The sequence below is a fragment of the Strongylocentrotus purpuratus genome, unplaced genomic scaffold (assembly GCF_000002235.5).
Source record: "Strongylocentrotus purpuratus isolate Spur 01 unplaced genomic scaffold, Spur_5.0 spur5_scaffold_10, whole genome shotgun sequence".
Taxonomy (NCBI): Eukaryota; Metazoa; Echinodermata; class Echinoidea; order Camarodonta; family Strongylocentrotidae; genus Strongylocentrotus; species Strongylocentrotus purpuratus.
The window spans coordinates 2,260,836-2,312,493 of record NW_022145595.1 but is presented as its reverse complement, the minus strand read 5'-3'; the positions used below and the strand labels follow the sequence as shown (position 1 = coordinate 2,312,493).

Here is a 51,658-nt window from a genome sequence, read left to right as displayed (position 1 = left end):
TGAGATGCCTGCAAATTTACCACCCCAATCGGCACCACTGAATGCATGTAGACCAAGCAAACCTTTGCTTTTTTCGCTACCAACTGCAGAACATCTCTCAGCAATGTCAATTGTACGTTTCGCATTTCCCTTTCCAGTGATGAAGCAAAGGCGACCTAAGACATTGTGTGTAGAACAAAGATCCATCAGATATACAAAGACGTCAGTGTCTGGAGAATAAACATCAATATCTATGATGTTCTCTGCTGCTTTTGAGGTAGCATCCAGTACATGCAATGGGATGAGTGTATCCGCTTCCTCATGTGTGTGATGGGTGAGTTCTGGATCAAACATATCTGGCTTGTTGGAATATGTAGCATTTCCGTAGACGACAACAACGTTCTTGTAACTATTTGTATACTCATGCAGAACAGCCTTTCCAAGATATTCTGTCAGTTGCGACTTGGTGTAGTTGTGAGACAGAAGAGTCTTCAGTGAAACGAGCTTGATGTTGGTATTGTCCTTGATATCAAACTTCACTGGTTCAATACCTGCAGTCCTTTTCCCTCTAGTCTGTGCCTTGAGGGAATCATCAATGTATCTATCAAAGATAACACGTGCTTCATCGTACTGGGATGCAATTTTCCTTATGCTCCTAACAAAAGCAGCAGCAAAGTCGGAGCAGTCAACCATTGATGGGGACTTCTTTATGGCCTGGACAACTGCCATGGCATCGATGATGCACAGTTTGTCTGTTTTCTTGTCTTCTCCTGATGTCTCTATGTTGGGTGAATCTTGCTGCTCATTGATCTGGTCTTCAGACTGACTATTCGGTTCAGTTCCATAGGTTTCTATGGCATGGATGAAAGAGCTTTTGTCTGATGGGATAAGGAGAAGGCCATCTGAGGTAAATAGCGACCTAGGAATGACAGAAAATTCATATTTTCCAATTGTGTCACCCAGTGAATGTATCATTCCAGGTCTGGACTGCTGAACAACGAGAAATCTTGCAAGAAGTTGGCGATCCTCTCTTAGCTTGACGAGCTTGGCTCCAATCTTACACTGTGTCTTCTTTCTGCAAGAGCTGAATGTCTTCAGTTTGGCCTTCCTCATTGGGTCCCAGATAGATTTCTTGGCCGATGACTCAACTATTCTGTCAGATACAAATTCTTGGAACATGATCTTTCCCTTTACATCTCTTTCAAGAATGTCCTCCTTGAAAGCTTCAAGAACTTGCATGTTAGATATTTATCAGCTTCATTGACCTGATTTCAAATGGATTGCCCTCGCAGTGTCGTATGATTGCTTTCTTGATTGTTGAGGAATTTCTGTGCATGCGAAGAGCCACAGAATCACTGAGCTGATAGTGCTCCTTCGTAGTTTGAGAGTCATTGGTGGTACAACAGTAAGCATCTTGGAAGTCTTGAATGAGGATGACCAATTCAGGGGCAATCAGGAAAAACCTTCCCAGTGCTTCTTCATTTTGTGTTATTCCAGTGATGCCGCCAGCTACTTTCACTTCCCTGATCAGCTGTTCCAATGTTTGGTCAACAAATAGGTTCGTGAATGGGATGCCAGATTTAGTGACCATGAAGTCCCCTGCCTTTAGTGCATCCCAAGTAGTAGGACCAGATGTCTTCAGCAAATGCATTTGAAGAAGGTAGATTGGCACGAGCCTAGCATACTTGTATAAGTCATGTGCAAAGTAGTACTTGACCTGCTCTTCCATGGAAGCGAGATGCAGCTCCCAGTTCCCCTGTCTGCTAGCTCGAATCACATGCAGTAAACTCTCAACTTGCTTCATGTAGTTGAGTAAGAATGTTGCCATCTCGTCATTCTCTTGGATGATTTTGGTTTGATAATGCTCTTTAATCATCGAAGTTACCTCCTCAAAAACCTGTTTAATGTCACTATCTCTCTCGTGTAACTTCTTACGAAGCTCTTCGCATTTCTTAATCATGCTGTCCAAGTGCTCATGATGTACTGATGCTTCAAACAGGAGATCATAGCACGCCATGATGTTGGTCATGTGGAATTCAATACCACGTTTGAACCACTTTCCAGTGAATATTTGGCGGATCGTTGAAGGGGAAAAGAGGCCTGCTTCAATGCTAATAGATTCCAAGCCACTGTCCTCGAGATATTTTGCAATTGCATGCAGTGATGCGAAGCAGGCATGGAGTTCACCAATTTGAAGAATCCAGTTCTTGTTCCCTGTGGAAGATTGAAGTTTGGTTGCTCTCTCATACAAATCAAGATCAAGGGTGATGACTGTTTTCTTATGAGGACCAACCACAGCAGCTGATATCCCTTGAGCAAGACTTAAGATTGTAAAGAGAGATGAATAGTCAGTGGGAGGTCGGCGTAACAGAGGAGCAACAATCGCACTCTTTGTCAAGGATTGATTTCCTTTCTGCTGTGCCTGAATGAGTAAGGAATTGGTGGCTGCCCAGGTTGGCACTACTGTCTTCTTCAGTGCTTTGGCTGATGAGTGTACACCAGGTCCTTCAGAAGTTTTAGTGCTTCCTTCACTTTGTTCAATTCCATGGACTCTGGAATTCCCACCTGAATTGTCTAGACTAGGAGTTGTCATTGCCATAGGCTGTTCAATATCCGAAACAAGGTAATGTTCAAAAGTTGCACCTGAAGTAACCGACTCCAAAGATTGCTCGTCCTCAGGTTGTGTATCACTGTTCTGATCAGAATGGACGTGGAGGCTAGTCTCATCATCACTTGATTGTTCTGTAAGCGGTGATTGACTATCAAGAGGCTCAGTCAGTTGAGAAATATCAATGTGTAGAGATTCATTTGCAGCTACAGGGTGTGTTGCACTTGAAGTTGTATTTGACCTTGTAGAAAAGGATGCCATGAACCACGCCTTGTCATACATCTCATTTTCGCTGATGGCATGCTGAAAGGAGCCAAACTCAAATGAACTGGCAGTGATTGTTTTGACTTCAAGAGATGGTGGATGCTGTAGTTTGATGTCTACATCAATGGGTTTGACATCGTCTGGAATCCGGAGTGGTTCACTGACCGGGAGACCTGTGGTTGAGTCACTATCCCCACCCTGGTTCTGATTGATTACCAGAATGGTACCATGGAGAGTGTTCTGACCGTCGGCAGTGTTTTCAAGGAAGTCAATATTGTCCGCTGCGAAAAATAGAGACTTTCCTTTCTCAATGAAAGGTGGCAAACAAAACCCACCAGATGTCTCCATCCTTTCTGCAACTCCACTGGCAATCCGCTTTTCAATTTGCAGCACCTTATCATACGAGCATCCAATGTTCAAATGGGATAGAAGATTAACTAGATCTTTACTTCTTGTCTTCTTGTGTATTGTGAGTGCCAATCCTACTGATAACGGCGTTTCATGCCTCCTTCTGAATTCGGCATCTGATTCTGGTGAATATGCTGCTTGACGGTCAGTCTTGAAGTTAAGCAACATTTGCTGCGCCATAAGATTGACTGCTTTTCTTGATGATTGGCTACGTCTTCCCTTAATGCCTACGCATTTTGTGCCAAAGAGAACCCAACGAAGAAAACTGGTCAGTAGAGGAGGATGCTGAAATTCTGACATCGACTGGATACCTGTAAATTTCCATTTAGCAGATGAAGATGCAAGTGCCTTTCTTAGTATCGTAGCTGCTTCCTGAAGACATTCAACATCAGCTTCTTCTGTTTGTTGCTCATGAAGTTCAGAAACAGTTTTTCCAAGCAGCTTTTCACCTACGAGAAGTTCACTTTCATTGGCACGATGTGATTTTATGAAATTTACTCCTTCAATGTTTTCTGATATTATTGCTTTCAGGTGTTTTTTGTGGTGATAAGGTCCGGGGTCGATGTCATTGTCAGCAAGGAATGAAACGTACAACTCATTAACTTCATTCATCGTCACAGTAAACCCTTCATTCAAAGAACATTTCACAGCATTCAATTGACACATACATCCACGTGGGTGAGAGCACATGGGGAGCACATGTCATATCAAAGATGTATGCTGGCAATCTGCATAGACACATGATACTGCATTCTGATGTGATGCGTGTCTCATCATGTCTTATCTCTGGAATAACAGGCCTGTATTTGCACACTGAAGTTTTAATACGTCCAGTCCAAGGCATTTATTTTTCTAGTTTTTCTTTAACACCACGTTCAGTAACTGTTATATGTTATAATTAAGCCCCCCCCCCCGGGTGGAAGAAGGGGGGGGGGGTGATGCGTTTAGGCATATATACGATGATCAAGATGACAGCCGGTATTCTATGTACCAGGTCCTGCAAGCTTTAAATACAGATGATCTCTCAAAATGGATGATTCTAAGGTACTTTCAAATTTTTTTTTCAGTTCAGTTCATTTATTTTCCACAATAATAAAAGTACAAAGATGTACATTACATATAACAGATATATACATGTATATACAATAACAACAACAAATACCGAAACAAAATATGAACATTTACAGTAACATTGACAAAGAGCATAAGTGATTGATTAAAGTGTAATGATATAGAACATGTTATTATTGCGGAGGGAGCCAACTGGAAGACAGGAAAATAGTCTTAAGTGCGTTGGCACCCATCATGATCAATTAAATATAATCTTAATACATTAAGTAACAATAGCAAATGTTATTCCATGGCGGCCATTTTGAATTTCAAAATGGTGGCCAATTCGAATGGTCAGTTACTGGGAGCTTGTGTTTTGTTTGAAAACACACATAGCATCAATATTATGATACTGTTACGGTACAAACCTTTCCAGGTGCTTATAACTTGAGACATGAGATAAAATAGGATTAGCAATGGCGGCCATTTTGAATTTCAAAATGGCGGCCAATCGAAATAAAGCAAAATTTTATAAAAATGTGTATTGATATATCAGACATCATAGGCATACATTTTATCCCACATTTGCCCCTTCTCCAATGTCTATAATATGAAATAATGGTAAAAAATGCATTTTTTATGGTGGCCATTTTGAAATTCAAAATGGCCGCCTAAGACGTGGTCGAAAAAAATGGTACCAAAGTTTTTTGGATTCAGCACCCCCAAATTGACAAAGTTAGCCCAAAAAATCAATTTTGGCACAATTATCTCACGGGATTCAATATTGTGACATTACAGGCTGTACTAATACCATAGTACAGGGAAAGTAAACATGATTGTCCTTTGTGGCACAAAAAAGAAGGTTTTTCCATACCCTGGTTTTTCAGACAACCGTTACAGCGAGGAAGAATCTTTGTGTGGGGATTTAGTCATGCCTATAGCGTGGCTAGGACGGATATTACAATCTTGCACTCTTTAACATGTTTAAAAACCGCTTATCCCTCGTCCCTTACCCCCCCCCCCCCTCTCTCTCTCTCTCTCTCTCTCTCTCTCTCTCTCTCTCTCTCCCTTCCTCTCTTTCTCCTTTATCCCTCTCGCCTTCCCTTCTTGTGACCATTTTGTAGTTTGTGTATTTTTTTAATTACTCTCTCAGTTGTCTATTTCTCTCATTCGTCTTCACTTTATTCATTATGTTTGTCTGTCTCTCCTTCACTTATCATATATATTTCAAATGATGTCCCCTCTCTCTGTCATTTTCTCTCTCTCTCTTTCTCTCTAAATTTTCTTGTCTTCTGTGAATTCGTGTGGCTCTCGAACATTCCGTCCCCGTTCTTCTCTTTCTTTCTTTTACCCTTTTCCCGCCTTCCCTGCTCTTTGTATTCTCTGTTTTTTTTTCTTTAAATCTCTATCTCCTCCTCCCCTCCCCTCTCTCTCTTCTCTCTCTGTATCTCTCTCTCTCTCTCTCTCTCTCTCTGTCTCTCTCTGTCTCTCTCTCTCTGTATCTCTCTGTCTCTCTCTGTCTCTCTCTGTCTCTCTCTCTCTCTCTCTCTCTATCTCTCTATCTATATATCTCTCCCTCTCTTCACTGTCTCTATCATTCTTTATCACACTCTCTGTTTTGTTGTTCTAACTTCACCCTCTCGCCTCTTTCAGTTGTCTATATTCATTATGCGTATCTGTCTCTCCTTCACTTATGATCTATTTCCCTCAATCCTTTCATTTAGTTGCCCCCCCCCCACCCGTCTCTCCCTATCTCTCTCTCTCTCTCTCCCATTCTATCTCTTTCTTTCTTGCTACGTTACAATGTTAAAACAATTAAGTGACCCCAGGACAAAGTGAAGCAAAGACGCATTAATTTAGATTGCACTTACATTTATTTTATACATAAAGTTATGTTAATCTATCATTTGAAAATGTCACACTGTCATGAACTTACACAGGATATACCTTGCAGATATTTGAAAAAGAATTTGGTAGAGAGTAGGCCCCTAGCCTACATTACAATACTATGAAGGCTATATCATCACTAAATCGCCATTGTGGATCTGCAAATAATCAATCATCAAAATTAAGAACCATGGTTGTCTGCCTTATTATATACATCCTTCAATGTTTTCTGTTCCAAAATGATCACGTTACACGCATAGAACCTAGAAGTGATGCATCTAGGTAAACATAGATTTTCATGTGTATTCTGTTTTATCGCATGTGAAAATATTGCCTTGATATCAAGAATAGAAACAAACTTTAACAAAGAATATGCCAACTGTGTTCTTATCTTCAATGTTGATGATGATTACGACGACGAGGACGAAAATGATGATGATGATGTTAATGATAGTGGGTGTTGGTGGTGATTGTGATGATGGTGATGATGTTGATGGTGCATTCATTATGACTATAATGACGACAATGGTCAATGATGATGGTGGTGATAATGACGATGGTGATAGTAATGATCATTGCGGTGACAATTATGAAGATGATGGTGATGATGATGCTGGTATGATCATTGCAGGGATAATTATGTTGGTGATGAGGAAAAGAAGACGAATGACGGGTCTCATCCACAACTTGTACAATAATTTGGCCTGGTAGAACTAGGTGGTATACTCGGGAAACCATCAAAAGATCTAACTGTTTTAAAGGTTCGTTCAGATATGACAGTGTATAAACCGCCGCGAAAAGAAAGCCACCTCTGTTTCACTTACGAGTTAAAAGGAACTTTTAGATTTACACGACGAGAACGTGGACCGCCACGTGTGACATCCTTTTAAGGTAATGTGATGTCCTTTTAAGGCACTGCCTTAACACAATGTCACAGGCGGCAGTCCCCGCTCTCGTCGTGTAAATCTAAAAGTCCCTAATGAATAGCAACTGAACGTAAAAAAGGTCATGCGCGTATTTACAATTACAGAAATGTGACGCGTACTACTCTTAACGTCATCACACACAAAAAACGCCCCAGACTTGCCGCGTCACATCTGACGAAAAGGCATAAAAGGTAATTGTTTTACATCGAAATTCAACTCTATAATTGCCCAATTTCTGTACGATTAGCCATCATGGTATATTACACACATAATAACATTTACAAGACTGTAACATCTGTAAGGCGTAAACAAATCTGTTTTTATGTATTAAAGCATTAAAAACTGAGAAAAATCAGCCCAAAGAGGGAGAAAAAAAAATTTAAAAAGAGAAGATTTCCGACCGACCGACCCATGTGTTGGCACCTAAAGGGCAATACAACATCCTTTTTTAGGCATAATAGGGAGGGGGGGGGGGTGTAATAACACGATTTTGCCCTTCACATACAGGTATCCTACATTTCATGTCATTACACAAACAACTTCCTACCATATTAGGCTTATACTTCAAAATTGATCTTTAAAAATGTTCCAATGAGAGCAATAATAGTAACAACAACAATAATGATGATAATGATCATGATGATAATGATAATGATAATAATAATAATAACAATAAGGATAACAGCAATAATAATGATGATATAAATAACAAAAATAAAAACAACAATAATAATGATAATAATATTAAAACAACAACTACAAGAGCTTAAAAATAGACCATTCAAATAGGTCTCCTGCTTCCCAGATGATGTTAATCCCTTTAAAATTGAAAAAAATAAAAATCTATTTTAATGCTGCCTCTTTTCCCTTCTGCTAATAGGAAACTGCAAATTACTCATTTTTTTTTTTTAAACTTGATATTTAACTCTACAGTTAGTAAACAAACAAGAAACAGCAATGCAAAAGGACATTTTTACAATGATTTTATGCACGAAACTTTGTAAAGTAGGAATATTTGGAATTATAGGAAAGAAAGTTTTTCCGTGATTGTTTGCTGACTTGGTTGCATCATGATCCCCTGCCCTATCAAAATGGTTGCACCACACTGGTAGTCACAAACAATACATTTATGCATTTTGACCAGTGTTAACTTTACTGCTGACTAACGAGCAGAAATACGTGAAAGATATCTGTTGTTAATAAATAACTGTTGAATATAGGGTACGGGATGTGACATCATACTGGCCAAGTTATCAAGGTTGCTGGTTCCTAACATTTTTGTGCTAAACAGTGGTGTGGTGATCCCAACCGCCCAAAACACTGAATTCGTCCTGCTCCAGTTGCTTGAATGATTTCGGGGTGAACCTCATGCGCATGCTCTGTTATTTGGATACAGTAACCAGGACGACGAGCGAATATGACGTTATCCCTTAGGTACTCTATTACATAAAATCAAACTCATTAACACGAAACTCGGGTAATGGAAACTCGTCAACCAGGTGATCATTGTTCTTTAGCATCCCATAATCATGCCCAATAAGTTTATATCCAGTCGCTTTCATAAGTCGGGTGCAGTCTCCAACTTCTTCAATGGCATTTGCCATCTCTAAAGTGAGTCTGGACTTCCAGCTTACCAAAACCTCTTTCGAGTCTCTCCTGGTCGAAAAGGCAGCAGCCTTCTTTTGGCTCGGGTCATTGACATTGGTGTTAATGTCGATCCAGGTTTGTATCGCGGGGGGAATTACCGCACCCAGACCCACGAAGTCGTAGATTATCTTCGCGTAGACGTACGGCTCTAAAGCGAGATCCTCATAGCGCACCATCAAGTAGTTCTTCTTCATCAAAGGAACATAGTGTCCAATCTCGTAGTTCTGGAGCCAGTTTGAACAATACTTCAAGAGAACGTTGCGAAAGGTATCGGAGAGCTCAGTCACATTGAAGACTTTGATTGCCGGAAATTTGAGTTTTAAACGCGATAATATCATACTCCTAGGGTCACGTATCAGGTGAATCAGTTTGAGGTTCATATCAGGGTCTTTGACTGCGGATATCATCAGGTTTATGTCGAGTACTCGAATGGATTTGACGGCGGTGTGGTCCCTTGTGGCGCATGCTGTCTCCAGGACCTTCTCACTAACAGGATCGCAAACCAATTTATTTGATCGATGACCTGGTAGGCGTGTCTTCCGACAAAATTGTGAGGTAACCAGTGCAGCAATGGATTGTTGTCGACCATGCAATGTTCTATGGTTTAATTCATCGATAAAGAATGAAATATCGTTAAATTTGCAGTGGTAGAAGCCATTCAACATATCGATGAGCTTCGTGTAGATCACCCGACGGGTTAGGTTTGCGGAATCGAGCTTGTGCATTATTTGCATACCCGGCTCAAACATGTAGAAGAAGTCTCTTCGCTGTTGAAACAACTCCCCTAGAAAAGACGACCCTGTTCTCATTGCGGCAACTATGAGTACATTCACCCTCTTGGCCACTCCCTTTATAGTTGGAAGTGCCGTATGGGCAGCAGTGATGACGTCTTGACCATGTCGAAGATTCATATCAGGATGCACTTCCCTTTGCATTTCTGTATTGGACATATTCTTTTCTAGATCTTGCTGCACAGATTTGACAGTAAGGGGCAGTTTGATCTGTTGATTCGCAAGTCGGGGCATCTTTTCCCGAAAAAACTTGCTGACAGGGAGGAGACCCGGTGGGACGTTGGGTAGGTGCCGCTGCGCCATCCTGGCCGATGGTCGATCCCGAGGGGAACCACCTTCTCCTAAGACCTCTACAGATTCCAGGACCTTCTTGAAGACATTACCATTCATCTTATCACCGGCTTTTGACTCACTTTTCTTCTCGCCGAGGGCTCTATCTTCTCCGTCAGTATTAGTCGGCTTCTGTACAAGCAGTTGCTCGATCCACTCGGCCAACTCATCATCAACTACCCTATCGAGTGGCATGGAGGGGTCGACATATAGTTCATACTTCTTGAATTCCAAGTCTCGCCTTTCATTCTGCTTTCCCGCACTGGTGATGAAGGAAAAACCGCCATATTTCGACAACGTGGCCAAGAGAAAGAGAAGGAGACCTAAATGGAATAGGATAGTACCCGGGTAACGCCGCCAAAGGCTCTTCAAAAACGCTGTTTGGGTTATCCGGGGCATGGTGAGCAATATTCCGCTCCCTTTGATGAATAAAAAATTAAGTTTCAGGAGATTGTCGTCAGGTGTTGTGTCTCGAATCTACGTATGATGTTGAAGAATTCCCATAATCGAAATTCCTTAGAATGTGACAGTCATAATTTCATAATGTCAGTCAGAGTGAACAGGATAGGTTTTTGGCATTAGTTGGCAATTATTTATCAATTTCATATACCATTTCAACGGTTATGTGCCTCACTTGCACTAAAATTGATCATGCCATGTTTACAGTGTCCAAACAGCACAAACGATGAAATGATCACAAACGGAACGAAATGGATTATGTTGTTTTAAAACCGAACAGAGGTAGCACACACGACCTTTGACTCTGTATGAAATGACCACTCACTATATCCCAAATATGGTCGTCAAGTTATTTACATGAAAGTGTCATATGTCCCAGAAGAGCTTGAAAACAGAACGCAATGATGTCCAATCAACTGGTTCGCCAATAAAACTATCAATTCCACGGCTCCATATATTATTGTAGGCAGTTCGATGAAAACTATTCCAGATTAATCACTCCAAAACATTCCGCATGGAAAATCACATTGGAAACTCGTGACGAAAGCATATCCAGGCATATTTAACTCTCAAGCAACATGACAAAGTGTTGAGTGTGGAAAAGACGCCACGCAATGCTTTGAACGGGACTAGTTGTTGAATTTCTTCCTTTCTAAAGACACTTGTTCACGCTAGCTCGAAGTTTTCAGTTTAAAACCACTATACACAACGCTTAGTGATAGATCAGTCATCCGTATACAAGGATCTATTGGTATTGGTGTGCCGTGCAAACACACACCTAGATTGCATACAAACCACTTTCTTCATCATGAAAGGAAAATCCTTTACAGTGGGTGACGGGCAGTAATCGTGTCATCAAAAGAATAGGAGACCGTTTCATTCAGGGAGTCTTTCAAAGACAGATTAAATCTCGGTAGTGAATGAAGATTCCGTTTAGACAAACCCAAACCATGTAAAATCATAGTAACACCTCCCGGACATGTCTTCAATTAGCTCGCTCCTGAATGGTATCACTTACAAAATTAAAAAAAAAGCAATGCTGGCATTTCGAGGTAACGTCGAGCCAGCTTTCTCCAAGAACAGAAATGATTACAAATTTACATAATATAGACCCTCTTTGATTGACATTTTGATCTAGTGAAGTGTCGCCATTTTCTTCATGGCATGACCAATATGGAAGTTTTATATTTTATCACATAATATTGTTCTGAATAAACGATTCTGTTTGACGATTTTTCAAAATACATGTATACAAAGTGCTTTCTTAGGAGAACGTATGTGTTTGACACAAGAATGAAATATAATAACTTACATGAATACATGTACTTCCTTGCTATACGTACTTTAAAAGTGACACCCCCAAACAAAAAAAGTGGTCATATTTAAACGGCAATCTTTATCTCGCACATTATGTGGAACATAAACAACATTCTACTTCTATTGGTAATATTTACTTTCTATAAAAATACCCCTTTTGTTAATCGTCTTAGTTATTTTTGGCAAATTATATCCGGTTTGTGTTTGGAAAGATACAAAAAAGGATGTATTCGTGCAGTTAATGTACGGACAAGCGTCATATGTGAATGATATACTCCAAGACGTGTGAATGATGAGCACTTTATACGGACAGTAATGAGACGTCTGGGGAAATAGAGAGAGAGAGAGAGAGGGATAGAGAGAGAGAGAGAGAGAGAGTGTGTGTGTAATCCAGTATGAGAAAAATTATTACCATGATAGGTAAGAGAGAGAGAGAGAGAAAGAGAGAGAGACGGAGTCATTATGCAAAGTATGATTGCCATGCTCGTGATGATTACGTAAGTGCTTAGCAACACCCAAGCGCTGAAGAGTCTCTGCTTTTGTATAAGTGCTATCGCCGAATAGACCAGTTCACGGTTAGCACATTACTGCAATGACCCCGAATATCCACAGATCTTCAAAACATGAAGAGGTCCCACTTTGTACATTTTGAAATAATCACTCCTACAGCGATGGAGGTGCTACATAAATAGCCTTTGTTTCCCCTTTTCAAAGAATACTTCCACCTGTGTATCATGAAGTGCATAAATGAATAATGATTACATAACTTTCATAAGCACGTATGCAGTATTTTGTCTCCGTGTATTTCACAATTTGTTCTGCAATGACCTTTATCTGCTCATGCTCAGACTGCAACCGTGAACTGGCTGTCTATTTTTTGTTTTTGAGAGTTAATTTTCGTCTTCATGTCAACAATGCAAGATAAAATTGTCGGTAAGATCGATCGAGATTCAATTGTATTGAAATTGCCGACCAATTTTTCGCACACGTATGGTATCCTCCATCGCTCAAACCATTTTTTAACATGTAAACCTATGGGGTAACCATGGAGACTGACCTATTTTTTTAATAACCATGGTTATTAAAAATATTGAAATGTTTTATGCATGGTTACCGGGAATTTTACAGGAACAGTTGAAGTTTATGAATGCAATTCGACCAATCAGATGGCTGGATTTCTTAAGTGAGGTATATAATATTGACTATTTTCCGCATTTTTGCTGTTCCGTTCAGAAAAAAGATGACTATTCAGAAATCTTTTTCTTTCTCTTGTCCCTTTACTAATGTTTACCCCTCCTCGTCTTTCTCTCTCTCTCTCTCTCTCTCTCTCTCTCTCTCTCTCTCTCTTTCTCTGTCACTCTATACATTCTCATCCTTCTCTCCCATCTCGGCTTCCGCTGTCTCTCTGTCTCCCCCCCCCCCTTACACACAACGCTTGCTTTACACATTGCCTCATGTGATATAATTAACAATATCATTGAATATCAAATTATGAAACAAACAAATAAACAAACAAACAACAAAATTGTTGTTGAATACACACACAAAAACTGTAAACACAATAACCATATATTTTCCATTTTATTTCAATGTTACGGTTGGCAATGAAAGAAAATAGAATAATTAAATGTATAACCATTTATTTTGAAAAGTATCGATCGTTTGATGATGCAAACTAAAATACCTGATTATATTGTGCTAGATGAAAGAGAAAATAGAAAGAAAGAGAGCCTGAGAGAGAAAAAGACTGAAAGATACAGGATAGAGAGAGAGAGAGAGAGAGAGAGAGAGAGAATGTGGTGGGTAATACATAGATGAAAAGAAAAGAAAAAGACAAAGATAGAAATATAAGAAGTAGAAGAATAATCACGAACCAATTTCGACCAAGCAAATACAGATATTTTGAATTTATTTATTTATACACTGTAAAAAGCCGAAACAGTTACACACCTGGATTCCATTGGGGTCGTGTTAAACATTTAAAACAGATACATTCAAAGCATTGAAACATGAAAAAACAATGACATTTGAATAATATGAAGTCAACAAACAAAATAAGATAAGATAAATGACAACAAAATGGAAAGTAATGGTATAAAAATCAATAAAATTTGACAACCATAAAATAATATATAACAATTTAAGGTCAAATATGGCTGAACAAAGAAAAAACACGAAACACCAATACTCATCAGATCGAAAAAGTTCAACGTTTGAAAGTTTGAAAGCTCAAAGGTTAAACAAAAGATTATAAGTTTTTTTAAAGTTCAACAAAAATATAAAAAGAGTATATGAATATAAAAACGAATGTAAAGATAGGGAAAATAAACACACACAAAACACGTTTTTAGCAAAGGAATATAATAAGAGATAGCATAAGAAACGCGAAAAGCACAAATGTGATCAACGCTTATTATCTAAAATAACCAACAGAAAGATAAAATCATTCAAATACCAAATTATCTGAACTCGTGTAAAAATTGATATATATATATATATATATATATATATATATATATATATATATATATACATATATATATATCGAATGGCGGTTTTGGTCTAGAACAAATAGGTGTTTTTAATTTGTTCTAGACCAAAACCGCCATTCGATTTTAGTATATAAGGGGATATCTACATTAATCTCTTTGGTTATAAGAATACAATATCATGATGACGAATTTTTGTCTGATGGCAGTTCCATGGTAATGATAATTACTGACAAACAAATATACATTAAATTATACAAACACATATTATTACATTGCAACACATATTACACGATTATAACTTTTCCACCATAAATATGAAATCGGCATAAACTTCACTTTGGGGCTTACCTACTAACTGGGTTTAAAAGTTAGCTATGATGCTATACGCTCGATGGCTTAGGGGTAGAGCAGTGGTCTCGTTAGCGGGAGGTCCCGGGTTCAAAATTAAGCTGATGCGCTAGTAACACAATCGCAACTACTTTAGTGAAAATCAACTCAGAGGCGATTTCAATACCATATTGTAATAATAATAATAATAGCTAGTTCTTATATAGCGCTTTTCAGGACCGAAGGCCCTCTCATATTGCTTTAGAGATTATGTATATTATAACCCCGGTCATAGGATTCAGGCTTACCCGCACACAATATATGTACATTCTCCACTCCCTGGGGAGCATTCCAGCCAGGCGTCATTTTAACAAGCGCACACTTGCTAATCTAAGCACATTAGCTTTCGCATCCTACCGGGTACCCATTTAACACCTGGGTGGAGAGTGGCAAATGTAGATCAATGTCTTGCCGCGGTGGGACTTGGATCATATTCTTACACCATAATACGCTCATTACAGGAGGGGACGTACAAGGCCATTGAAATTACCTCAGGTTGACTTCTCAAAAATAGTTGCATACATGTACGTGTTTAGTGCCCTATGGCAAGGTACTAATCGTCATTACCAAGTCCATCGGTAAAGATTTAAAGCTATCAGCCTTCTGGTTTGCTACTTTCAAGCATACAGGTATTTATTAGCATTCAGGTAAACAAAAACAAACAAAAAAACACTCATAGTTCACGTTTTAGCATAAAAAAGCTATAAGCATGTTTTGATGATGTTAAAACATTGTTACAATACATTATTGCATATGTGAAACTGGAGTCAAGACCCTTAACATGGTATACTCTCCACAATCCCTCTGAAATTTTCCATTCGTGTATATTATAGGCTATGATTTAGATTTAAGTCAACAGTGGTACAATATGCCTGCCTTTTGTGATTCTTTTTTTCCTATTACTTCACCATAACGTGATGGAATGATGCACATCGATCTGTTATGGAGAGAGATCGCGCTAGTTTTTTTCTTCCTTTTTTACAGATAACAATTAATTACCCACATTTGAATTAGCATTGTGCTAACAAACACTCTTATTAATAATTAGCAAATAATGTCATGATGATAATATAAAAAGTTACTTTTATATGGCGCACATATCCATTCCAGGGGATACTTAAGGCGCTGATGCCGGTCTTGTCGGCGTGATTGGGGAATCATATTACCTCCCACTCAAGCACAAATCCGCGATGACGCTCTTCCTCCACTTGCAGGTTCCTCCGATTCCAAACCTATAGTCTGACTCGTTTTCAATCTCCAATTCGCCCTGAGAATCCAGTTTGAATACTGTGCATTCTTCAAAGATGCAAAGAGTTCAATAAAAATAAAAAAAGATTCGGAAAGCCATAATATAAGATCTTTGCTCCCTTGTGTCTATTGCCATAATCAGCTGTATCCGATCTACACCTGAGACAAAGCGTCATAAATCCTACAAACAAGGACAAGTTCAGGTCCAAGTTAGGGCTTGGTTTTGGGTCTGATTAGTGACGTCACTGGGACCTTCCCTGCAGCTAGGTGACGTCACAAAAACTACCACAGTGTCCACGGTACATCAAAGACATAATTGAAGTCACACAATAGTGTTAATTCGTAGCTAGGGTAACGTCATTATCACATTTGCATCATCACCATCAAGAGTCTGACACTTTTCTCGCTGAAGATGGACAGGGAATCCCCTTTTCCCTCCGTCACGATGACGTCATTCCTATGTTTCTTCGTTGTCTTGGAAGATGACAGCAATGCCTGAAGTTCGCGTCACGTCTTTGATGCTCTTCTTGTCTTTCCTTAAGGCAACACGGTCACAGGTACATGTCTTGCTTTCGACTGTGCATTGAATATAACCGAACAAATAAATACATAAATGACCAGATACACATGAACAAATAGATAAATAGATAGGTAGATAGATAGATGAATTAACAAATGAATAAATTAATCGATCAATCAAATAACAAAAAATGTAAATAAGGAAGGGAAGTAAAGAACAAATTATTAATACTAGGATGATAGAAGGGGAATGAACATTAAAATGAGAGTAAAATTACATACTTTACGAGTACTGAATATCAAATAGATTTAGAAATAGTATGGGCGACAGCGAAGGGAGATATATATATATAAATATATCTATTCATGTACTTTTCTATCTACACAGCTGATATCTATCAGATAAATTTCCGTCCATGTCCTCGTTCATAATTCTTTGTATCAAAGTTTGCGTTTTGTCTTTATATATAATTACTTATCATCATGTTGTATGAACATTACTATTATTATTGTTATTATTATCAATATCATTATTATTATTACTATAATTATTATCAAAAGTAGTGGTGGTAGTAGAAGTAGTAGTAGTATATTATCATTAATATAATCATCATAAATATTGTATATTTATTCATTAATTCATTTACTTATTTCATTAAATATTGATACTTACGTTTGACCAGATCCTCATCTCGTGATGTCTGTGATTCAAACTTCGTCGGTGGACCTCGTCTCGAGACCTGTATGAATGCAGAGAAATAGTATTCTAACACTTAACTCCTTATTTTCACCTTTTCATATTTTAGATGGTATCTTGAACTGCGTTGATATCTAATTTGAGTAATATTATCATGCCACCCATTTAAAAACATACCCAATAAGTGTACAGGCTCGTTTTGTCAATGATAACGTAAAGTGTAATATACGAGTGCGCGTGTCATAACTATCCCTCTCAATACGCTATGACTGGACACATGCATTGCCGTTATTGTATGGAACTCCAAATTATCATATGATTATGTTGCTTCAATGCTTCATACAGATGTTACTCAACTTAAAATATGAACTTACATGAGTGTAAATCTCGAACACCATTTTGACGGCGAGGAAAATAAGCACGGAACCCGTTTGGACCTTGAAGCAAATGAGAATCAAATATCGTCATCAATAAAAAGCAAAAATGTCACAATATTAATGTTATTTCTTTTAAGATATAAACAGCAATAAAGGCATACTAATTTGAATTGCAAGCCGATGGAACTTTCATAATCACACTGTATACCCTTCATTAATATCGAAACATTTCCCTTTTGATTCCACGGATAGTTTTGTTCATTTATTAAATAAACGATTATTAATGATAGGTTTTTTTTTAAAATAATGTCCGTCAAACCGTGAATCTCCTGACGATCAAGCATAATTTGACCCTGGTCATGACCGAGCAGCTAAATATACATATGCAGCGCAAAAGAGGATACCCATTTTCACATTATTATAAAAGAATTACATAGAAGAACAAATCGTACAAAACAAAGAATGAAAACCATTTAAAAAAAAAACATTATCGTGATTCCCATGAGCATTTACAAGTTGCCAGGAATGGGGCAGGCAAACTAAATCACCAAAACCTTGAAGGTCCACCTTTCCGACTTGCAGTACTCATGGGAGATCACTAACAACTAAAAAAGAACAAACTGAATTAATCAGTGGTGAGTGTTATAATAAGGCTTAATGCATCTTGCCAATGGACCTATTATGCAACATAAAACAAATTCTTGATCAGCCCCCCCCCCCACCCCCATGCGAACGTTTATAATGCCCAATGTATTTCATTTGTTGTGGTCAATATGAAAATACGAGCTGGCCAAAGCCACACCAACCATTCCCAGTTGTGGCAAAAAGAAATACAGTTATTGACTATTGTTTAAACTTACTCTCCATACTGTCATGGATGTCACTGTACCCGGTTTCAAGACCAGAAGAAACAACGTCAAACTAAGGGAAAATATAAAGATTGAAAATGATATCTATCACTATATGAAATGATATTTATCACTATATGAAATTATATCTATCACTATATGAAATCACACATTGACTAAAACATTTATATTCATTTTCTACCATAATCATGCCAAAACTTGATTTTCATTCGCAGCCGCAAAACGAAGTCAATGATGTAATCATATTCTGAACATTGTAGTGTTTGAAGCGAAAGGATTGTTTTTAAATGAATTTTGTTGATATTAACATTATTCTGCAAGCGTTGAGTATTTTATTTTGTTTAAAAAAAAAAAAAATGCTTGTAGGATAGCCCATGCCAGTATGCCAACGGAGTATACATGCTGGCGTTTGTCTCAAACTAATAAACCTTATGTTCATATTTATTGTCCTATTAAAATGATTACGTTTTTTTTATTTATTTATTTATTTCACATCTTTAAAAAGGGTAGCCCGATCAGCATGAGCTGGTTTTCATCAGGGCCCTTTACAACATACATGGTTCAATAATAATGTCAATCAAAACAACAATAAATGCACATTATAATATGAGAGATAATTCGGACATGCAATAAAAAGGCGATACAGTACATTTCATAGTATACGAAGTTCAAATTAAGATAAGGTATGCTATAGATATTTATAAAATTGTTGCGAATATTTCAATGTTAAAAAAAGTTTACCGTCACCATTGAGTAATTATAAAATGTATACAATTAAATACTTTCCCAGTTTATAATTAAAACTATTGTAAACAAACAACAACAAAACCCACAATTAAAATATATATATATATACATGTAGTTGACATTTGTACGCAATAACACATAGTATTAGGTTAAAGTTAAAACAAAGTATGGTATAAATATCAAAACAAATTATGCAATATATTTCAATGTTAAAAAAGTTTGCCGTCACCATTACGTTATACCATATATACTATTAATACTTTCCCATTTAATACTTTAAACTATTAATTATAAAAACAAATAGTTGACATATTATGCACATAAATATAATAACATGCATATGTTAGTATCATAATCAATTCATAACATGGTATTGCTTAAGTACATGAAATACAATTTCAAAGATTCCTTGATTGAGGTTTAAAAAAAAAAAAAAACATCAATGATAATGTTGTTTAGCATATTGATAAAATAAGTAAGCAAGATTCATTATTGGCGTGTGCTAATTAAAATAAAATGTTAAAGGAGATTGCAGCATTCATATTGCACGGCAATGAACAAGAGCGTTCCAGACTCAGTGTGATAAATTGCTTTTGAATACGTTCAGATTGGGGGAGAACCTGGTTTCTATGGGTAGATTATTCCAGAGTGTTATTGCAGAGTTTACAAAGGAGCGCTTAAAGAATTCTGTATTGCACCTATTGGATTCCAGCTTAAGTTGATGGGAATTACGTGTCATGCGTTGTGCTACATCATCATGTAAAATAAATTTGTTTGCCAATAAGGCAGGTGCAAGATGGTGAACACATTTAAATGCCATAATCCCCATTGCTCTTGAATACAATGCCTCAAGTGTTGACCAATTAAGTTGTAATAAAACCTCGTGTGAAGGAGTTGACCACGAACATCCAGATATAATATATGCTGCTCGTTTATGTAATTTATTTATAGTTTCATAATTATGCAGGGATCTATTTATCCACACAGTGCAGCAGTACATAGCATGAGGTAGAATATAGCCCCAGTATATCATACTCAGATAATGTTTATTGAACGTGCCTTTGAGTCTTCTTAGAATACCTAATTTCTGTTTCATTTGTAAAGCTACTTTTTCGACATGCTTCGAAAATAAGAGATTGCTGTCTACTATAACACCGAGGCATTTGTACTGTGTCACACATTCAATCGGTGTTGTCTTTATACGCACATTTAAATTATTTTCGTTTAGCGTCTGTAACTTTTGCTTCGACCCAATAACCATTACCTTTGTTTTAGTAGTATTCAATAGAAGTTTATTTTTTTGCGTCCACGAATACACTTCATCTAAAGCAAGATTTAGTTTCGTTTGGATCTCAGATAATGTTTTGCCTTGTACCGACATGGTCGCGTCATCTGCAAATAAAAACATGTCCGCACTATGAATACTAGTGGGCAAGTCATTAATAAATATCGAGAATAACAATGGCGCTAAGACAGAACCTTGGGGTACACCGTAATTAATTGTTCTCGTTGATGACTTTTTACCTTTAATAGACACAAACTGGCTCCTGCCTCCTAGATAGGACCGAAACCATTTTATGGCTCTATCCGTGCAACCAACGTTTTTTAACTTCATTAATAGAGTTGAGTGATTCACTGCATCGAATGCCTTCCTCATATCAATATACGCAACACCGTTTAAGTTGCCTTTGTCCACGTTTTGGGCCCATAAATCTACCATACAAAGCAGGGCAGTTTCGCATGAATGGTTGGGGCGGAAGCCAAACTGCCTTTCTGTTAATATCTTATTTACTTTTAAATATTCTTGAAATTCCGTGTTCACAGCTTTTTCCAGTATTTTGGATGGTATGGACAATAACGAAACTGGTCTATAATTTTCAACGCTGAGTTTACTTCCAGCTTTATAAATAGGTTGGACTCGTGCGATCTTCCATTCATCAACAAAAATTCCCTGATCCAAAGATGAATTAAGTATATAAGTAAGGCTTTGTATTACATTTTGAGAATTGCATGCAAATTTTAGTAATTTTATTGAAACATCGTCTGGGCCGGTGGCTTTTTTAATTGGGATACGTTCGATTTCCTTCATAACAAATTCATCTGTTATAACTGGGAGATCAAACGAATTGACTGGAGGAACGGTATCAACAGTATCGCTGTGTACAGATGGTTCACTAGCTCTATCAATGGTGGAGTTGTTAACATCATTTTCAAAGTTAAGAGGATTAAACATAGTATCAACTGCGTCCACAAAGTAATTGTTAAAGTGATTGGCTATCTTCTCGGCATCAATTACTTCTTCACCATCTACTTCCAGTTTAAGGTTACTCTCTTTTCTATTAGATTATTGCTCATTATTGTTTTGAGGGGGACCAGAAAAATCGGTTTACGGTCACTCTTTGCGTAAAAGCACCCAGATGACCATACAATATTGTTTCAATTATATTGAGTGGCTTCACTTAGTACGTGGAACATAGGGTATATTGCACTCGCTTTGAAAATGTTTTACTCATCCGCGGCTCGTCCTATATAATATCAGCCCAACTCGTATCCGTATATTACGCTCAACGCCATTCAGTACACATAATAATTATGCTAAGTAAATCACACCTGAATATGGGGCCCAGTCAAACTAAGTGAAATGCTGCAACTGTTATTATCAATAGCGAATTCTTCATTGTTTAGGGGATGGATTGTGTTTAAAGATTCACTGTTGACAAGAACAATGCATTTTCGCAACATTTAACTTTTTAGTTGGACCCATATTCAGATGTACTGCATTATCCATGATTATAATGATGATTACAAACGGGGCATCATCACAAAGGGGAATAAACATGCCTTTCAATGATACCAACATCAAGTAAGATAATATCATAACAAGAGAGATATCGAAGTTCAAACTTGAACCTTTTTAAGGGGTTTATTTTCTACTTACTTGAGTATGGGGAAGACGAGCAGTAAGGTCAAAGCTTTGACATGGTGTATTCCAAAGTGGTGATGAATACGATGCTTATGCCTATTGAATATACATAAAACAAATATAACTTTGGCAAGCGGTAACACTAACCCACTGCCTCCTCGAACCCAGTAGGCAGTGTATTAAACAAATGGGAATGAGAACATACAGTAGTGGATGGGTTCATTGCAGGCAGACGTCTTTCTTTTTATAATGGTTTCATGCTATATTCTACATAATTTTAAAAGTCAGGTTCCTAAAGCCCATATTTTTTTTCAGTTCTGGGGGACAAAGCGGACAAAAAACACCGTATTAGGCATAATTATATAAAGAGAGCGAGATATCGCCGATTCCAATTTCAACTAGTGGAGGCGCCTCTCTGTGCTTTCTATTTTAATTTCGATTTCATTGTTAAACTGTATTCCAATATTACAAGTATTTGACTCGTGATGCGTCCGTACGTTTTCTGTACAAAACCGAAAGATATATAATACTTTAGCATCAACTGAGTAAAAGTAGGAATTGAATTAAACGAGTGAACCCTGAGTTGGTTATTTATGACTCTCATTGTATAGCTGTAGTTTGCACGCATTGGCGCTCCCAAGTCAGGCATAGAATCACATACAATAACGTGGCTAGTATTGTGCAAACTATACTCTTGGTAAACACCTCAGACAATAGAGCGAATACGACAACGATTACGTAACACCAAGAGTCGACCAAATTACCTTTTCCAATGAGCTGAAATCCAGTAGATGAGTTGCATACCTGATGCGCAGATCAGAAGACCACAGTGGAACATGATTGTGGTGTCCTCGTTCTCACTTAACGACCCCTGTGGTTCAAACAGAAAAGAAAAAGAATGGAAATGTGGGATTTCAAAATGGCGTCATAATGAAGATTTCAGTATATGGCTCATCGGGGATCCGACATTTGTACCTGCGATAATTGCTTAGGGTTTATTTTTCTTCGACAAGAGCATGTGGCAATTGGAGCTTATTATCTGGATCTATATCATTCATCACATTACTCATGAAACTTGAGAACACTCGATGAAATGATTCTTATATTTTCAAGTATAAAACACACTCCGGAAAAATTGCAACATGTACAACGTTTATGCGTAGCAATACAAATTCTCATACCTTTGAAATATGTTTTCACCATCATAGGTACATGTACATAATAAGCAGAGGAAGAAGTATATAAATCAAATGAATAAGAAACATAAACATATTGCACGTTTAATGTGAGAGTAAGGGCTGCGGTTTGGTTTTAGGTTAGGCTTAAGCCTCGGTCACAAATGCCATTACGAACTGCTACGAACGCCGTACGAACGATTTTCAGACAATGGAAATTCGGGAGGACAATGGAAAAACAGGGAGATTCGTAGGAAATAATCGTACCTCCGAACCATTGTGACCGCTGCATTAGGGAAAGGTATTGGTTGTGCACAAAACTACATGTACATGTAAGAAATTGTCTTTATCCGTCACACATTTACTCCAACACGGTCAAACCGTCTCCAAAACGATTCCAAAGCGACCGATATTTGGCCATTGGGACAATGTATTTTCCCGTTCGGTTGTCGTCGGTCTGGTGTCGGTCTGGTGTCGGTCTGGTGTCGGTCTGTTGTCAGTTTGGTGTTGATCTGGTGTCGGTCTGGTGTTGGTCTGGTGTCGGTCTGGTATCAGTTTGGTGTTGATCTGGTGTCGGTCTGGTGTCAGTTTGGTGTTGATCTGGTATCGGTCTGGTGTTGGTCTAGTGTCGGTCTGGTGTCGTTCTGGTGTCGGTCTGGTGTCGTTCTGGTGTCGGTCTGGTGTCGGTCTGGTGTCGGTCTGGTGTCTGTCTGGTGTCGTTGGTATCATATGACAGGGTTATTACCTACCTCCTCTCGTGCTGTTCTTGAATACCTGATGAGGAGTCTAAAGCTGTAAGGTGTTAGACCCAGACACATCATCATCTGCACAAAAATAAGTAAATGAAGGCGGAATGTATGAACTAATACATGTATATTTATGATAATAATGATAATAAAAATAATAATAATGAATGAATGTAAAAATTATGGTACGCATAATTATTATAATGATAATAACTACGAATTAGTTAATTAATCATCAAATGTATAGTTCTTAGCGTCAAATAAATAAATAAATAATTTATTAAATAAATTAATGAATCACTAATTCATAAACTAACTAACTATATAAAGTAATTTAATAAAATGGTCAAATAAATAAAACCAGTGCCTGGTAAATAAACGAATATACATACATAAATAAATGAATAAAGATTTATACAAATACAAATTTAAAAAATATATGTAAATAACTATCTAAATAACTAAGAACTCTGTAAATTAATAACTTACTATTCGACTTGCTTACTAACTATCAATGAATAAATGAATAATAGTCAAAGTGATCTGGTCCCAATCTCATCGGAGACGTTGGTCTAGTATTGGAAATTTATACCTTTAATTTCGATATAAATTCATGACCAATTAAAGTATGTGGTATTCTATATGTGTCTGATAACTGGACATTTGTTATACTTTTTTTATATTCGTAATTTTCTCTCTTACATAATGCAAAAGTACTCATACTCGACACTTGCAATGAAATTTAAAACAAAAATGAAGAATGAAAAAATACACCTACCAACTGTAAGGCAATCCGCATGTATCTACTAATCGTTGGTACTTGCTAGAATGGATAACAATTGAGAACAAAGACGAAAAAGCAAATAGCATAAATACAATTGTTATTGTTGTTGTTGTTGTTGTTGTTATAAATCCGTTGATTTAAGGGGAAAACATCATCCCAAAGAATGTACGGCAGGAATTACAGGCTCGCATTTAATATACCCATGAAATGTGACCGTTATTGTGCTTTTAAGGGAGGGGTGCACCTACCCCCCCCCCCCTCCCCTTTGGCATATAATTGGCTTTCAGTTCATTCTTGCGATATACACCGATGAGGGAAATACGACAAGGTATTTTGTGTCTGTTTTCGTTGCTAGATTTTGCATAGGGTTGAATTACATGATAAACATCACAAATACCAAGCATTATCCGGACTCAGCATTAAGGTATCATTCTCTATGTACAGAACATGAATTAAGCTCACAATTTCCATAATTCAAAAATATTAAATGCATGGATATATTGTGCAGTTGTAACTGATACACTATTCTATTGAAATGTGTGTACTAAAGAGCTGATTCAACGATGCTTTGAATGTATACCCACTTGCAAACGCACAATTTTCCCCTTTATCTGGGGTATTACTTTGGATTGAACAATAAATGTTTATTTTTTTAAAACATACTTACATTTGAAATCATGGTGTGTATATACCACATCATTCCTGTGGAAGAGGGAGAAATTTTGAAATAATTGCTAATTAATTTTGATAAGTAGCATCTATGAAAACTATGTTGATTTGAAATATAAAGAAGCAGGGGAAAATATGCACATGTTAATTTAAATTGTGGCCTTCAAAATAGTTGTCTGTATATACTCGAGAAAAATCATAAGCAAAATTCTGGAAAATAATAAAATCACATGTAATATATATAATATATATCGGGAAAACGCATCTTGTAACACCATGAAGAATGTTCTAGGCAAAGCGTTTAAAAAAAATCTTCATTAAGACATATACATGGGTATAAGCTGACTACACTCTCAGCTTGCGTTCTGTTCCCCATTCTCTCGCCTTTTATCTTCATTAATTTAATCTCCTCTCTTTCCCCTGAAAACATTGATGTCCGGTCTTGTCAGTATTTCCTTTTTTCTATGACATTTGAAATCTTTAAGAGAGTAAGGGTTATTGTATAGGTATGCAATCAACCTATCAGCGCAACCCAGTGTGAAATCAAATACAAGTAATTAATTGAGGATTAATTGTCTATTGACCTAAGCGGGATCTCACCATCACTATCCTATTGTCTGACAACCAAGACTAATGAACCCGATTGCCATTCAATCTTTTAATCAGGGTCTCTGTTCATTTAGACACTGTAATTAATCCATCCAATTCTGATCTATATATCCGCCATTCTAGTATATTCTTGCAGTGTCATTGAACTCCAGGGGGACGTTTCACAAAACTTGTCATCAGTGACAAATGACAGTTTTTGTTATAAGCTACTGAAATCCTTGCTTTTGATTGGTCATCAGTAGATTTGTCACTGATTTTAGTCATCTGTCATTGAAAAAAGTCTTTGTGAAACGCCCCCTGGTCTTTATTTTCTCCTCCCAATTGGTTCTCGGCTTCACCTTTGGCCCAAAACCTTCTACTTTTCCGCGTGAAAATCTTTCAAGAGACCTCTGGTGTCTTTTTATATGACCACATTTTGTCGCCTTTCTGTATTTCACTATTCCTAATAGAATATTTTGTTTAAGCCCCGCCATGTACAATATTTCTGCGTGGGTTAATGAGGGAGGGAGAGAGAGAGAGAGAGAGAGAGAGAGAGAGAGAGAGAGAGAGAGAGAGAGAGATATTTTGCACACAAAACAGGGGCACATATTCACCATTGCCTAATTAATATTCATGATTTATTCCAAACAAAATCAATTCAAAGAAAAATAAAATGAAGAGGTATTTGCAGGATCATGCTACACTTATACTTTACCTGTAGAAACAAAGGCCGCACCGTGTGCTAAGAGAATCTCTCTCTCTTGATACAGGATCACCTTGAGTCGTGAGTCGAGGGGCCGAGAACTTTTTGCCGCATCGAGTTTGTGATGAGGCGCCATCTCGCCTCTGTCAGAGGAAAGGAAGAGATCTCTTATGTTAGTTATTTTTTCTATCTAATCGACACTAACATGAATCTAGTTTTAAGTTACAGACAGCGTGATCACATATGCGAACCTGGACTCCCTTAAGCTTAAATGGTCAAGTATTGAATACAAGTAAACGACAAATAATTAATCATATATGTTTCTTTTGCAAGAGGATGGACTTCCAAGAAATTGAACAAGAATTCACGATTTTTTTTAACGAGTGATCAACTTTCCAGTCATTACACTTTGTTCGAAGTTGTGTTATTACAAATGTATATAAACAAACTGCGTAAATGAATAAAGGTTAAAACGTACATTCACTAAAAATAATCCATGTGTATCATTACACATTTTTGTATGAGAAAATTAAGTGTGTAAAGGGATTTAATTTCATATTTATTCCGTTTTATTTAAACAGGGTGGCCCCGTCAGTGATCACAGTACTGTTTTCCAGGGGGCCCTGTACACAAATGCAACATATATGAAGATACAAATTACTTGAACAATATAAACATCATGGAAAACATCAATACATAGTAATATACCACAGAAAATGAGTAAAGAATAAGAGTGAATAATGAACAAAGCTGTAGTAAGAATGATAAATTTCAATGATAATTTCAAATTGATAACAATATACTCATATTATTAATGATCTTGGTTAGTATTTCCAGATACTTACATGAGGTTCAGCAAAATGAGCATACCAACCACTGCAAACACTCCGTCCATGAGAGCTAGAGAAAACAAATACACGTACATGAAAATCTGAGAATGAAATATTTGATAACATTTCAATATGACATTTTTTCTCAACAATATAGACTACAACAAAATGGTGACATAGCGATTGGTTCCTCCCTTCCTGATAAAAAAAATGTTGTTAGTATTCATCCATTCGTTTATTTCCATTTGCAGATTAAAATAAAATTTATACAGCGCAATACATAAGTAAAGGGAAGAATTCGTACACGCACAAAATTGAAGATATAGTTATATAAACGACTATGACATAATGAATTCATAACTTAGTTGAAAATGAGAAAAAGAGAAACTTAAAGGGCCGCAGGGATCCGTATTAAGGAATTCCTCTATGAAAACGAAATACCCTTTTTGCGGATTGAATACATGCCATTAATTTAAAACCAATTTACATAATCTAAAAAATGTGTAAGGGAGGGAAATTATTTAACAATAAAATTGTATAACTAAAGTCTTAATAAACTCATGATATCTATCACCAACTATTTTTAAAACATACCTGAAACCTTAAAAAAAAAAATATTCGTATGTAAATAGGCGGTTGACCGGGGGGGGGGGTAGGGGGTGGACGTCCGCACCGAATACAATCGAGGTCCTTCTTTATTGGCCAATTAAAATGTACTGTATCATTTCCAATTCATATTTTCTAAATTAAGTCACGTTCGATAACATGACGGATACCTTTCAGTTCATTCATATTTCTGAGACGTTTGCTATTAATTTATTAAACAGGAAAGGAAATGATGTATTGATATTTTTGGTAAGATCACTATCCGATGCATATTTAGCCTAAGATTCTGACTTACCTATGATTCTCATCTTGGGGAGTGGTCGGGCGGAGAGCCGAGTCCAAAACTGCCTCCATAACTTACGATGGGGCTTTGAACCAACTGTGAAATAAGACACATTGAAGACTAAATCTTTTTCGATTCAATTCAAATTCATTTACACTCAAACAGTAAAGGATAAATTATAAAATATAAATTATATCAAAGATAAAAATACACATGATTATTTCAAGCATGAAAAGTAGGGGACATAATCTTATCTGTTCTCCTCCTGTTGTTATCATTTCAGTTGCTATTTATCAATATATGAGTTCGCCTTATCAATACTACTATTAAACTATCTATTTCATGAACGGGTTCCTTTAATAGTTTGGGGAGAGGCAAGCTTTCCTCGGTGCTTAATTTACTTTTAAACAGCGCCACCTTTTGTTGATAAATTATGTTTGTAGTTACAAGTGGGAATCCTGCTCCCGAATACAACATTGGTGGGTCTTGGTTGAAACGATAATGATCGACGTTCTAGTATAATCATACAACTCGTAACTGGGAATGATTTTAATAATGACTATATAAAGAGCTTAGAAAGAGCCAAAGTACCAAAGAATGCATAGGATGCAACATGGAGAGAAAAGCGAAATGTTGTAAGCGTCTGTATTATAGCCTATCGTCACAAAAGCAACTGATCAAACGTGAATTATAGGCAGTTTTCAGGGTTGTACCATGTAATTATTTCAAAGGAACCAAAGCCCTGATCACAACGTGTTATTGTGATGAACAAATTTGCTAGAAATTTGTCAATTTGACAAGGTAGACGACATATGTTAAGTAAGTGGTTATCCTCTCTTAATAATAATAATAATATTTAATTTGTATTTAGCGCTTAATAAAAATGTCTCTAAGCGCTTTACAAATATACTATTACCCCGGTCATTAGATTCAGTGCTTGCCCGCACACACTGTGTGCACAATCTCCACTCCCTGGGGAGCATTCCAGCCAGGCGTTACTTGACGCTCAAAAACTTTTGTGTGATAATACACTTCACTTGAGTTTGAGTTTGAGTTTATTGGTTTCAAATTTCACATGCATATACAATACAGATACCAAAATATACATAAAAGACATATTGTTTTATAATTTAAAAAAATGATTATAGTAAGTGACAAATTAATCAGACTTCAACGTTTTCTTTATTTATTTAACAGGGTAAATGTTTTTATGAGAGGCCATGTACAAATTACAAATACAGACGAATTTTAACAAAGTCATACAAAAAGTACATATCCTAGCGTGGATTATTTTTCTTTGCTTTTGTTTTTATATACCATGATAATAAACACAGTAAAAGAAGTTGTACTTGTTTCGATAAATGGTGTATCAAAATAATCCTAAAAGTAATGGCTCTTATTATAAATCATGATTGAGATTAAAGGCTTAATGAATCATACATACCGAACAAGTACTTGTAAAGTGCCATGAAGAACGCTGAACAATACCCGGAAAATATTACAAACATCAGGAAGATATAAGACTGAAACAGAAGAATCAAACCCCAGAAAAGAAAACATGTCACTAATTGCAGATATCTCAGTAATCGATGGTCAAATAAATGTGCTCTCAAATAATTAAAACAAATTCGTTTCCATTTTTAATTTACTATAAGTTAACAAGTTAACAATGAACTAAAACTGAGAAAAATAAAGTTTAGATTACATGTTTTCTATAAATAAACAAAAAGTAATAATGTTTTGCATAGATTTAAGGAAATACATAACAAATGTTTCCCTCACTCCTGATTTGCAACCTTTGATATTAGTCTATGTATTCAAGGAAACATTGGTACTGTAGTTCTCGGATTACAATATAACTTTATTTCTTCACTTCCATGATTTTAACAAAGATTAATTATAACTGAACAATCAAAAGCATTGAAGGCTTCCCTGTTACTGTTGTATGTAGTAACAGTGTACAATAAGAAAATAATGGGATGATGTAGTAAGACAGTAAGCCTTGTCTCCCTGAAGATGATATTTTGGGATTATGAAGCTCTTAATTAGCCAAGCGTTTTCAACTTTTTTTTGTTATAATACACTCAATCCTGTTCTCACATTAGGGTTAATGATAATTACAGTTGATTCATGTACTCTTTAGAGCACGGGGGGGGGGGGGGGGGAGAACAGCCGTTAGTTTTACAGGATGGGTTTTCTACTGACAAAGCTTCATATATAAGAATACTGCCATCTGATGCTCACAATGTCCCGATGTATCCACAGCCACGTCCCACAATGCATCATCAACTGATGACGCGCTTGATGATGCTTGGGTTCTATGGCTTGGGTACAAGAGCCAGAAATCGATCTATGTACGCCTTCGCCGAATTATGGCGTAATTGAAAATACATTACAGCAGTGGTTAAGGATGTCAGTAAAATATCCTGCCCTTAAAGACCGTCAATACTACTGGGCCAGAAGGGATTAGACCACACAGCGAGGTCACTGACAGGTGGCTATCTCATTAAATCAGCTTTCAACTAACATAAGAAAAAAAGGATTCATGGGGGATCAACAGGCACCGATTGGGGAAGTTTTCTATATAGAGGGAGCAAGTAGCTACAAGTAGGACAGTGGGGCTTTAAAACATGTACGGCAACCCGGACGGCAACCCATGAGACTTCATGAACTGAGGATTTAAGACGATCATTACTTACTGCGAGGACACTCTGTCTTGACACAGCTACTGCTAATGCTGAGAATAATGAGTGAAGCCCGAAGGCTAGCAAATATTCAACCAGAGAAGGTTTCTGAATGAGGAAAGAAGAAGAAGGGGAAAAAAGTCTCCCTTGAAAATATTTCTCCTATTACAGTAATGTTACCTCTCTATACCAGTTTTATTTATAAAATAAAAATCCCCGATATAACTTCCCTCTACGACATTATTTTGCAAGCAAAAAACATTTTCAGCCTTTGAGCGTAACAATAATCTGCATTATGACAGTACAACAAATCATATGCTCTGCACTCTAAGCTTAATGCTTTAGGTATCGTGGTGAAATGTTAACTTAGAGTCTCTGCTTGTGGACTACTTCCACATAGTAACCCCTAGAAAATCAACCTGTGATAAATAACAAATCTATGGAAAAAGAATATACGCTATGATAAATTTCAACCCATATATCTTAAACCAGGACAACCCAATCCTTCCATTTCTAACCTGACATAGACTGCAGCAAGGCACATGGGGGGGGGGGGTAATTTGCATCCAATCATGACATAAAACACGAAATCGTCGGTGATGATAACTGGTCTTGCAGTCCCTGGGAAAGAACCAAGGTTCACCCCAAGTTCTTCCCCCCGATCCCTGGCGGGATAAATCCCTCGGTTCCACATATCTTCCTAGAGTAATATTCTACAATCCAACAGACTAATCACCACTGATCACTTTGACCCTGTAATGTGAGGGTGCAAAGTGAATGTTCTTTCAAATTATCTCCTTCAGTGCGGAATCGAAACCGTCAGTGTTTTGAATTAACATGGGTGTGATACATGTAACTATGAATATTGCCTTAAGAAATTAAAGTAAAACTGACAAAGTAAATGTTAACAAGTTAAAGTACTTACATATCTTCTCTGACGGAACTCACGGATCAGCATCTTTTTCTTTCTGTATGCGAAAGCCACAATCACAGCCTAAACATATTTTAAATGAAATCAAGAATACAACATGTATAACGAATCAAGGTTTTCGAGTTCTTTATTATTATTATTATTATTTTATTTGGCAAATCAAGTCACATAATACAACAATATAACAAACATGAATTGAGATTAAAAAAAATCAATAGAAAGCATATATAAATATTGTAATAGCAGGTGCATCCGGTCGAGCTGCCCGGGTATGGAAAAAGTTAACCAAATAACTGTGATCCGCAGACCTTCCTCCCCACACCCGACTAGATGCACCTGAATTTGGTTAAAATAAAGCTTTAAAAAGAAAAGATAGATGAGAAGAAAATGGAGGAAAGAGGGAGAAAAAGAAAGGAAAAAAAAACATTGCATGACAATTTTTTTTTAAAGTTGTGATTTCATGACAGGTATGGTAACATATTATTACTGTTAATCATTAACACCATCATCACGTTGTAAAACATAAATATAATATCATTATCATTATTGTTATTAACATTATTACTACTACCGTTACTATCGTTTTTTAAAAAGTTGTGATTTCATGAAAGGTATAGTAACATATTATTACTGTTAATCATCAACACCATCATCACGTTGTAAAAAAATAAATATAATATCATTATCATTATCGTTATTAACATTATTACTACTACCGTTACTATCATGATTATTATGATTATTATAATTTGTATCATTGACATCAATATTTATATTAAAACATCAACAACAAAATTAATTTTCATTGAGAATACAATTTCAACAACAACCAGTCTCGAAGCTATTGCACGATCATAATATGTACAGATAAAGGTAAGCCCTATATCATGTTTATGAAAATATTAAGATTCAGTAATACAATTTTGGAATGGTTTGGAATGGTTAAAATGGACTGTGTATTGTTTCAAATAAATATCATTATTGTTTCATATTATATAATGAAAAATGGAACAAAAAATATACGGTATACATTACAGGTGGTTATTATGTGAATCATTTATAGAATTGAAGGATTATTTATATTCTATAAATGACTATAAACAGCAGCAATTAAACAACTAGCAATAAGAAAGCATAAACAGCATTAAAATATCACACTGTTACAAATATGTATAAGCATATTCGTCATTATTATTAACATCATTTATATTATTGTTATTGCAATCATTATTATTGCTACGATTATATCATATAACTTTTACAATCATTATTAATATTATTAAGGAATATAATGTATAATACAACATGAATAAATATGGAATTATATATATATATACAGATTTACAAGCCAGAGTTCAACACCTTCAAGTGGGAGCACCAAGTGCCAATTCTGCCATTATTTCTGCAATATCCGTCTATAATGATATCAAGCAAACATTGGACGGTAAACTTCGAAATCGTCCTGATACCAAATTTGGTAAATTAAACTTTGTGTCAAATCTACGTGAAATAATTGTTTTAAAATTTTGGTAAATTACCTATACAGTTTAGACAAGTGAAATGGAATTTCATATCTTACAAAACATGTAAGATATCAGTTGGATTACAGTGGAATGGCTTCGGGCTAGCCAGTAACATAGGTGGGGGGGGGGGGGGGGGTAGTAGACCGATGAAATGGATGAAATACAATTATTTTTAATGACAACGGAGTGAGGGCAGAGGGTTCATCATTTTCCTTTTTTTCACAATACCTTTACCTGATATTCCTCCCTTTTCTATCATTTTCCGCTTACAATTTGTATAAGACCCCGTTCTCACTCACTTTGAAAGTGGTCTTAGTTAGACCGCTCCAGAGGAACGGGTCTTGAGGAACGGTTTGCGAGCGTTCACACTCCTAGCAGTTTTGTATTGCTCAAACCGCTCCACGAGTCAAAGTGGTCTTGTTGCTATGGCAACTCAGGTCAGCAGGTCAAATTTTTCGCGCGCGGAATACAAACCGTATGTACCGTACTACATATTTCGCACGGAACGTCACTAGCTCACTTCCGGTCAAAGTACGCTTCCGTTCACATTGCACGTTAGAGCGGTCCAAACCGTTCTTAATAAGACCCGTTCCTCAAGACCACCTCCCGAGGTGGTTTTCTGGAGCGGTCCAGAAGTCAACTTCCTGGACCACTTTTTGACCGTTTTCACTCACCTAAGAACTGCTCCTGAGGAACGGGTCTTAGTTAGACCGCTCCAACGAAGTGAATGAGAACGGGGTCTTATATTGTCACCATTCGATTTGATCGGGGACGTGCTCAATGTGCTTTCCTGTTGATATGAAACTAATCACAATTATGAAATGAATGCCAACAAAAAGAGATGATTTAAAAGAAGCATCTAAGGTTAGAAATCTCCAAACTTACCATTGTGAGACCAATCAGCATAAGACTGAATGCAAACAGCTGAATGGACAGAGGAGTACTCCGGTGAGAGGCTGTAAAAGATGCCTGGTAAAAATAATTACAAGAGAGAGAGAGAGAGAGAGAGAGAGAGAGAGAGAGAGAGAGAGAGAGAGAAAAGAGAGAGGAAAGAGAGAGGCGAGAGAGAAAGAAAGGGGAGGGGAGGAGAAAGAAAATAATTATATAACACGAGACAGACAACTGCGAATGGTTCAAAAAGATTTACATGTATACAATTTTTTTTGTCTGAAATTCAAATCTGGTTACTTTTGATCCGGTTTCATCTCAAAAGTGATGAATCATTGAAAAGGCCTTAAAAGCATAAAGATAAATAATCCGAAAATCTCATTTTCCCCTCTTTCATGGGATAGAGATCTAGTGACTATTGAAACACGCGTGAATGTGATGGAAATCGCTTAGACGGTGAACTTTGAGGCAAATGGAATATTTTGATCTTAAGGTAGCTATGCCATCCCTGGATATCAATCAACAACTATTCAAGACTGTCTGAAGATATCCGAAAAGAGAGCGAGAGAAAATCAGAGATGGAAACATCGAGAAAGAGAGAGAGAGAGACACACACACACACACACACACACACAGAAAAAATGAGAAAGAAAGGGAGACAGACAGAGATAGAGAGAGAGAGAGGGAGAGAGAAAGAGAGAGAGATTAACAGACAGAGAGAAGGAGAGAGAAAGAGAGAAGAGAGAGAGAGAGAGAGAGAGAGAGAGAGAGAGAAGGAGACAGAGAGGGAGACAGAGAGAGGGAAAGGAGACAGAGAGGGAGGCAGACAGAAAGAAGGGGAAAGGAGAGATGGAGAGAGAAAGAGAGAGAGAGAGAGCAAGAGAGAGAAAGGAGAGGAATAGAGATAAAGAGAAGAGGGGGGGGGGGCATGACAACATGTTTCTAATAATGGTATCAGGACCTGGATGTTTTTCATCACCGCTATTCTCGTATGGCCTTTGGACAATTATCGGATGTGAAACTCATTCTTTTCTTACTTCCTTCGTGAAAGACTTATCCCTATTTACCTCAACATGAACGCTCCCGAACAAGACGACATTCCTTTTCCCTCGCTGAAATTGTTTTTTCCTTCCCTTCATTAATTTATTGTTGAGGTATGCAGTGGCAACTCTCGAATGAGAACTGATTATCTTTTGCAAAAGGTTGATTTTATTAACGTCAGTGGTAGACTGATTATCAAATTATCATAAACGAGTGCCAGAGATTTATTTTCTTCAGCCTCTCACAAACAAAGGTTAGAGAAAATTTTGGCCATTTTCATCTAATATCTAATTGAAGACGATCGCAAACACTTTCGAAAGTTCATTTTCGGTCAATTTTACTCGTCTTGTCCGCCACCTCTTGTAAAGCGCAAACATTACAATGACATATTACTTTCAATTCTGGAAATACTTTGCGATCGTCTTCTAGTCATCAAAGAGGACTAAGGGATATCGTTTTTTTTTTCGTTGTTCTTTTTTGTGAGAATTTTAACTTGTTGGGACATTGGATCAGACAAACATCCCCATTTAACTGTTATTATTGGTGACCTCGCATTTTCCAAACATGTAAAATCAGAATACATAATGTGACTAGAAAATATGAAGAATTCTCCAAAAGTATTGCAGTGGTTGTTGGTTCCTATATTGAGTGTGATTTCTGCAGTAGTAATCAGCTTATATGAAAACATGTACACGTGGCTAAATGATCATATCTTTATGCTGTTTGCCTTGAATATATCATAATAATTATGCCTTAAAATATAGAAAACATCCTATTTTTGTTGATGTATTTTTCTAATGAAATCATCATGAGTCAAAAACAGGTACCATGTTGAATGCGATACGCACTAGACAGTCAACAGCATGAATTTAAAGCAATAATCTACGGTCTCGCCGATTTCCTTTCCATCATTTTCCCCTGGATTCCAGCAGATACCTCCATGCTTTCAGGGGAACTTTCCGTTTATCACAAGGCATTACGCGGGATCTGATCAGCCCCACACCTTGATTTTTGCGTTTAGCGTTAAAAATAGCGCGCATGCCCAATCATTATGGCGGATTATCACAGTCATCACCCTCGCGTAATATCTTCACACCCACATCCAACGAATTCACACGTTTGACTTCAGAAATATAATAATTCTCCCGGTTGAAAATACTACCCACTCTTGATGATGAGCATGCATCACTCATGCTTGCTTTTTTCAAGAGTTCCTAAAGGGAAAAATAAGATTACCCCATTTCGGATATGGCTCCATACTCCGATGATTAACAGAGGCGCATTTTTGTTCTCGTCTTTACGTTTAAATCGAATTTTCTAACTTGTGCATTTATCATCGCCTGGATTATCGTTCTGACATAATTTGGGGGATCATCCCTTCCATCCTGAACAACTGACTTCGTCATTTTCTGGCAATTTGTCGATAATTTGACAGGAATATAAAACAACGAGTCATACCTGTAAGAGTCGCCTATATATACCATTGAAGCTATTTTGTTATATATGACTGATTTACTAATTTCAATTTGACCTTGATGGGATGACGGTAGGAGAGGAACGAAGTAAATCTACCACGACGAGCATGCGATGTAGAGAGGGGAAAAGGAAATTAGCCCCCTTCATCTTTTATTTCAATATTTATACAATTTTCAATTATGATTTTTAGTTGTTCAGCAGAATTCGTTAACTTGAAAGTAATGATAAGGAAATATATTCTAGACACCAATAACACCATCATAATGACTTCCTTTGCTTCAAACGAACCCCTGCCTTAACTAGTTATTTTGAGAACTGCAAAAGGAGCAAATTCATTGTCAGTATCATCTCATTGGGTGGCTACTATCTGAACCACGTGATATGTCACATCGTCAGGGCTAGCGCGGTCTTTAAGCAATCTGTCAAAAATCTCCCAGACCATATAGTTAATGATGCAAAACATCATATTTATTATTACCACTATGCATCTTGCATCAAAATCAATAGGCTGATGTCGTAATGTTTGAGATCTTGATATTGGTAATATAACGATTATCATGACTGACATATGAAGTTAGGGGAAGTAAAGACCTTTGGGATTGTTACCGGCACCTGCAGTGTTACCCTTCCCGAAATTATTATTTTTAAATCACGAGAGTGTTTAGTATTGTTCTCAAAGAACGCGTCAAATTGAAGGGTACATCCCTATCACAAGTATAGAGTTGTCAAATAAATCATTATCGTTCAGAAAACGAGGGGTAGAATATTTTGAATAGATAGCAATGAAAAGGGGAGTTCAGGGGATATCAGGTTTATTTTCTTCTGACTCACTTGCTGAAGGGTATCCCTCCGCAGACCGTGAGTCGTCTGTTAAATCTTCAGCGTAATTGAGGGTGTCAGATTAAGCCGTGAAGTAGTTCCGGAGGGCTAATCTCATTGGATGTACGTGTCGCGATTAATATTCAGATTAGTTAAATGCAAATGTAATCAGATATACCCTGCCTGGTGGCCTAGCTGCCAGTTCTTCATCCAAAATATTTTTCTCGAATCCGGGTCTCACATCCCCTTCCATTAACCCCTCCTCCTTAATTGCCCGCCGATGTCTTTATCTTCGTCTATCATTTGCTAAAAATGTTATATTTCGTATCATGCGTTCGGCAACTTATTTTCAAGATTTTTTAATCTGGAAACACCATATTTTTCATTTTCACCTGCATTTAATTTTACATCCTCTCCGATTCAATGTTTTCAATTTTCATTTTTTTTTTTCAGTTTCAATTTCTCTCCAGGCTGTAAGTCTACCCTTATATGTTATCCAGTCTGTTTACAGCACAACATGTTTATCACATACAATATACGTCTAGTTGTCTCAGCCTCATAATGTTCCGCATAACAAACCTAGACATTACAGGGTTAAAGTCTCGATTTGTTTAATTTTCAAAGCAATTCCACAGTCAAACAGTCGGAGCCGATGCCAAACCGATGCCAAACCGACCACAGACCAAACAAAATAAAAACACTACTCCTCCAAGATCGGGTCGGTTTGGCGTTTGGAGTCTGTATAGCGGTGTGAATGAGGTAGGCCTATATACAAACAAAATCTTGTATACTTACAAAGTAAGGCAGTGAAGTTACACAGAGCAGGAACACCTATATGTGGAAGAGAGAAAAACATTCATTTTTAACCCACTAAAAATAAAAAGAAACAAGATTTCAACAGCACCAGTTTTGCGATGTATGGAATTTAAATAATATAAAAGTGATGCCACGTTTGCCGACATAAAGTATATGCAAATAAATTATTGGTGAGCTGCGAGCGTGATTTCAAAGGTTACAAAATACCTCAAACTTTAAATTAAGCATAAAGATGATGAGAATAAATACTGTTTAAAACATGAAATAATTAAATATTTACATTTTGTACAATGTGAGTTTATTTTGCATCCCACCTCAATAAGCCACTTCGGGGATACTATCTGCGCATGTGCGGTTTATAACGGTCATTTTTACAAAACGGTAGACTCATCGAGACGACAGATGAAAGCTATGCAATCAGTGTTCACTTATGCACCGGTGGTTCATTCTATGAAACACAGGTGGAAGTATTCTCTTTTCAAGAGGGCAAACTAATGTTGATGAAGCACCTCCATCACTTTGGCAGTAATTGTTTTCTTTTAAAATGCACCAAGTGGGGCGTCTCCATGGGTAAAATATCTATGGTTATAATTTCAGTGGTGCGGTTCAGGTCGTACAAATAGGGACTTTTAGATTTGCGTGGACTGATACGTGTGACGTCCATTCAAGGCAGTGCATTAAAAGGACGTCGATCGTAGCAATCCCCATTGTCTTCGTGCGAATCTAAAAGTCCCTAATGCTATCTCTGAAGTCGCTTATTCATCTGGATACGACCGGTACTGATATGATAACAAAATGTTGAAGATTTAAATATCAAATGCATCTTACCACGTTAAGGATGGAGATTGTATCCCCTATCTGTTCAAAGCCGGCAAAAACCCTGCAAAAAAAGAGTAACACCACTTCGTCACTCACAAACGATTACTTTTTATTAATCCAATATGAACAATTTAGATAAGCGTTGAATATAGCACAACATGTTCACGGAAGGTACAGATATGAAAAGGGAAATGAACGATAGATGTCATATAAACCCTGTAGTAAATATTGATATAATGAATTATAATATATTATACAAGAGTACAGGCGCGTACGCAGGATTTTTTTCGAGGGGGGGGGGGGGTTAAAATTTGAAAATCGCGCTGATAATTTCGCAACGACTCAGCCAGCCGCTGAATAAGCGGTGGGTGGGGGTTGAAGGGCATTTTTTTTTGGTCCCAAAATTAGAAAATTCGGCCGTTCTATATTTCTTTTCGTGGGGGGGGGGGGGTAAGGTCAAGTTTTGGGGTCACCCATTGCGTACGCGCCTGCAAGAGTATAACAGTATACTTCCTTTTAGCAGACACGCTCAATAAATAAACGATAAAAGGTTAAATAGATCGAATGGTGTGGGTGGGTTTTTACCAATCGAAAGTAAACCAGGTCAGTAAAATATCGTATCCCAAATATCATTAATTATCAACTATTTACCTATGGTTATCGGTACCACCGTTACTACTATTTATAGGCCTAAACGTTTTACCTCTCAATCTTTTCACATGACCGAGCTTGTCAAGGTGATAATTACCTTCTTTTCCTTTTCAATAATTGTTCGTAATGCGTATATCTCCTGAAAGCGATAATCACATTAGTTCGATGCTTTCCTCATTTTCACAGTTAATAACCATCAATGAACTAACTGCAGAGCTAGTAGGCAAAATGGTAGCTTTAGGAGGACCATTAATTATAAGTATGGCAACCCTACCACAAGCCCTGTGCTTTTAGGGAATTTTGCCTCCTTCCTATATTGTAAATATTTTATGATAAGTTTATTTTAATTTTGTGAAGGAAAATTAAAAAAAAGAGGCTTACCAACAGTGTTGCTGCCACACAGAAAGAAGCATGATGTATGAGCCTACGTAAACCACGATGTTGGCAAACTCCTGTGCAAGGATGTCTCTTAAATCCTTTGGGGAAAATCATAAGGATATGATAATAATGACAGTAATGATGATGATTACAATACTACTACTACTACTACTACTACTACTACTACTACTACTACTACTACTACTACTACTACTACTACTATTACTACTACATCTACTACTACTACTAATACTACTAATACTACTACTACTACTACTACTACTACTACTACTACTACTACTACTACTACTACTACTACTATACTAGTACTAATAATAATAATAATGATAATGGTAATAATAATGGTAATAATACAAATTTAATAATGATTGCGTTATTCATAATGGGTACCTATCTATCCCAGGGGATGCCTTAGGCGCCTATAAATTGTTATTATTACCGCTTTTCTTTAGCCTCGGGTATACCGTTAAGGCGATGGAAGTAATCAAGGAATAACATTCTACCAGGTACGCATTTACTACATCTGGGTGGAGAGTGGCAATATGGAAAGGGTTTTAGTGCCACATCGAAAAGAATAATTTGGGAGTTATGACCAGAAATACAAACGAGTAGATGTGAGATTGCAAACCATTCGAACTGATAATATCTTCATCAACACAATATTACACTCTTAATACCATCCAATTTATCATCTAATCATTCGATTTTATGGTAAAAGTGTTAAGGTAAGTGTTATTAATTACATTTGACAAACATCAATCAATCAACTGAATAAACGGTTAATCAATTAGTCAGTCAAATAATAAATCTATTAACCAATCAATTCATTCTTTATCTTACACATTATTTTCAGGTATGCTTGTCTAATTTAGAAATTATGTGACAAAACTGGAACTGTTTATTAACAACATTTCATCCATTTTCAGAGCATATTAATACATGTAATTAACTAAATATGCTTGGCCCCTGGTTCAATTATGTATGTCAAGCAAAATAACATTAAGGTATTAATGTCAAGTGACTATTTCTTAAAGGAAAATTATAAATACTTCCGAATTTCTTTAAAAGCATATGACCAAACAACATGGGAAGATAGTAAAAATAGTTGTTCATGCTTTCAATCAGACGCGATGTACTGAAGGAGCTGAATGTTTTTGAAAGTGCTCTATAAATAACACGGTAAGAGATGATATCCAAGCCAACCGGAAATGAATATAATGCCGGGATTAAATCATGAATGCAATCATGTTACACTCATTTATCTAGAAATGATTCGTATTAGCATTTCCTTTCTCGTTCTATCTGCTTTCGAGAGTCCTTCCCGTATCTTACCAGCTTCTGCAAACAACACTATTGAATGGTAACGCTTCCGCGTCTCTGCGTTGGTTGAATATGTAAATTTGTAGAGGTGTTGTGGTCGAGTGGATACGTCGCCGGACTGTCGATCACAAGGTCCGCGGTTCGAGTCCCGCCGCCGCACTAATGTCCTTTGGCAAGATATTGATCTACATTTGCCACACTCCACCCAGGTGAAGTAAATGGGTACCCGGTAGGAATTTATTCCTTGAAATGCTAGAGCGCTATAATGGCAGCACAGCTAAAGCCGGGGTAATAATAATATCCAATATGTCATGCGCAGTTGAGTATATACATATAGAAACTGCGCATTATAAATTTACAATTATTATTATTATTATTATTATTAAATTAAATGTGATCTTGGACTTTCTGATTATCTGTTTTCAAATCAGTAAAGGGATAGTTGAGTTCTGTTGCAGAGGGCGCTACACAAAATAATTTTTCGTGAGATAATGAAAAACTGAGTGTCAAATTTGAAAGAACATCATATTCAAATGACAAAATCATCTTTGTTTGATCAAAATCGGTTCAGAGACGGCTGAAATATAACAATTTCTAATACTTGTGTACCACCACTAATATTAGATATTTTGAAAAATTTGAAAAACCGTTGAAAAAAACGAAATAACTCCTTTAACGTTGTATTTCAGCCAATGCCGATGTTGGTTTTTGTTGGCATTTTCGTGTTCCTTATATAACCCACAATTAGCCGGCTTATGTATTGTTATTTCGAATTCAATAATTAATTAACGGTCACCGTGTTTTTTTTAAAGTGGAGCTGAATTGGTATGATCGTATTGGCTAAATTTCACACATTTTGGGGTCTAAAATTACCTTCATAGCGATGTTAGGTTCTAAAAGGGCACTATAAATGTCATAGATAAGAATAAGAGCAATAACCATGCACTTTGAAGGCATTTGCGGTCTGAAAACAGAACTCAACTATCCCTTTAACATGCAGATAAAAAGGTAATACATTATGACGTCGTGCGTGATGATGCTTAACATGCAATTCCCAAACAATTAGCGAGTGGGACTAATCATTATGCAAGTCTTAATTATATAAAGTGTGAATTAACTCATTGTGCATTCTAAAAGCTTAGGACATCACTTACTAATACATGTACTTACCTCTGCCACTTCGTAATGGTTTGTTGAAGTTGCTAACGGAAATATCTGTAGATAAGAAAAGATTTTTTTTTTAAATCCTAGATTATTGCAAAAATATAAACACCATACACATACGATAAGGGGATCTGAACAGAAATATTAACGAATCTAAGACAATTAGTATTTGGAAACAAAGTTATTTCATTATTATATGAAGATAATATTACCATATTATTGTATATTGTAGTGGTAGTGCTATTTGTATAAGTGGACAAAGTGGTAGTGGTCTTGTTAGTAGTGGACGATAAAGCAGGAGTGGTAGTTGTTGTAGTAGAAGTCGTAGTAGTAGTAGTAAAAGTAGTAGTAGTAGTAGTAGTAGTAGTAGTAGTAGTAGAAGTAGTAGTTGTAGTAGTAGCAGTAGTAGTAGTAGTAGAAGTAGTAGTAGTAGTAGTGGTAGTAGTAGAAGTAGTAGTAGAAGTAGTATAGGTAGTAGTAGTAGTAGTAGTAGTAGTAGTAGTAGTAGTAGTAGTAGTAGTAGTTGTAGTAGTAGTAGTAGTAGTAGTAGTAGTAGTAGTAGTAGTAGTAGTAGTAGTAGTAGTAGTGGTGGTAGTAGTGGTGGTAGTAGTAGTAGTAGTAGTAGTAGTAGTAGTAGTAGTAGTAGTAGTAGTAGTAGTAGTAGAAGTAGTAGTAGAAGTAGTAGAGGTAGTAGTAGTAGTAGTAGTAGTAGTAGTAGTAGTAGTAGTAGCAGTAGTAGTAGTAGTAGTAGTAGTAGTAGTAGTAGTAGTAGTAGTAGTAGTAGTAGTAGTAGTAGTAGTAGTAGTATAGCGACATGAGGGGCACATGAGAAGGGCAATAAAGCAACGTTTGGGGGTATTTTTGTCCATTTCAATACCAAACGATGCATGAAGAGATTTCTCGAACATGTGAAATTAAAACATATCGCTGTGTTTAATATGTTTGTCATACACGCAGTCTAACCAAAATACACTCACCTATTCACAAGTGATGCATGATTATGTTCAATGACACATTTCAATGACAAGGCAATATCGAATAGTCCTTCTTATGTATTGGATATTTGGGATAAAGTGTTTCGGAAAGCATGTATTTCATGACTATGCCTATACTTTGCCAATTTGTTCATCCCCTATTAGTATTTTTGTTTGATTTCAAGTTCTAATCTTCCATGTACATGTAAAACGACGAGAATATCACAGAAATGTACGCATTTATCTACCAGTCTGTCTGTTGCAAGTTGATACTACACCAGAAGTAGGGTTAGTTAAGTTCTTAACAGGGCCTAACTCCACAACTTCCCCCTTTTCCGACCCCCTTCCCAACCCCTCTCCAACCCCTCTCCGTATCCTCGCGAACTCGAATCCTATAACTCGTTTCCTGACTGTCCTGGTATGCTGTGTTGACATACTCAAACCTTTAACGGTAGGAACTCTGAACTTTGTTGCATCATGCTAGGACTTTGAATAACTTAATATTATTTACACCATGTTTAATGTTTTTTGTTGTTGCTGTTATATTGAGCAGATGGGAAAGAATGTGATAGACATTATACAAAATGAATGGACCATTCATTTCCTCTAGGAGTTTGTATAAGACGAACAACTTTCATTCACTCCTGATTCTTTATACGATTTGTAAGAATAGTATACAACAATACTTATGATAGTACTGATGATGATAATGACAACAATAATAATGATAATACGGGTAATTGTAATGAAAATAATAATAATGGTTATAATAATACTAATAATACTAATCAATACAAGATAATTATGATAGCAAGGACGATACATAGACATAATAATTATAATAAAATTATATTTAATGATGATAATATTAATGTTGATTACCAAGGGTAGCCTCATGAGCATCAATGCTTTTCTTCTTTCGAGGGCCATGCAATTATCATATTCCCCATAACCCAAGCAATTGCAAGGTACCCATTTACACCTGGGGAGAGAGTGGCAAATTAATGTGGATTAATGTCTTGCCATATGACGTAAGTGCTGAGCTAGGGTTCGAACCCTCAGGTCTTGGATTGCGAGTCAAATGAATGTACCACTTTACAACAACAACACAGCTAAGGCATGGCAGACGAGTGACTACTCAAAACACTCTAAAGGCGAATGCTCGCTTGATCTCGATAACGAGGAAGACTCCCCGAGTCTGTTCCATACTTCCTATTATGAGCTGTTGAAGAATACAAGAAGATAACAATCCACTCTTTCTTATCATTTATGATATACTTGGCCTCTGTGGAATGTAACACAATACTATCCGAATTTCCCTTAAGGTAATTTAGAAGAGGACGTCGCCCTTTGTGTATGCATGCCGTGTGTCCCTTTTATATAGGTCGTTCTGTATCATTTCACTACCAAACACAGAGGGCATATAGTGTTAAACAGATGCATGAGTGTGGAAAATGGGACCTCTTCCAGACAATATACACAACCGGATAATAACAAAACTTTGATATAATCCATCAGACAATGAATACACTCAACTGATACAAACATGTACCATTAGATTTTGCGTTTTGGCAATCTGCCAAGATTCATGAATATGGAAATAAATAATTACACTTAAACCGTTAAAAAAACAGGAGCAAGAACAACAACAAACAAAGAGCTTTGGTACTGATTTATACTTTCATCAGACGATGGATAAATGAAAAACCGGATTCACAAATGTACCATTATATTAATTTGCTGATGGCTATTTGTGAAATCTGCCAAGTTTCCACGGGTGCCTGGGCAAACTTCCTACGTGGAAACGGAGTTTGCCAAGTACAGGACTGTTAAAACTTAAGATTTCATCTGCGATTATATGCTCCCAGCTGTGCGGGGACATCAACAATCAAACTCGAATGTCTAAGAACATTATTTTCTTATTAGTTTGTTTTTAATGATTGGCATGATTTCTTTTATAAATATCTTTTGGCTCTAAAACACAAAAAGTTTTCACTATAGACTATTGGGGGTACTGGCATGCAAGTAAGAATGTAGGCATAAATCACTCCATAAGGAATGTAAATATTTACTGGTAATCTGATTACCCTTTCTTGGTTTTGATTGTTCAAATTTTACATGTATTTGTTTAATACTCTTGTTCGTTTATCCATCTGCAGAATGGGAGGGGCGGGCGAATACAGTTTCGGAAGTTTTCGGCCTATATTTATGATGCACGATTAATACAGATATGATTGAAGGTGGAGAGATGACAGAGGGAGAGAGAGAGAGAGAGGGGAGGCAGAGAGAGAGAGAGAGAGAGAGAGGAAGAGCGAAGGAGAGAGAGATGGAGAGAGAGAGAGAGAGTGAGAGAGAGAGAGTGTGTGTGTGTGTGTGTGTGTGTGTGAGAGAGAGAGAGAGAGAGAGAGAGAGAAGGGAAGTTGCAGAATAATTAGTGGATAAAGTGTCATTAACTAGGGAGGAACAGGCCTCATACGCGAGAGGGATAGAGGGGAGAAGATTGGACTTGGGGTGTAGCCTATAGGAGGGACGGTGATTAATTGAAACAGAAAAGGTTACTTATTTTAGTTCTTTCCTAGGAACATTGCCAAGCTAAACAAAGATCAAATGTTATTCTTAGTTATTAACTAATCAAGCCTGAGATTATCTCAAACAATTGTGGACAAACTATACCAGGAACAACAACAGAATAAATAAGTAAACAAATAACTGTGTCCATCTAACGGCCTGCCAGAAAATTAATGAGAAACACTCGCTTGATCAATCTATGGAGGAAACAGTAACCAATATTATCCTAAAGTGAGTTTTTTTTCTCGGATGTGACTAAAAGTTTCACTTTGTCTGTGGTAAGATTCACCCAAAGACAGTCAAAATATTGTTATTATGTACACTACCTGCATCGGTTCCAGAAAAAGGAACGTGTAGATGCAACCAATATGACCAGCTACGAAAGCAAAGACTTTCAACAAGATAGTCAACTCAGGAGCAATTATAATATGCATCATATTTTGGAGGTTATGTTTTATTGAATCAAAACCGAATCATTATATTGACATGTATTGGAGAATCATTAAAAATCAAGAGTAACACAATTAATAGAATAAGACAAACAAATATTAGACCGCAATGTAAGCACTGAACCCTTAAAAATAGGAGGTTTCTTTGTTTAATTTGCATTATTGATAAAATGTTTAAGCCGAAGAAACAAGAATTTCTTTTGGTCATAAGTCATAACCAAATTCTGTTGGAATATCTAAAAATGTATGACTTTATTGATCTTATGATAATGTGCTTCACTGTTGGAAATCGTGTGCGAATTGTAAAATATGTCATTGTATGCTTGTTCAAAGCTATTGAAGTTAGATATTGAACTTAGATACACCTCTACAAGAAAACCCACACAAACGAAACAAAGAAAAATCAGACCAACAATGAAACAAACAAAACAAAGACCAATTAAAACATATAAAGATAATACGATAACTACAACACCCTTCCCCCTCCCCTAAAAAAGGATTTGCTCTAGTGTTGGGAGATGATATTAATGAATGTATATTCGAAACAAAACTGGGCATAATCCAATGATTAGTAGACAAGGCCTTCGACAAAGTTAATTGCTCTTTATCATTAACAAAACAATTGTAGCTAAATTGTAATGCTTAGTATATATCCCTCAAAATATGTATATTATTCATTACGAATATAACTGTTTTCCATGAAACCAGAATACGATATAGCATTGCAAAATGGGTATTTGGGAAAACCGATGTTATCCAACTTTTCCTCCGGGCTTTAGTTTTCATCACACGTGTAGTTTAGGGTGACGTATAGCATGGTAAGTTAAGGGTTGGGTACAGTATTTCGTCTAGAGATGAAGTTAAAAGGTCGTCTAATTGTGAAAAATTGACCTTGGCAAACAAACGATTGCTAGGACTCTCGAAAATCCAATTAACCCCATGCAATTTCAATAGACTTGTCCACCACCTACTGACATACGTGAAATGCCCATAAATTACATTCACCATTGACGTATTATGTAATGCGAACAGGATTTCTATGGGAATTACAATATGGGATATACAGGTATTGAGGTGACATTTTATAATTTTGCAATCTGTGTTCAAGTTGGAGCAATTGTCACAACCGACATAATGATGTACTTACCAAGGCTGTCAAACACAGAGCGAAAATCATGTCCGTGTAACTCCCAATTTTCTCAACTGGTATACAGTCGTGGTCGTGCTGGTTGATCTCAAGCCTGGTGCTGTTAGTACTGATTGGGGTAGGTCCAGGCACCATATCGTCGACGTCATCATCGTCGAGATCGTCGTAGCAGTCTTTTACGACTTCGCGATCGGCATCCTCTACGTCGTCCATTTTGATGACGAGGTTTTCCAAGTCACCGTCAACGCTCCGACTATTGTTTTCCATTTTTTAAGATGACGAAAGCTTGTGTTTCAAAATAAGTCCATAAAATTGTTAAATTTGCACTTCAGTGAAGAGAGCTTGGAATACATCCATACAGATATAGACCCATTAAAATCAAGTTCTGAAACGGTAAAGCACGAACCCAATGCTGCAGTCTTTGAGTAAAACAAATTAAATTTATTAAGTTTATTCACAAGAAAATTATTCAAAGTAAATAAAACATAAAGGCAAATTTGGCATTCTTGTCTTGATAACGAAGCATTACTTCATATTGTTCTTCGTAGGGTTTTTCGTAGAACTTGAAGACAGGAAATTCGCTTAGCGGCAAGGGAATTTGTTCTAGATGTCAATCATGTCAGTGGTTTAATCAAAGTTACGGACGAGCCATTAAACAACCGCTGGGGCTACTAACGAAGTTCCGATGTATGTTACAGTACGTTCATTTTCCGCCTATCGTAATTGACACATAACTCACAACATATTATACTTAGGTCCTAATAAAGACGTCCTCGTACCTTTATTCATGATCCAAGAGTGACGGGTAGGCCTAATTTTCAGTAGCAGTGGGGGCCGCCAAGCGAACTGTAGGGTTCCGAAATTCCGAAGATTTGAAGTGAAGGAGCGAGGTAGCTGTCAAATAAACTGTCACATTCCAGTCATGCTAGTAAACGACAATGATTGGCATTAACAGATCCCAGCCATACTCGAAAAAAAAAACAATACTCATTGATTACATACTATTTGTCATTGTGCTGTAATTATCACAGATATGGAGTCATAATGCAGCGCAATCCGAGCGTTAAAAACAAATAAGACACGACCTAAGAAGCGATTCGTAAAGCAGACGATAACGTAAAGTTCACATCCATCGAGTAATCGCGATGACTAAATAATTTGTGGTCCCTTCTTTTCGCGCGTTTTCATCCAGCCGCCAAGCGACGGAGTCATCAATCCGCGTGAAGCTCCTCCTCAACAACAAAAAAGATCTCACGTCGCAAAAGTTCTGTTGTCCCTAATTCCCGAGTTGTCTTTATTTAGCTGCCCCCTAAAGTTAAACGAGCGGCAGCAAGACTATCGAGTCGAGTCTGCGAATGATGACACTGAGTGTGAAGTCGGAACAATTAGCACTCAAAACAGAAAGGCGATCGTCTCTGTCTTCAGTACCCCGCCTACCTTGTCAACGCAGGAAATTGTTCTGTTCCCACCCGTGATGATCTGTGTTGGTTCAATAAAGTTGGTTCAATAAAGTCGACAAGCAGCTCGCGAACTTGACACACACATTTATTCACTCACGTTCACGATTTCGCTACTTTTTGATTGCAAAGAAACTTGTTTCTCAAGTTAAGCCAAGTTGACCACAAGCAGACGGTTGCATTTGTCCCTTCCTTTCATTTATAGACGATCATTTTAACCGCATTGAATAAATACAAATTATAAATGCTTCATTTTGCAGCCATTTCGATTACACTCGCCCTGGAATTATATTCAAACTAACACCTGTTTAGGTCTGAGATAATTCGTGGAAAGCGTCTCGTACCGGTTGGTTCGTATGTTTATGACGAGCTTTAGACTCAATCTCTGCACGCACGTTATTGCTCGAAAGTTTGGCGGTCATTGAGCGCATGCGCAGTTTAAGATTTGTCTCTAGATGCGCAATGCTTCGCCACGGTCATCTCAGACTGCTTGCAACCGTTTGGGGGAGGGGAGGGAAATCCGAGTATAAAGTGTCAAATATGGGAGTGTGGACGGGGAGAGGTATATATTAATTTAACTAATTGCTCATTAAACATAAATGAAACACAACGCTATATAGTCATTTAAAGGCCGTCTGTACTAGTTTGGCTAGAAGGGATTAGACCACCCAGGGTGGTCACTGAAAGGTGGCTATCTCATCAACTCGGCTCTCAATTAACATAAGAAAAAGAGGATCATGGGGGACCAATGGTCACCGATTATGCCTGTTTTCTTTATAGAGGGAGCAAGTAGCTTCAAGTAGTACAGTGGGGCCGCAAGACAATAACTTGTATTACACATGTCTTTACAAAATGTATGGGCTACATCGAATAGCATAAATACCACTCCTGATATGCCGGAAGGAAGAGGGGGATAAGAATATATGGGGATAAACGGGGAGGGGTGGCACAGCAGAGCAGGAAGTTGTCTACCTCCATAATTCATTAAATGAATTCATGCCTCAATCATGTTTTCGTCTAAGATTGTTCTCGTGATATTAGTCATTCTTTGGCACTGATCCACAAGATGCACGTAAGAACTAAAAAGTTGATATGATGCACATTTTCCACATTCGTCATAAACATATTCACGGTAAGCACACGCCGTTTCAAACATTACGGAATATGTAAGTGACCCCCCTTATAGCCTTTGTATTTATCTTCACATTTTTAAAATTAATTGTGTATACCTGACTGCTAAGAAAGCATATGTATGCTTGTACGTAAGCAATCAGGGGACCGACGGCTTTTAGTCCTCTCCGAGAGACTTGGGAATAGGAAATAATGCCTTAATACCAAAGGGCACTACAGCGCATCGACTTGAACTCGAACCAGTGACCTCCCGGTTACTAGACCATTGTTATACTACTGAGCCATCGCGTATATTATTGTCACCATATCGGGTAAAATGAACTTGAGAAATCATTTATGTCAAATTGGTTCTGAAGTATGTACATGATAGACATGTTGGGTGGCTGTCAAAAGTGATTTCATAAAACAAACTGGAAATACAACGATTGATTGATTGATTTTACTCGTCAATTATAAATGTAGTTGTATATACATTACGGAATACTTGGTAGGCATACATGTAATAACAATAAAGAACAACATGTATTCTAAAATCACGACATACAAGAAACATTAGAATATCTTTCATTTATCGTGTAATTAATCGAAGCTAGAACTTCAAGTTATGCCAGGAACTCAATACATTATACATTGATTTATTCTAAAAATTAAAAATAAAAAAACAATCAAAAATTGTTAAAAAAATGAAAGGTCGAATTGCGATAAAAATGTTTCTGTTTTTTGTGTGTGAGTAGTTTAGATTAAACATAGAACATGACCGTTCTGAAAAATAACACCCTTTGAATGTTAGAATCACTATTACATAATATAGGAAACATATAATAATCTAAGTTCTTCAAGAATAATCTCAGTTCTTCAAGAATAATCTCAGTTCTTCAAGCATGTCAAGTGAGTAACCGTGACAAAGTGGATATATCTTATTCATGGATAATTGAAGAATAAATCTTCGTTGGATTATAAGGGAGGCCTTTCCAAGACTCATTTCACTCAAATAACTTCTGGACATCTTTTCCATTCACTAAATGTGTTTCTGATCATGATTTCGCGATTTTCTGCTTTCTTTAATCCTTGTTAATTCGCAGGTTCGTGTGT

At 36.9% G+C, this 51,658-nt stretch overlaps 2 protein-coding genes across 2 annotated transcripts; both read right to left on the bottom strand.

Moving 5' to 3' along the window:
* Positions 1–6,164: 6,164 nt before the first annotated feature.
* Positions 6,165–11,176, bottom strand: LOC105444666 (carbohydrate sulfotransferase 5-like). Its single transcript, XM_011679197.2, has one exon. It carries the CDS (start codon positions 10,287–10,289, stop codon positions 8,565–8,567), a length of 1,725 nt encoding a protein of 574 aa, XP_011677499.1. The 5' UTR covers positions 10,290–11,176; the 3' UTR covers positions 6,165–8,564.
* Positions 11,177–14,903: 3,727 nt separating this feature from the next.
* LOC100888535 (endosomal/lysosomal potassium channel TMEM175) lies at positions 14,904–49,564 on the bottom strand. The gene is made up of 21 exons (XM_030979074.1): positions 47,979–49,564; positions 42,847–42,891; positions 40,339–40,433; positions 39,316–39,367; positions 38,467–38,502; positions 34,333–34,416; positions 31,919–31,987; positions 31,009–31,101; positions 29,754–29,832; positions 28,322–28,405; positions 27,436–27,490; positions 26,603–26,733; positions 25,298–25,332; positions 24,625–24,669; positions 23,850–23,924; positions 22,690–22,796; positions 21,941–22,021; positions 18,247–18,307; positions 17,384–17,446; positions 16,986–17,052; positions 14,904–16,369 (listed from the first exon to the last, which is right to left on the bottom strand). Exons 1-21 carry the CDS (start codon positions 48,243–48,245, stop codon positions 16,251–16,253), a joined length of 1,743 nt encoding a protein of 580 aa, XP_030834934.1. The 5' UTR covers positions 48,246–49,564; the 3' UTR covers positions 14,904–16,250.
* Between the last annotated feature and the right edge of the window lie 2,094 nt (positions 49,565–51,658).

Excerpts from the sequence above, each read along its gene's own strand:
- LOC105444666 (XM_011679197.2), bottom strand. The coding sequence starts at position 10,289 with ATGCCCCGGATAACCCAAACAGCGTTTTTGAAGAGCCTTTGGCGGCGT.
- LOC100888535 (XM_030979074.1), bottom strand. The coding sequence starts at position 48,245 with ATGGAAAACAATAGTCGGAGCGTTGACGGTGACTTGGAAAACCTCGTC. Across the intron at positions 28,406-29,753 it reads ACTTTACAAGTACTTGTTCG|TTGGTTCAAAGCCCCATCGT; the intron begins GTATGTATGATT and ends CTTATTTCACAG. Across the intron at positions 22,022-22,689 it reads ATTTCAGCTCATTGGAAAAG|GCATAAGCATCGTATTCATC; the intron begins GTAATTTGGTCG and ends TATATTCAATAG.